Below are 72,089 nucleotides of genomic sequence, written 5' to 3' on the forward strand. Positions count from 1 at the left end.
CCTATTTGTAAGTTGTGAGTCAGTTTGAAAGATTTCAAATTAAGGATTGCAAAGTGCTTCATCCATGTTGATTGGCCCAGTAAACTCTGACTGAGCTTCAGGGAAATACTTTTATTTATGTATTTTTAAATCTGTTTAAGTCTGTCCATATTCTAGAATCTGTTTTGCATGTTAAATTTCAGGTAAAATTTTCTTCTCTATTCACTCTTATGTTTGATCTTAACTAAACAATATGGATAGTAGATTTTTCTCTGCATTCTCAATTTTCTAGAAAGACATGGTTTTCCAATTAAGAAATCCACATCACCTATGAAATACTTTTGCTAAAGCTTAAAACCACAATGTGGTCAGGGCTCTAGAATTAACTACAGAAAGTTCAAAAAGTGTTGGTGAAAGAGATCTGTTGAAATAAATGACTGTGATGTACTCTTCAAAATATAGATTGGTGGAGAAGCTCCATGGTCAAAGGGAGTGAGTGGTAACTTGAACAAACAGATTGCAAAATAACAGTAAACTACATATTAAGGAGAAATCTATAGATTGAGACACATTAACTAGTTACAGTTTATGGACCTTATTTGGATTTTAATGCAAACTGTCAAAAACTGATGTATCAGGGAATTGTGAACACTACTTATACATTTTAGGATATTACAGGAGTATTGTTTGCGTATTCTTAGTATTGTGATTATGTTAAGAGGAGGTCTGTCTTTGTGAGATGTATAATAAACATTTATGCAAAAATTATAAGATATCAGTGAATTCTGAGATTGGCATCAAGATATTTAATATTTACAACTTAAGAGGTTTGAGTAAATGTTATAAATGAAGCAAGGTTAGTGGAAAGTTGATGGCTGTTAAAGATGAATGATGCATAAATGAGGATTCACTAGATTGTTTTTGCTACAAAAATAACAGCTATTTGATCTATCTTTCAATTATTTGGAGTGTTTTCAGTTTTCTGTATTAATCTACCTTTTCTATTTTTAAGTGTTAAAATAATCACAAATGTCTTAGTTGGTGCTGAGCAAATAATAGATTTGCCCCTCAGTTTCCTCAGTTATAAAATGGAGATAATAATAGAACTTCCTCAAAGTAATGTTGTAAAATATTAGATGATAGAGAACACAATAAGTTGCTTTGAATAGCAAATGCTAGCTATTATTTTTAATACAATATTGCATTAATGTTACCTATTTCATACTACACATTTAAGTACAGATTTTTACCAATTTTTGTTTGTTCTATTTTGTCTTTTTAACTGACAAATGAAGTCAGGGTTATAGTAAGCAGAGGTCTGAAAGATGACAGAAAACAGACTTACATATGTAAAAGAATATTAAAAGAAGATAGCTGTTCTCCACTGCTCTTGAAAATGGAATGTTGCTTTGAATCATGTAAAATTGTGAGCTATCAGAGCAAATAAAAGATATAACAAAGAATTTTTATCTGTGGAAATGAGATAGGAGGTAAAAACCAGGATAAACATAAAGAAGTGGTCAAGATAATTTCTAGAGTGACTTTCAAGCATTGTGATTTTAAGATTATAATAGTAAAGTCCATGAATAGATAATGTTCAAATTGTGACAGTTGGATATGAGATATGGTATGAGATTAAAAGGGAGACATTATCACTCTATTAAAAGCAAGAATAGGTAGACTTCTAAAGAAAATTAGAGGCTGATTTAATAACAAAAACTTTTGATTACAGGATATTATTATTCTTATTACTAGTGATGTGAGTATAAATAAGCAAATATATTCAGAACTTGCAAAAGGAACATGAATAAAAAATCATGACAAATGAAAGCAAATTTAAATCACAGGAAATAGTAAACAAAAAAGAGAATATTTTCTGGATTTATTGATAACATGAAAAAATAAGAACTATGATTATAGAACAATTAAAATAATAGGTTTCTAACTACAGTAAATTAGTGTTTTAGGTTTTTTCTATCTGTTTTGAAATGCTTTGCTCACCAAAATTTTTATACTTATGTAGGAAAATTGTTATGTCTTTTCAGAGGAACTTTTCAAGACTTTTTTGACTTTATACCAGAGATTATTTCTCTCCTGTCAAAAACCATCTAGTTTCCTGCACACCAACTTGCTCATTTTTGCCTTTTCTCTTCCATTTTCTCTTTCTCTTCCTATTCGGACCATTGATGCAGAACTTGTGTCAGTTTCTTTTTCATTTCTTTTAAAATGGTTTAAATGAGCTACAATTTACTTGTCACACTATTCACCATTTGGGTCTACAATTCAGTGGTTTGAAGCATAGTTACTGGGTTATGCAACCATCACCACAATCAAATCTTAGTACAATTTTATCAGTACAAAAAAATCCCCTGTAAACGTAATAAATCATTTCCCATCCCATGGTCCTCACTCTCCATCCATAGCCTTTAACAGTAATATATTTACCATGTATATCAGATCAGGTCAGATCAGTCACACAGTCGTGTCCGACTCTTTGCGACCCCATGAATCGCAGCACGCCGGGCCTCCCTGTCCATCACCAACTCCCGGAGTTCACTGAGACCCACGTCCATCGAGTCAGTGATGCCATCCAGCCATCTCATCCTCTGTCGTCCCCTTCTCCTCTTGCCCCCAATCCCTCCCAGCATCAGAGTCTTTTCCAATGAGTCAACTCTTCACATGAGGTGGCCAAAGTACTGGAGTTTCAGCTTTAGCATCATTCCTTCCAAAGAACACCCAGGGCTGATCTCCTTTAGAATGGACTGGTTGGATCTCCTTGCAGTCCAAGGGACTCTCAAGAGTCTTCTCTAACACCACAGTTCAAAAGCATCAATTCTTCGGCGCTCAGCCTTCTTCACAGTCCAATTCTCACATCCATACATGACCACTGGAAAAACCAGAGCCTTGACTAGACGAACCTTTGTTGGCAAAGTAATGTCTCTGCTTTTCAATATGCTATCTAGATTGGTCATAACTTTCCTTCCAAGGAGTAAGGGTCTTTTAATTTCATGACTGCAGGCACCATCTGAAGTGATTTTGGAGCCCAGAAAAATAAAGTCTGACACTGTTTCCACTGTTTCCCCATTTATTTCCCATGAAGTGATGGGACCGGATGCCATGATCTTCGTTTTCTGAATGTTGAGCTTTAAGCCAACTTTTTCACTCTCCACTTTCACTTTCATCAAGAGACTTTTTAGTTCCTCTTCACTTTCTGCCATAAGGGTGGTGTCATCTGCATATCTGAGGTTATTGGTATTTCTCCCGGCAATCTTGATTCCAGCTTGTGCTTCTTCCAATCCAGCGTTTCTCATGATGTACTCTGCATATAAGTTAAATAAACAGGGTGACAAGATACAGCCTTGACAAACTCCTTTTCCTATTTGGAACCAGTCTGTTGTTCCATGTCCAGTTCTAACTGTTGCTTCCCGACCTGCATACAGATTTCTCAAGAGGTAGATCAGGTTGTCTGGTATTCCCATCTCTTTCAGAATTTTTCACAGTTTATTGTGATCCACACCATGTCTATAGATGTGTCTATTCTGCAAATTTCCTATGAATGGAAGTGAAAGTTAAAGTCATTCAGTCATGTCTGACTCTTTGTGATCCCATGGACTATATAGTCCATGGAATTCTCCAGGCCAGAAAACTGGAGTGGGTAGCCTTTCCCTTCTCCAGGGGCTCTTCCCAACCCAGGGATTGAACCCAAGTCTCCCGCATTGCAGGTAGATTATTTACCAGCTGAGCCACAATGGAAGCCCAAGAATATGGAACAAATATGATATTTGATATTTTTTCTGGCTTCTTTCATTTAGCTTAATGTTTTCAAGAGTCACTCTTTTCACTTTTTCAGCATCTATTTTCCATGAAGTGATGGAACTGGAGGCCATGATCTTAGTTTTTTTAACGTTGAGTTTTAAGCCAGATTTTTCACTCTCCTCTTTCAAAGACACTGATGCTGGGAAAGAATGAGGGCAAGAGAAGAAAGGGGCTGCAGAGGATGAGATGGTTAGATAGCATCTACCATGCTATCTACCATGCTATCTAACAGCATGTGGATCTAACAGCATCTAACAGCAGTGGACATGAGTTTGAGCAAACTCCAGGAGATAATGAAGGACAGGGAAGCCTGGTGCACTGCAGTCCATGGAGTCGCAAAGAGTTGAACACAACTTGGCGACTGAGAAACAACCATGTTTTCAAAGTTCATCCATGGTGGTCACATGTATCAGTACTTTATTCTTTTTATTATTGTGTAATATTTCATTGTGTGGGTATACCAAATTTGGTTTATCCATTTATCAGTCAGTGGTCACTTAGGTTGTTTCTACTTTTTTGCCATTATGATCAATGCTGTTACAAACATTCACATACAAGTTTTTGTATGGATGGAAGTTATTTTTCATGGATATATATCTAGGAATGGTGGTATGAGATGGTTATATAGCATCATTGACTCAATGGATATGAGTTTGAGCAAACTCTGGGAGATAATGGACAGGGAACACCCTGTCCTTCATATGGTGAAGGTCCTTCATATGGCAGAACATCCTCTGCCAATATATGATGGACCATATGTTGACTTTATTTTTAACCTACTAAAAGAATTGTCAGATATAAGAGGCTGTGGTGATTCACATTCTCACCACCAATGTATGAAGTTTCCAATTTTTCCACAACCTTGTCAACACTTGTAATCAGTTGTCATTTTGCTTAAAGTCATCCTAGTGTGAAACAGTATCTCATTAGAGTTACAGTTTGCATTTCCCTGATGGTTAATGATCTTGAGCATTTTTTTCATGTACTTATTGCTCATATCACTATCTTAGTAGGTCAGCTCTCCTTTTATTATGATGAGTTCATGCACTCTGGATACAAGACTCTTTATTAGACATAAAATTGCAAATATTTTCTCCTGTGTTATTTTTTCAATTTCTTAATGGTGTCCTTTGTAGCACTTAAAAATTTTTTATCATTTGACCTATCATTTCTTTTATTATATGCTTTTGATAGTATATCCAAGAATGCTTTGTCTAACTCATAAATATTTGTTTCTATACTATCTTTTAAGAGTTTTATAATTTAAATCTTGCATTTAGTTCCATGATCCATTTTGAGTTAAGTTTTGTGGATGGAGAGAAAACAGTTCAGCTTCATTCTTTTTCATTATATCCAGTTGTACCAATAACAACTGCTAAAAAGACTTTTCTTCCTCCATTTATCTTTCTTTGCACCCTTGTCAAAAGGTCAAATGACCATAAATATAACTGTTTTGGGCCCATTCTTACATTGATTCATATGTCTCCACTTCTGCAAAAGTCACATTCTCTTGTGTCTTTCTAGAGATTTGTCCATTGCTAAGAGATCTTATTGGAGAAGGAAATGGTGACCCACTCCAGTGTTCTTGCCTGGAGAATCCCAGGGACGGGGGAGCCGTGGGCTGCCGTCTATGGGGACGCACAGAGTCGGTCACGACTGAAGCGACTTAGCAGCAACAAAAGAGATCTTATTTGTTGAGGTATAATTATTACCCTATAGTCCTTTTTATTTGTGCAAGGCCAGTAGTGATGTCTCTCTTATATATGGGGAGGGAGGAGGGGGGAGGGTTCAGGATGGGGAACACATGTATACCTGTGGTGGATTCATTTTGATATTTGGCAAAACTAATACAATTATGTAAAGTTAAAAAAAAAAAGTTTAGTAACTGAAGCCTTATTTTTTTTTTCTTAGTTTAGCTCAGTTTGTCATTTTTGTTGCCCTTTTTCAAAAAACCAACTTTTGGTTTTACTGATTTCTCTGTTTTTGTATTCCCTGTTTCATTTATATCCACTTTAATTTTTATCATTTCATTTATTGTGCTTATTTTAAGTTTTATTGTGCTTATATTAAGCTACCTCTGGTAAATAAATCATTTCATTTATTGTGCTTATTTTAAGTTTTATTGTGCTTATATTAAGCTACCTCTGGTAGCTCAGAGGTTAAAGTGTCTGCCTGCAATGCAGGAGACCCAGGTTCAATCCCTGGGTCGGGAAGATCCCCTGGAGAAGGAAATGGCAACCCACTCCAGTATTCTTGCCTGGAGAATCCCATGGACAGAGGAGCCTGGTAGGCTACAGACCACGGGGTAGCAAAGAGTCGGACACGACTGAGCGACTTCAATTTCACTTTCACTTTCATTTGAAGTTTACTTTTCTCTTCTTTTAAGTTTCTTAACATGGAATGTTGTGTTACTGAATTGGGATTTCTTCTTTTTTAAATGTAGGCATTTGCCACTATAAATTTCCCTCTGCTGCTACTGCTGCTACTGCTAAGTCACTTAAGTCGTGTCCAACTCTGTGCGACCCCATAGACGGCAGCCCACCAGGCTCCCCCATCCCTGGGATTCTCCAGGCAAGAACACCAGAGTGGGTTGCCATTTCCTTCTCCAGGGCATGAAAATGAAAAGTGAAAGTGAAGTCGCTCAGTCGTGTCCAACTTTTAGCGACCCCGTGGACTGCAGCCTACCAGGCTCCTCCATCCATGGGATTTTCCAGGCAAGAGTACCAGAGTGGGGTGCCATTGCCTTCTCCCAAATTTCCCTCTAAGTAATGCTTAAGCTGCATCCCATAGGTTTTCAGATGGCAAAGCCTTAGGCATTCAATCACCCTGGGCTGACAGTGGTTTTAACCAGTTTCTTTTTTGCTGTCTATCTCCCTGATATCCTTGTTATACTGTCTGCCTCTTTGGTATCACACCCAGCTGTTCACTTCAGTTCAGTTCAGTTCAGTTCAGTCGCTCAGTCGTGTCTACATAAAAAACAGGCTTCCCTGATGGTTTAGTGGTAAAGAATCTTGTCTGCCAAGGCAGGAGATGTAATTTTGATCCCTGTATTGGGAAGATGCCCTGGAGAAGGAAATGGCAACCCACTCCAGTATTCTTGCCTGGGAAATCTCATGGATGGAGGAGCCTGTAGGGCTACAGTCCATGGGGTCACAAAGAGTCAGACACAGTTGAGAGACTAAACAACAACACAACAAAAATATATAAATAAAAAAAGTGCTGAGATTCATACTAAACCTTTTTAATATGACATTTCATTTAATCATATAGAAATTATGAAGTAGAAACTGTGATCCTGATCTTATACAGAAGAAACTTAGGTGTGAGAGATGAAACAGCCTATCAGACTAAAACCAGATTTATCTATCTCCAGGATAAAAAACCACTTTGCTCTGTTCCTAAAAAAATGTGATCTGATTATAACCAAAGCAGAATGTTTCCTCTGGAATTGTTTAGTTCAACAGTTCTAGCTAAACAAGGATATTCTCAGTCATACCAAGACACACCATAGAAGATACTGAAAAATGATACTCACTCTCTCTCCTTGTCTCTCTCTCTCTGCATCATCTTGCCACCTCACTCTCTCTCTCTCCTTTGCAGATACACTGCTCTTTTATTGACTGTAATCATGAATCTTTGAGTAGCTAATATATTTCAACAAATGGCTATGCAACAGTAAAAAAAAAAAATTGCATAACCTAGGACTCTTTATATAAGCCATTCAATTTCTTGGTACCAACAATTTAAAGAACACGATTCTGTTCAAATTTGAAGAAAATATCTTTGCTATATTTTAAGACAAAAAGTCTTCTTAAGGGTTACTTACTTAAAGGTTTAGATTATTATAGTCATTTGCTCAGTTCATAAACTTTCAGTCAGTTCAGTTGCTCAGTCATGTCCGACTCTTCACGACCCCATGAATCACAGCACGCCAAGACTCCCTGTCCATCACCAACTCCTGGAGTTCACTCAGACTCATGTCCATCGAGTCAGTGATGCCATCCAGCCATCTCATCCTCTGTCGTCCCCTTCTCCTCCTGCCCCCAATCCCTTCCAGCATCAGAGTCTTTTCCAATGAGTCAACTCTTCACATGAGGTGGCCAAGCTTTAGGCACATGTAAAACATTTTTTTTAATATCTACACAAGACTGATATGTGTCAAAATAAGACATACAAAAATTACATCAGATGCCAAAACCATCTTAAACAATTTAAGTGTAATTGAAAGTGTAATTAAAGCTGAGTTGATGCTTTTGAACTGTGGTGTTGGAGAAGACTCTTGAGAGTCCCTTGGACTGCAAAGAGATCAATGATTTCCTAAAGGAAATCAACACTGAATCTTCATTGGAAGTTGCTGAAGCTGAAACTCCAATCCTTTGGCCACCTGATGAGAAGAACTGACTCATTGGAAAAGACCCTGATGCTGGGAAAATTGAAGGCAGGAGGAGAAGGGGACGACAGAGGATGAGATGATTGGATGGCATCACCGACTCTTTGGACATGAGTTTGAGCAAGCTCCGGGAGTTGGTGATGGACGGGGAAGCCTGATGTGCTGTAGTCCATGGGGTCACAAAGAATCGGACAAAACTGAGCTACTGAATTGAACTGACATGTAGTAATTTTGGCCAAAGATTTTTAGGTTTATTTATTTATTTTTAAGACATGAAATAAAGACAATTCTCTGATACAGAATTTCCCCTTTCTTGAATGTCCAGAGCATTACACTGGCCCCTATGTTTCCTCAGAGATTAGTGAATCTTTACAAATTTCAGAAGTTTGTTTTTGTTTTTAGTCGCTAAAGTCGTGTCTGACTCTTTTGCGACCCCATGAACTATAGCCCTTTGGGCTGCTCTGTCCATGGGATTTCCCAGGCAAGAATACTGGATCTTTCTAACCCAGGGGATCTTTCTAACCCAAGGACTGAACCCATGTCTCCTGCATTGGCAGGTGAATTCTTCACCACTGTGCCACCAGAGAAGCCCTTTTCAGAAGCTGGAAGGAAATGAAAAATAAGAAAAGAGTGGTGCATTCATAGGCACTGTTCAAAGGGCAGTTTAAGCTAATATTTTGTGGGTATGACAACACAGAACACTGAATCTATTTACTGGGTTGCCTTTCCCCAAATCCATTTCCTGTTTTTTTCAACATGCTCAATGTTTCTCCACACAGTCAAAAATAGCATGGATTATTTTTAAGAAGTATTTTATAAAGGTATTAAAAGTATCTGGGAAGTGTTCCACTGTAGGCCTTGGTCTCGAAGTCATAGAATGGTAGTTAAATATTGATGAAGAAGAGTAGAGTAGGCCCTGGAATTAATACCACATTGGTTGATAAGTTACCTTTTTTCCTATTGGCAAGGAATTGTCATAGAATTTAAGACAGACTTTACATAGGTCAAAAAATAAATGGTATATATTTTTTTAGAAAAATCAAGAAACAGAGAGCATGAAGAGTGAAAGAAAATATAAACTTAATTCCTCTTGCATAAAGGAGCAGGCTAATTAAGTTATCATGAAAACCAGTAAGAAGCTCTGACACTAATGACTTTCAATTAAGTGAGAAGCTGAAATAGGTGTGATAGGACTTCTCAAACACAAACTACAAGTGACTAACTGGTTGGGCATGATTTTTTCCAAAACCTGTAATGAGAGAAAGTCAAAGTTTCACTCAAAAGAGAAGGAAAACCAAAGTTAAGAGATGATTTTTGACTGATAATAAGAGGTTTTAGTATCTAAGGTATCAGTTTATAGTTACATTTTGTGCTTCTTTCAGTCTTTCTCTAAACAACTTATTTTAAGCATCCTTAAAGGTCATGAGAAATGTCTAATAAAAATGTTTACATTTATGCTACTTACTGAGCAAGAAGTTAAGTTTTATAGGAAAAGAGCATCAGGGATGGAATTGTTGATTGTCACTGATGCTTTCAGAGCTTCATGCCTAAGGAAAATCCCTATTGTAGGGAGATTCAGATTTACATTGACATCTTACAAACTGCAGGCATATACTTAGGAAGAGAATGAGCAGTATCTGTGGGGTTAGTCCTACATTTCCAAACATGTTAAATGACGGTAAACATCAAAATCTCCTTTCAGAAACATCATCTTTTCTTACTAGTCATTGGAAGAAAAGAGATAGATGACAAGAGCCTGTTCTTTTAAATACAATCTCATTTCCAGAAAGGCAGTATGTCTGAAATCACTGCTATAGCAAGTATTAAGCTCATCTGCCTGAAAAGAACAGGCACAGCTGCCTCCCCAGGGTGTATTGTCAGACGTTTTGATTTTCAAAGAACCAACAGAGCTAAGATACATGTAACCCTTTTCATAACAGCTCATCTTAGTGCTTCAGACCTCTGCACAGTCTTTCTCTCCTGCTAAGCAATTAGAATGGTCCTGAGCTTTTCAAAGCAATAATACAGATCGTTTTACCTTTATGTCCTGATTGCACGAAGCTCTATGGGAAATGCTTCTAAAAAGGTTAAAATGCAGCCATCTCCTACAAAGTCATGGTGCAGCCCAAAACTCAATTTCCTGCAGTGAAGACAAAGGAAAGAAAGCAGGATAGACAATTTGAGAAAATGATAAAGTCGATTCAACAAATATTTCTGCCGTCTCCTACTTATCGTAGCTAGGTCTATTTTCAGCATTGTTATCTGTACTTTCCCTGCATTATGCCATTGAATATCTATAATGAACCAGTAAGGAAGAGATTTGCTGACTTCTAAGGAAAGGCACACAAGATTCCTCTCTGCTCCTTTCTCAATCTTCTCTTCAGTCATTCCCTAAAACCGAGTTGCTGTTAAGTTATGCCATCTCCACAAAGAAAGGTCCAAATCTGAACCCAATTTCAGGTTTCCTGCTGGACCTCAGCCCTAATGCATGAGAATCTGCACACAGCCCCCAAACTGTAACAGCTTCCTCTCTGCCCTCTCTCACTCAGTGACCAGGCCTTTGACAGTGGCCTGAGCTGGCTCCATTCTAAGCTTTAGAATCAATGGTTTTATCTTTCTCATTTTTTCCCCATTGTCACTAGAACGTATAGTTTTATTATTTATTTATTTTTACCATTGAAATGTTTAATTGAAATGAAATTTAAATTTTCAAGTAGGTATAAATGAAACAGGCTGGACCTGCTTTGTTTGAGATCAAAAAGGAAAACAAAAACCCATACTTTTCCAGATTAAGTCCCCAGGTTCTCCTCTGGAGCCTGGACTCAGCATCCCAGCTGGCTTTGTGCTAGCTTCAAGGATTTTGTAGGCAAAGGTGACTTCATTAGGAGCAGATGTGAGCTTCTTCAGTTCAGTTCAGTCGCTCAGTCATGTCCGACTCTCTGCGACCCCATGAATCGCAGCATGCCAGGCCTCCCTGTCCATCACCAACTCCCTGAGTTTACCCAGACTCACGTCCATTGAGTCAGTGATGCCATCCAGCCATCTCATCCTCTGTTGTCCCCTTCTCCTCTTGCCGCCAATCCCTCCCAGCATCAGTCTTTTCCAATGAGTCAACTCTTCACATGAGGTGGCCAAAGTACTGGAGTTTCAGCTTTAGCATCATTCCTTCCAAAGAAATCCCAGGGCTGATCTCCTTTAGGATGGACTGGTTGGATCTCCTTGCAGTCCAAGGGACTCTCAGGAGTCTTGTCTAACACCACAGTTCAAAAGCATCAATTCTTTGGCACTCAGCCTTCTTCACAGTCCAACTCTCACATCCATACATGACCACAGGAAAAACCATAGCCTTGACTAGACGAACCTTTGTTGGCAAAGTAATGTCTCTGCTTTTGAATATGCTATCTAGGTTGGTCATAACTTTCCTTCCAAGGAGTAAGCGTCTTTTAATTTCATGGCTGCAGTCACCATCTGCAGTGATTTTGGAGCCCAGAAAAATAAAGTCTGACACTGTTTCCACTGTTTCCCCATCTATTTCCCATGAAGTGATGGGACCGGATGCCATGATCTTCGTTTTCTGAATGTTGAGCTTTAAGCCAACTTTTCCACTCTCCTCTTTCACTTTCATCAAGAGGCTTTTGAGTTCCTCTTCACTTTCTGTCATAAGGGTGGTGTCATCTGCATATCTGAGATTATTGATATTTCTCCCAGCAATCTTGATTCCAGCTTGTGTTTCTTCCAGTCCAGCATTTCTCATGATGTACTCTGCATATAAGTTAAATAAGCAGGGTGACCATATACAGCCTTGACGTACTCCTTTTCCTATTTGGAACCAGTCTGTTGTTCCATGTCCAATTCTAACTGTTGCTTCCTGACCTGCATACAAATTTCTTAAGAGGCAGGTCAGGTGGTCTGGTATTCCCATCTCTTGAAGAATTTTCCACAGTTTATTGTGATCCACACAGTCAAAGGCTTTGGCATAGTCAATAAAGCAGAAATAGATGTTTATCTGGAACTCTCTTGCTTTTTCCATGATCTAGCAGATGTTGGCAATTTGATCTCTGGCTCCTCTGCCTTTTCTAAAACCAGCTTGAACATCAGGAAGTTCACGGTTCATATATTGCTGAAACCTGGCTTGGAGAATTTTGAGCATTACTTTACTAGCATGTGAGATGGGTGCAATTGTGCAGTAGTTTGAGCATTCTTTGGCATTGCCTTTCTTTGGGATTGGAATGAAAACTGACCTTTTCCAGTCCTGTGGCCACTGCTGAGTTTTCCAAATTTGCTGGCATACTGAGTGCAGCACTTTCACAGCATCATCTTTCAGGATTTGAAATAGGTCAACTGGAATGCCATCACCTCCACTAGCTTTGTTCGTAGTGATGCTTTCTAAGGCCCACTTGACTTCACATTCCAGGATGTCTGGCTCCAGGTCAGTGATCACACCATCATGGTTATCTGGATCGTGAAGATCTTTTTTGTACAGTTCTTCTGTGTATTCTTGCCACCTCTTCTTAATATCTTCTGCTTCTGTTAGGTCCATACCATTTCTGTCCTTTATCGAGCCCATCTTTGCATGAAATGTTCCCTTGGTATCTCTAATATTCTTGAAGAGATCTCTAGTCTTTCCCATTCTGTTGTTTTCCTTTATCTTTGCATTGATCACTGAGGAAGGCTTTCTTATCTCTTCTTGCTCTGCTTTGGAACTCTGTATTCAGATGCTTATATCTTTCCTTTTCTCCTTTGCTTTTCACTTCTCTTCTTTTCACAGCTATTTGTAAGCCCTCCACAGACAGCCATTTTGCCTTTTTGCATTTCTTTTCCTTGGGGATGGTCTTGATCCCTGTCTCCTGTACCATGTCACAAATCTTATTCCATAGTTCATCAGGCACTCTATCTATCAGATCTAGGCCCTTAAATCTATTTCTAACTTCCACTGTATAATCATAAGGGATTTGATTTAGGTCATGCCTGAATGGTCTAGTGGTTTTCCCAACTTTCTTCACTTGCAGTCTGAATTTGGCACTAAGGAGTTCATGATCTGAGCCACAGTCAGCTCCTGATCTTGTTTTGTTGACTGTATAGAGCTTCTCCATCTTTGGCTGCAAAGAATATAATCAGTCTGATTTTGGTGTTGACCATCTGGTGATGTCCATGTGTAGAGCCTTCTCTTGTGTTGTTGGAAGAGGGTGTTTGCTATGACCAGTGCATTTTCTTGGCAAAACTTTATCATCTTTGCCCTGCTTCATTCTGTATTCCAAGGCCAAATTTGCCTGTTACTCCAGGTGTTTCTTGACTTTCTACATTTGCCTTCCAGTCCCCTATAATGAAAAAGACATCTTTTTGGGGTGTTAATTCTAAAAGATCCTGTATGTCTTCATAGAACCGTTCAACTTCAGCTTCATCAGCGTTACTGGTTGGGGCATAGACTTGGATTACTGTGATATTGAATGGTTTGCCTTGGAAATGAACAGAGATCATTCTGTCGCTTTTGAAATTGCATCCAAGTACTGCATTTCGGACTCTTTTGTTGACCATGATGGCTACTCCATTTCTTCTGAGGGATTCCTGCCCACAGTAGTAGATACAATGATCATCTGAGTTAAATTCACCCATTCCAGTCCATTTTAGTTCGCTGATTCCTAGAATGTCGACATTCACTCTTGCCATCTCTTGTTTAACCACTTCCAATTTGCCTTGATTCATGGACCTGACATTCCAGGTTCTTATGCAATATTGCTCTTTACACATCGGACCTTGCTTCTATCACCAGTCACATCCACAGCTGGGTATTCTTTTTGCTTTGGCTCCATCCCTTCATTCTTTCTGGAGTTATTTCTCCACTGACCTCCAGTAGCATATTGGGCACCTACTGACCTGGGGAGTTCCTCTTTCAGTATCCTATCATTTTGCCTTTTCATACTGTTCATGGGGTTCTCAAGGCAAGAATACTGGAAGGGGTTTGCCATTCCCTTCTCCAGTGGACCACATTCTGTCAGATCTCTCCACCACGACACGCCCATCTTGGGTTGCCCCACGGGCATGGCTTAGTTTCATTGAGTTAGACAAGGCTGTGGTCCCAGTGTGATTAGATTGACTAATTTTCTGTGACTATGGTTTCAGTGTGTCTACCCTCTGATGCCCTCTTGCAACACCTACCATCTTACTTGGGTTTCTCTTACCTTGGGCGTGGGGTATCTCTCCATGGCTGCTCCAGCAAAGCGCAGCCGCTGCTCCTTACCTTGGACGAGGGGTATCTCCTCACCGCCGCCCTTCCTGACCTTGAACGTGGAATAGCTCCTCTAGGCCCTCCTGTGCCTGTGCAGCCATGGCTCCTTGGACGTGGGGCTGATCCTCCTGGCTGCCGCCCCTGGAGGTCAAATATAGTGATGCCACTTTAATTCCACCACAGCTCACACAACCTCGACACTATTACTATTACAATTTTACACATGAAGGAATTCAACAGCAGGGAGTTTAAGTAATTTGCCTAAGCTCACAGATTGCTAATATGTGGCAGAGTCAGGCTTTGAACCCCGGGTCAACTGATTCCAAAGCCTTTACTCTTTATTTTAAGTCATATTTATCCAGGTGTAATTTATATGTAGTAAAATTAACACCTTCAAGTTCTGCAATGCTATGAGGGCTTTTTCTTTTTTTTACAAAAATTGATTCTTTATTTTCCATGAGGTGAAATTAACATCACATAAAATTAACTATCTCAAAGTCATTCACAATGCAGTGCAGTCACCTCCTCTATCTAGTCCCAAATCATTTTCAGTATCATAAAGTTTGTTATACTCATGCAAAAAGAAAGAAATTATACAATATGCAACAACATATGGACCTTGAGGGTATCATGCCAAATGAACTAAGTCAGTCATAGAAAGACAAATAGTCTTCCACTTACATGAAGTATCTAAAGGAGTCATAATCACAGAATCAAAGCATGGAATAGTGGTAACCAGGGGCTGTGGTGGGAAGGGTAAACAAGTTAAAAATGAACAGGCATAAAGCTTTAGTTAAGCACAATAACTGAATGTTCAAACTACTGCACAATTGCACTCATCTCACACACTAGCAAAGCAATGCTCAAAATCCTCCAAGCCAGGCTTCAACAGTATGTGAACCAAGAACTTACAGATATTCAAGCTTGATTTAGAAAAGGCAGAGGAACCAGAGATCAAATTGCCAACATCTGTTGGCTCATAGAAAAAGCAAGAGAGTTCCAGAAATACATCTACTTCTGCTTTGTTGACTACACCAAACCCTTTGACAGTGTGGATCACAACAAACTGTGGAAAAGTCTTCAATATATGGGAATACCAGACCACTCTACCTGCCTCCTGAGAAATCTGTATGCAGGTCAAGAAGCAGCTGTTAGAACTGGACATGGAACAACAGACTGGTTCCAAATTGGGAAAGGAGTACTTCAAGGCTATATATTGTCACCCTGCTTATTTAACTTATATGCAGAGTACATCATGAGAAATGCTGGGCTGGATGAAGCACAAGCTGGAATCAAGATTGCCAGGAGAAATATTAATAACCTCAGATATGCAGATGATACCACCCTTAAAGAAAGTGAAGAAGAACTAAAGAGCCTCTTGATGAAAGTGAAAGAGGACAGTGAAAATGTTGGCTAAAGCTCAACATTCAGAAAACGAAGATCATGGCATCTGGTCCCATCACTTCATGGAAAATAGATCGGGAAACAAAGGAAACAGTGACTGACTTTATTTTGGGGGGCTCCAAAATCACAGCAGATGGTAATTGTAGCCGTGAAATGGAAAGATGCTTACTCCTTGGAAGAAAAGCTATGACCAACCTGGACAGCACATTAAAAAGCAAAGACATTACTTTGCCAACAAAGGTCTGTCTAGTCAAAGCTATGATTTTTCCAGTAGCCATGTATGGATGTGAGAGTTGGACCATAAAGAAAGCTGAGCACTGAAGAATTGATGCTTTTGAACTGTGGTGTTGGAGAAGACTCTTGAGAGTCCTTGGACTGTAAGGAGATTCAACCAGTCAATCCTAAAGGAAATCAGTCCTGAATATTCTTTGGAAGGACTGATACTGAAGCTGAAAGTCCAATACTTTGGTCACCTGATGCAAAGAACTAACTCATTGAAAAAGACCCTGATGCTGGGAAAGATTGAAGGTGGAAGGAGAAGGGGATGACAGAGGATGAGATGGTTGGAGTTGGTGATAGACAGGGAAGCCTGGTGTGTTGCAGTCCATACAGTTGCAAAGAGTGAGACACAACCAAGTGACTGAACTGAACTGAACTGAAGCACAATAAATAAGCTCTACAGATCTGCTGTACAACATTGTACATATAGTCAAGAGTAATGTACGCAAAGCCTTGACTGTTAATGATTACCCTAAACTAAAATAGTTTTTTAAAACATTAGCAATACAGACCATTTACAAACACCAAATAAATGGGACAATGGACAGTACTCGAGGAATTAAGAATAAGCAGCTGTTACAGTGGACAATGAATCTTCATTAAAGACCATCTGGTCCATAATGAAGCCCCAATACTGAAATGTAAGAAAAATGAAGCAGGGCACAAAAACAACAAAGGAAAAAGCCAGCCCAGTTTAATATAGCATACACTCAGTGGGCCATTGCTGCTAGCCACGTTGATGTTGGTACCTAGGGAGGGCTCCCAACAAAATAAACTAGCAGGTGGACAGAAAGTGATCAGGAGTTGGGAGTCATGCCCCATGTCCATTATGAATGTCTCCTTTCTCTCTTACCTCACTACTGACACCATCTAGGCCTTAAGTTGTTTGGAGAACTTAATGTTTATTTTCACTCTTTTTTTTCAACCCCTCAAATGAAAACACAGGGCCTGTCATGTTCAAATATACCTAAGAAAACTTGGCAAAAGAATTTTAAAATTTGGAAAATTCTTGCAGTTCTATTTGATACATCAGATAACCACTCCGTTTTTAATGAATCATTCCCTAATCAAGATACTTTCCCCTTAGTTTGGGTAACAATGAGTGCTCTCTCTGAATATGTGAATTTTAAATTATGGTGTTATTAATCTAAATGAAGGCAAACTTAAATGAAGTTATAAATCTATGTATGAGTTTGAAGATACACGAATAGGAGATAATGAATTTTTTAGATTTAGATTTAAAGAGTTTTCTGCTGCTGCTGCTGCTAAGTCACTTCAGTCGTGTCCGACTCTGTGCGACCCCAGAGACGGCAGCTCACCAGGCTCCCCTGTCCCTGGGATTCTCCAGGCAAGAACACTGGAGTGGGTTGCCATTTCCTTCTCCAATGCATGAAAGTGAAAAGTGAAAGTAAGTCGCTCAGTCATGTCTGACTCCTAGCGACCCCATGGAGTGCATCCGTCCATGGGATTTTCCAGGCAAGAGTACTGGAGTGGGGTGCCATTGCCTTCTCCGAAAGAGTTTTCTAGAACTCTGTAAATAGTATTATCTTAAGATAGACCATGAGAACATGGTTTGTTTATTTTTAGGTAAATATGTAGTATCTGAAATGGTCTCTGTAAGGCATTTGTTTGAAATTTATAAAGCTCCATTTAACAGTTCTTTGTGAAGAACTCACATAGTGCGAGTTATTTTGGTATTCCAAGCTCTAAACATCATTAGGAAATAAATTCAAAGACAGAGATTTTTGTCTGAGAATGGAGAATAAAATACTTAGACTATATTTTCAGAGCTGGAGGATTTTTCCTGTGACAAATTTATTGACCAATGTTTTTCACTTAAAAAAGATGGTGTCTTTAAGAGCCAATTTGCTACTTCAAGGAACTTTGCTAGTGTTTCACACAAACATACAAAATTTTTCTTGCTCAGGATATTTTATGTGTCTTAGTGGAAAAGAACCTGGTGATGATAATAATAAAGTTATACTTTATAAATGAATAGGATTTAGCTTTTGGTATTCCATTAGGTTTAAATATATGTTTGTTTATTTGTGGTAAAGAGTTCTGACTTTGAATACAGATGACTTGTGCTATTGTGTGATTACCCTAAAGATAGGTACGGAACACTCATTCTATCTCCTTTAAGGCTGTATTTGACATGTTTATGACACTTCATAGGGAGAGAATGAGGCTAATATATTCATTTTTAAACTGGTGAATTTGAGAATTTGAATTTCTTTTTAAGGACAAAAATACTTCTTTTTCAGATAAAGTCTCCAAAGGACCAAATTATATATGAAATGTATCAAAAAGAATCTATTTTGGGTAATACAGGGCTGAGATCCAGATTCCTGCCCACTCAGAGTCCCATCATGGGACTGGAACATGAAAAGCACATGAGGCTCTAAGGATTGCCTGAAAACACTTTGAAAACCCTTGCTTTTGACTACCTATAAGGCTTATATGAAGCTGTAGGATTAAAAAAATGTCTTCTTAAAGTGGAGGAGGTGAAAGGGAATAATACTTAAGGCAGGAAATGAACACAATATGGTTGTCTTTTGGAAAAGTATATTTGGAAAATCTAATTGGAATTCATTGTGTTCGATGATGAACAGTTCCTAGCCTGGTCCTCTCGATACTCAAATGCCTATAGAAACAGTAATGTGGGCGAAATTAATCTATTAAGACACTTAAGGCCTGGTGACCCATATTGTAAAGAATCTGCCTTCAATGCAGAAGACCTGGATATATCCCTGGGTTGAGAAGATCACCTGGAGGAGGGTATGATAACCCACTCCACTATTCTTGCCTGGAGAATCCTCATGGACAGAGGGAGGTACCTGGTGGGCTATAGTCCATGGGTCGCAAAGAGTCGTATGCAACTGAGATTGTAAGCACAGAACAGTACACAAGTCCTTTGGAGACCTTAAGACTAAATTACCGATTCTACTTAGAGAAGCAAAAAGCAAAGGAGAAATTGAAAGATATAAGCATCTGAATGCAGAGTTCCAAAGAATAGCAAGAAGAGATAAGAAAGCCTTCCTCAGCGATCAATGCAAAGAAATAGAAGAAAACAATAGAATGGGAAAGACTAGAGATCTCTTCAAGAAAATTAGAGATACAAAGAGAACATTTCATGCAAAGATGGGCACAATAAAGGACAGAAATGGTATGGATCTAACAGAAGCAGAAGATATTAAGAAGTGGCAAGAATACACAGAAGAACTCTACGTAAAAGATCTTCACAACCAAGATAATCACGATGGTGTGATCACTCACCTAGAGCCAGACATCCTGGAATGTGAAGTCAAGTGGGCCTTAGAAAGCATCACTATGAACAAAGCTAGTGGAGGTGATGGAATTCCAGTGGAGCTATTTCAAATCCTGAAAGATGATGCTGTGAAAGTACTGCACTCAATATGCCAGCAAATTTGGAAAATTCAGCAGTGGCCATAGGACTGGAAAAGGTCAGGTTTCATTCCAATCCCAAAGAAAGGCAATGCCAAGAATGCTCAAACTACCACACAATTGCACTCATCTCACATGCTAGTAAAGTAATGCTCAAAATTCTCCAAGCCAGGCTTCAGCAATACAAGAACCATGAACTTCCAGATGTTCAAGCTGGCTTTAGAAAAGGCAGAGGAAGCAGAAATCAAATTGCCAACATCCGATGGATCATTGCAAAATCAAGAGAGTTCCAGAAAAAAACATCTATTTCTGCTTTATTGACTATGCCAAAGCCTTTGACTGTGTGGATCACAATAAACTGTGGAAAATTCTGAAAGAGATGGGAATACCAGGCCACCTGATCTGCCTCTTGAGAAACCTGTATGCAGGCTAGGAAACAACAATTAGAACTGGACATGGAACAATACACTGGTCCCAAATAGGAAAAGGAGTACGTCAAGGCTGTATATTGTCACCCTGCTTATTTAACCTATATGCAGAGTACATCATGAAAAATGCTGGGCTGGAGGAAACACAAGCTGGAATCAAGATTACCAGGAGAAATATCAATAACCTCAGGTATGCAGATGACACCACCCTTATGGCAGAAAGTGAAGAAGACCTAAAGACCCTCTTGATGAAAGTGAAAGTGGAGAGTGAAAAAGTTGGCTTAAAGCTCAACATTCAGAAAACGAAGATCATGGCATCTGGTCCCATCACTTCATGGCAAATAGATGGGGAAACAATGGCTGACTTTATTTTTTTGGGCTCAAAATCACAGCAGATGGTGATTGCAGCCATGAAATTAAAAGACGCTTAGTCCTTGGAAGGAAAGTTATGACCAACCTAGATAGTGTATTAAAAAGCAGAGATATTACTGTGTCAACAAAGGTCCATCTAGTCAAGGCTATAGTTTTTTCCAGTAGTCATGTATGGATGTGAGAGTTGGACTGTGAAGAAAGCTGAGTGCTGAAGAATTGATGCTTTTGAACTGTGGTGTTGGAGAAGATTCTTGAAAGTCCCTTGGACTGCAAGGAGACCCAACCAGTCCATTCTAAAGGAGATCAGTCCTGGGTGTTTATTGGAAGGACTGATGTTGAAACTGAAACTCCAATGCTTTGGCCACCTGATGTGAAGAGTTGACTCATTTGAAAAGACCCTGATGCTGGGAAAGGTTGAGGGCAGGTGGAAAAGGGGACAACAGAGGATGAGATAGTTGATGGCATTGCCGTCTCAATGGACATGAGTTTGGGTAACTCTGGGAGTTGGTGATGGACAGGGAGGCCTGGCATGCTGCAGTTCATGGGGTCACGAAGAGTTGGACATGACTGAGCAACTTAACTGAAGTGAATGATTCTACTTTAGTTTTATATTCCTTTTGTTGCATTATGATCCTCAATCTTTCAGTCCTTGAGACAAAAAAACTTCTGATATCATCTGCTAAAAATTAATTTGGTTGATAACATGTAGAGCGTTAAAGTTCAACAATGCCATATTCCTGATTTGGGGAGGCAGTGCCTATTTAAACTAGATGGTCCTGTGGTCAGACCCCTTGTTGCAGTTTTTGGTTCAGAAAATATTTATCTATAAATAGTTAGAATATTCATGTGAATAAGATATGTAAATAGATAGTTACATATATATAGATGGATCTATACTAAAAATAGATATACTAATTTTGGGGGAAACCAAAGGTTGCAGGTGGGAGTTTCAACTTAGCAATAGTTCACAAGTTTGGTATAGTATAAGGCTGTCTAAGACCATATAAATTTTAATAGTAAAAAAGGGTAAAAGAAGTGAACCTAAATGTATAAGAAATTATTAGCATAAACATGTCTAATTATGTCAAATTATGTTAAAATGACTATATTAACCATATATCCCTCAGAGTATCTGGTAGTGGTGGTGGTGGTGGTTTAGTCGCTAAGTCGTGTCCAACTCTTGCAACCCCATGGTATCTTAATTAAAAAAATATATAATATATATAGATACGTGTGTTTGTGTGTGTGTGTGCTCAGTCATGTCCAACTCTCTGTGACCCTTTGGACTGTAGCACGCCAGTCTCCTCTGTCCGTGGGCAAGAATACTGTCATGGGTTGTCATTTCCTTCTCCAGGGGATCTTCTAGACCCAGGGATCAAACCCACATCTCCTGTGTCTCCTGCATTACAGGCAGATTCTTTACCCACTGAGCCATCAGGGAAGCCTATATATATAATCACAAATAAATCTTTGGCTGACCTCAACTTTTGTTGTTGTTAAAAATATTTATCTTTGGATAGATCAAATAAGTAATTATATAATATCTGGGAAACCATTTTTTTGTAATAAAACAAAGATATAAAGTCAAAGAGATTAAGTATTAATCCTGTTATTTTATCTTTGAATATGAAATAACATGCTTTTACTTTTTTACTCATTCCAAAATATATGCTTGTTTTGTACATTAAAAAGCTTAACACTAACATCAGTCCGGTAGAAATGAACATTCTTAAGGCTCAGATTATGGCCTGTAAATGTTTATTACTAAAATGAATCAGTACTCTTTGAAGAAAAAGCTTATTCTAGTTCAGGGTGATAAATATGTGAAACAAGTGAAAGTAGAAGTTGCTCAGTCATGTCCGACTCTTTGCAACCCCATGGATTCTCCTGGCCAGAATACTGGAGTGGGTAGGTAGCCTTTCCCTTCTCTAGGAGATATTCCCAACCCAGGGACTGAACCCAGGTCTGCATTGCAGGAGGATTCTTTACCAACTGAGCCACAAGGGAAGCCCAAATATACAAGATAAATCTGAAATATTTCATCATATCAGAAGGCAAGAAATCTATTTTTAAAACAGTCATAGTAGTCTCAAATGAACAAAAGAATCTATCTGAAGGGAACACCAACAGATCAAAGATGGAATAGTTGGAACCTGACAAAGAATATAATTGCATTAGCCGAAACAGCTCAAATATATAAAATATCCACTGTAACAGAATAAAAACATAAACTTATGTTTTCATTTTTGAAGTTTTCTATAGTATCAACTCATTTTTTTTTCAAATGAGTAAGTAAAGGAAAAAAGAAACATTTTTATAGACAGACTATACTTCAAGATAATTAAATAGTTGATGAGGAAAAGTTCTTTACATAAGAATTCCAAGGTTAAATAAAGAGAGTACCATGCAGTGTAGTAAATTACCATTTCCAGACTGTAATAAAATAATGGATCTAGGCAGCCATTGGTTCTGAAACCAATTGGTGAAATACTGATGAGAACTTTATAATGAATAAATGAAGTGGGCACCACTCACATCAACTGGTTAGTCTTAATATTAGTAAACATGGAACAATCAGATATTTCCTTCTTCCTGATGTGATCCAATAAGAAATACAGAACATCATCTATGGAGTATTCTTACCATTTCATCAAAATTTAACCAATTCTCTAGTTTTAAAGATGAATATTAGATATAGGAACATGTTAAAAACACAACATGGATATAAGTCTTCCAAATCCATAAAGTGGGACACTCTACAGAACAAACGATTTGGTTAATTTGACACATAGATAACATAAAAAAATGGAAAAAGTAGCATATATCTTAAAAAATCGCTCAAGAGATATATAAAGCTAGTACAATGCAGGATAGTGTGTTTTTGATACCTCAAAAATGCTGTTCATAAAATAATATTTTTGAGATAAATAGGAAATTTGCTCATTGAGTCAGCATTTAATGATATAAAGGAAATAATCGGCTGTTAGTATGCTAAAGGTCTTGTGGTTATAAAATTTTAAATTCCTTATGTGATAGACATATATGCTGAAATATTTACAATGTGTTTATTCCCTTTGGTTTAATTTATGAAACCAACATGAAACAAATAAGTAGACAGGGGTGCTAAAAAAAATAAACATTGATTAAGTAGCATATATCAGGTATCTTACTTTACATAGGCATCTATTCTTTCTATTCTTTTTAGTAGTTCACAGTGGCTTTTAAAAATTATTCCCACTGATAACCTTAATTCCTTAAAGATTGGGTTCTAAAAATTTATTTTTTGCATGTGAGCACAATGAAGAAGAAATAAATAATAATGGCAATAATAATAGAAAAAGCTCCTAAATAATGCTGGAGTCAAGGGAAAATGAAACGTAAAGGAGCACATTAAATTACGTTATGCGATATGTTGAATTAACACCTTTAATAGAAGAAGACAATTTTAGCTCTTCAGAAAAACAATATTAATGTCACGATACTTGCAATGAATAACTCATCCTATTTACATAGTATTGATTTTAAAATTTTAATCAAAATTTGGAATGGAGGAGAAATTACAAAAGTTATAGTGGAAGGCCATTTTCAATTAAAGAGGATTCAGAGGAAAAAGGTGCCCTTGAAATGTGTATTTAGAAAAATACTTTACTTTTGTCCCCTGGAATTTAATTCAGCTAGGGAAAATTTTCCTGTGCCACTGAATTAAGATTTGGCAATCCTGTCATTTTGCTCTTGACTCTCAGGTAATGTAAAAACTCAGTGTTTTTATATGAGAGAGTCAGTAGCATTGAAATGTGGTTACCTTTTCTGATTATCTCTTTCCCCACTTGTCATGGCAATGGTGGAAACAGGAAGTTTGCATTGCACTGATACTGTTGTAAAATATCTTCATGCTGTCTAGGACTGGCAGATAAATTAAGCCTGTTTTGCTTTCATGCAAATCCCTTTGCTGCACTCTTCTGATTTCAACTCCTTTGAAATAATGTCTTCTATTCCTCAAGGAGTTGAGTCTCCTTAGGCCATGACTTTTCTGGTGTCCACTCCAAAGAGGTTCTCTGTTGGCCTCCTGTTATCTCCTAATTATCAAGGGCTGAGTGGCTCCAGTCCAGCAATATGTACCAACTAGTACATATTGGTTCTTGCATTAGTCCCCAGTTCAGTTCAGTTCAGTCGCTCAGTCGTGTCCGACCTTTGCGACCCCATGAACCACAGCACGCCAGGCCTCCCTGTCCATCACCAACTCCCCAAGATTCTTACTATTTTTTGGCTGACATTGGGTCATACAACTCTCACTCTTGTAGTGGGTTCCAATTATAGTACAACTTTTTTCAAAGCAAATCCTTATCATAGAATCCACTTTCTATCAAATCACTCTTGTCATAGGTTAATTTTGAAACCAGTTTTGACCTATTTTATGAAAATTTTTTATATTTGTCAAATGCTGGAGTTTATATTTAAATCTAGGAATTCTAACTTAAGAGCCAAGGTTTCTAGTAACTAATTTATTCTGTTTAAATCATTATGCAATGCTAATAACATTTTTTCCTTTTATAGTCTATGAATATGTGTCTGATATCCCTAATTAGAATTCAAACATCTAGGAAGTAGATATTATACTTTTGGTCAGTATTCTTTTTTATCTCCATAGGAAAAAATACCTTATATAGAAATGGTGTTCAGGTGTTTCCAGTTAATATGACAGCCTGTCATAACATGACAGAGCCATTCTACTCAGTTCAGTCACTAAGTAGTGTCTGACTCTTTGTCATCCCATTTACTGCAGCACACCAGGCTTTCCTGTCCATTGCCAACTCCCAGAGTTTATTCAGACTCATGTCCATCGATTCAGTGATCCCATCCAAATCATATCATCCTCTGTCGTCTCCTTCTCCTCCTGCCTTCAATCTTTCCCAGCATCAGGGTCTTTTCGAATGAGTCAGTTCTTTGCATCAGTGGCCAATACTTTGGCCACTTTAGCTATTCTACTCCTTCTCCTATAAACACTTTGAAATTCTGGATAAAATAAGATATAATTTATTTTAAATGAATACACATACTCAGAACTTTGAATGGCAAGGTATTAGTTCCTTGAAACAAAGAAGGAAAAGAAATTATGGAGATGAGTGGGCTTAGATTCAAACACTCAATAAAGCATCAAAACCACATAAGCCTTAATGTCCTGGAACACCTTCTATCAGGAAGAACACATTTTACCCAGAAGCATAAGATAACCTGATTAATAAGAATAAAGTCAGAACATGAAGAGCTGCCTTGTACTAGAAATAGAAAATGGGTAAGTTCTATCTATCACCTAAAAGAAAGTTTCAGTAGACTAGAGTCATAGTTGGAAAGACAGCCACCCATAAAATATAGATTCTCGGTGAATCAAAAAAGGACACTGACTTCTAAGCAGCATCAGTTCAGTTCAGTTCAGTTCAGTCGCTCAGTCGTGTCCAACTCTTTGTGACCCCATGAATTGCAGCACGCCAGGCCTCCCTGTCCATCACCATCTCCCAGAGTTCACTCAGACTCACTTTCATCGAGTTGGTGATGCCATCCAGCCATCTCATCCTCATCGTCCCCTTCTCCTCCTGTCCCCATTCCCTCCCAGCATCAGAGTCTTTTCCAATGAATTAGCTCTTCACATGAGCCAAAGTATTGGAGTTTCAGCTTTAGCATCAGTCCTTCCAAAGAACACCCAGGGCTGATCTCCTTTAGGATGGACTGGTTGGATCTCCTTGCAGTCCAAGGGACTCTCAAGAGTCTTCTCTAACACCACAGTTCAAAAGCATCAATTCTTCGGTGCTCAGCCTTCTTCACAGTCCAACTCTCACATCTAAGCAGCATAACTAAAATTAAATCATATTTTAGATACATTTAGTGAAATCATACAACTTGAACTAATATTTTAAAAGTAAACAGAGGAAAAAAGTAGTTAACCTTCAAGGGAATGACTATTTGATGATAGCATTTTATCCCTGTTGTTGTTTAGTCACTCAGTTGTGTCTGAGTCTTTGTGACCCCATGTGTGGTAGTGCATCAGGCTTCTATCTATGGGATTTCCCAGGCAAGAATACTGGAGTGGGTTACCATTCCCTGCTCCAGGTGATCTTTCGACCCAAGGATTGAAACTGCATCTCCTGCATTGGCAGGCAGATTCTTTACCACTGAGCCACCTGGGAGGCCCCATTTTATCCCTATCTATCATTATCTTTGAATTATGAGAAGAAATAGCTGTCATCCTAGCATTCTATATCCAGCTAAAATGTCATTCAATACTTAGGATAAAATAAAGATAATTTTGGGGGCATCATAGATTGAGAGTTCAGTGTTATCAAACTCTTGTTAAAGGAATATTACTAATGATATACTTAAATAAGAATTAAACTCAAAGAATTTTAAGAAGCAAAGTTAAAAAAAGAAAAATATTAAACCTTTTTGGTTCAATGATCTTGATGCTATATATGCAGATATTCATACAATATTTATTTTTCTTTTAAAAATTTATATACATGTAGTCAAGCTTTATTTGCCAAAATGAAATTTATTTCTTTTCACTGAACATTCATTTTAAATCAGTTTGTCTCTACAAAGCAAAAATAGAAAATGAAATAATGTAGTAACATATAAATAATATCAACTCCATATGTTAATATTTTTTTATTATTAAAGATGCATGAATGGCATAATGGACTCAATGGACATGAGTTTGAGCAAGGTCCAAGAAATGGTTAAGGACAGGGAAGTCTGGCATACTGCGGTTCATGGAATTGCAAAGAGTCAGACATGACTGAGTGACTGAACAACAATGACAAAATCTACCTCAAAGATTTTTTTCTTTTTAACAATTAAAAGAGCTAATAAAGAAAGGTAAAGTATGCAAAAAGAAAACAGACATGGGGCAAAATGTCTAAATTTTAAAAACTTATTTAAATCTGAATGGTGGCTATACAAATGTTGTTATGTTTTCTGTGACTCATTCATTTAAAAATGGAAACATAGAAGAACTATACTTTCAAAGAATAGAGTACAGAAAGGGAAAAATGATAACTCTACAGTGGAGAAACCTGACACACAACATCTTGTCAAAGTGATGAAATTTAACATTATCAGTGATGCCTTGTGGAGATCAAGCCCCCCGTGATGATTTGATGTGACAGGATCACATGTATAGAATTCTTTCCCCAGGCTCATGTAGCCTCAATCTAATCATAAGATACAACATTAGACAGACCCACATTAAGGACATCCTATAGGGTACTCTGGCCAGTTCTCCTCAAGACTGCCAAGATCACAACATACAAATAAAGACCAAGAAACTATCAGAGACCAGAGATTGGAACAGGAAGAGGGCATTCATAGTAAAAATAATTTAATTTAAATAATCTGAAGTTTATTTAATAACAATATAGCATCGTCAGTTTCTTAGTTTTTAGAAATGTAACAAAATAATTTAAAATGTCAACCATAGATTGCATAAAGGGTATAGAGGAAGTCTTCAACTGAGTTTGCAATTATTATGTAAAAGTTTGTTCAGAAAAAGATTTTAAAATAAATCATTTAAAATCATTTAGGTAAATGACATTTCATTATTTTAAATTGAATGGACAGTATTTTTATCTGAAGCAAATGTGATACATTGGTGGGGGGGGGTGGGGAAAAGAATGATGTTCCATTATTCTCCATTTTAACATGGAGAATATGTTATCTAGTAGCCTGAAATGTTTAAATAATTAATCCTCAGAAAGCTGTAGTCACTTGGATGTTTAATAGAATAACAGATTCCATGATTCTGTGATTTTGTCCACATGGAATATTTTAAGCTTGAATTCAGTTAGGAAATTACTTTTTATTCCAACATGTTAAAAGTTTTTAAACTATTCCCATTGCCACAATGTTGAGCAGATTCCAGAGAATATTCAGAAAAGTAAAAGGCCCTTGAATGCTGATCATAGAGTAGAACACCACCCATGACAACAGCAGATGCCTTTCTAGATTAAAGCAGGCAGCTGGCATTTCACAGAGTACATTGGAGAGGAGCAATCTTCTTAGTATTGTATAAAACTGTATTTAAAATCTACAAATGCGAATACACATTGATACAGAGACTAAGAATTCTGATAAAGGGAAATGATAACTCATCACAAACTTGCCAGGTTTATGGCTGTGTGAGGCAAAAAGATAAAGAAAGAAAATTTGCAAAGGTTGGGTGACAGAGCAGAAGATAAGAAACAATTATATTAGTAATCCCTGTCTAAGGTTTTGCCAATTTCTTAGAAAAATGAATTAGATTCAGAGTAAGGATCTAGGGATTTCCTTGGTAGTGCAGTGGCTAGGACTACAGCTGTCCCAATACTGGGGGCCTGGGTTCCATCCCTGGTCAGATAACTGGATTCCACAGGCTGCAACCAAAAGATGCCACATGCTGAGACTAAGAACTGGCATAGTCATATAAATAAATAAAAATAATGATCTGAATTTTAATCTGTTTATAAATGTCTGTGTTTAGACATACTATGATAATCTTTAATGGAGAAGGCAATGGCAACCCACTCCAGTACTCTTGCCTGGAAAATCCCATAGACAGAGGAGCCTGGTAGGCTGCAGTCTGGGGGGTTGCGAAGGTCGGACACGACTGAGCGACTTCACTTTCACTTTTCACTTTCATGCATTGGAGAAGGAAATGGCAACCCACTCCAGTGTTCCTGCCTGGAGAATCCCAGGGCCAGGGGAGCCTGGTGGGCTGCCGTTTATGGGGTCGCACAGAGTCGGACATGACTGAAGCCACTTAGTAGCAGATAATCTTTAAATTCTGCTTTTTCAATTGTCTTTTAAAAATTCTTAATTGAATAATAATGTCAGGTATGTATCTGTAGATGTTTTGGTATCAGTTTTTTCCACTGACATATCCTGGCACTTAGGAAAGTGCACAGCATAAAGCAGCTATTAAGTAAATATTTGCTGAATGATTAATTGAATGATACCCTTTGGGTGCCCTTAGCCACTTAAGTCTCAATAGTAGCAGGGAGTATCTGGATTAGCAGGGAAGGACTGGCCAGTTATTGTTAGTTGAGCTCCTGATCAGTTCCTTGCTGGTCCCTCATCTCTCCTGGTATCAGTGGAAGTCCTGTTCTTTCTGGAGAAGTATGATCTACCTGGGCCACTGTCTTAGTTAGCTGGAGTTGTTTAGCAAAATACCAAAGATTGAGTGGCTGAAACAACTGATTATTTTCTCTCAGTTCTGGAGGCTGGAAGATTTAATATCAGGGTGCTAGCATGGGTGGGTTTTGGTGAGCCCTCTTATACATGACTGCCCTCTGTCTGTGTGCTCTTATACCCTTTCCTTCCTGCATGCATGTGGAGCAAAGTACATATCTTAATTTCCTGTTCATCTTATAAGGGCATTAATCACATCATGAGGATCCCACCTCTTTGATCTGATCTAAACCTAGTTTTCTCCCAAAGGTCACATTTGCAAATACCATCACATTGAGTGTTATATCTTCAACATATGAATTTTGGGAGAATAGAAACATTCAGTCCATGACAGTTACCTTCTGTTGCCAACTTGGAGATGGAGGGTCTGGGCCACCTTCTTTGGTTAGGTGGGAAGTTGTAAGAAGCACTAAATACTATGATGTTCCTCAATCCAGGACCCTTAATTACTTTGGCTTCCAATTTCTGTTTTTCTGTGTTCTCCTGTGATTTCCTCTTGCATCTCCCCACCCCCCGAGTTTTTATTGTACTTAGTAAAAAGAAACAGGGAGAAATGAGTCTGTGCTATCTTATTCCCAGCAGAAGTTGCATTTAATTTCAAAGTCCACAGAAAGTTCAGCTAAATCCCACCTCTTTACCACCTCCTTATTGTCATGAGCTTCCCACAAATATTTGAGAACTACAAGGCCAGTGATTTTCCTGTTGTGATCCAGATTGTACCAAAACCAAATACCCTCATCTAGAAAGGCTCTGAGCTGAATATTTTATGTTATAAAACCTACGTACAAGCTCCACTTTTAAGCTATTTGATTGCTATCATAGTGGACTTGCTATATCAGAGAACAAAAAGTGGAAAATTGCTTTCAAAGGTCAATTTTGATCATTTCTCTCTCACTCATAGGCATAGAAATTAAGTTGCATTATTATGGAATTTTCCTTGTCTCTTGTTGGCATGATTGAGTCTCTTAATTTTCATTCCTTTTAATTTTATTCAGTGAGTTAAGTCATCATTTGTGTATATATGGAAATGTTCTAACTGAGCTTATTATGCTTGAAAAGGAGTGACGATAACTATTTTGACTTATTACTTTCTGTTTGGTTAGGATAATCAAACATTCAGCAAGGGAGAATAAAAGCACTGTAGGTGGTATAAATGAGCATGAAAAAGAGTTTCTAAAAGTCTCTTCCAAATAGAGAACATTTCCCTATCCCTCCTCTCTTCTTCCCACTCCACCCACACCCTTTTCCTACTTTTAGATTGTTCTTAAACCAGGAAGTAAAAGTTGTGAGTGGGAAGGGGAGGAAAGAGTGTGTGTGTGTAACCAACAAGGGAATTTATTCTCTTGATGAATCATAATGATTGTACTATAATCACACATTTTCATATACAGTCCTGAATTCCTGTGCCAGCATCTACTCCCTTTGCAACTGGGAAAGCTGGCTTTTTCTATTTCCTTCTCCAGCTTTTCAAAATAAACTAATATAATCAGAAAACAAGGGGTATAAGACTTCAGACCATCAAATTCCAGTGTTTTGCTTATAGGTGAGAAATTGAGAGTCTAGAACATGATAAGAATCATTTAAGTTTATGTACTGTTAGAAATGTAACGCCGTTTCTAACCCTAACATGGGTTAGAACCCATGGTTTTCAGGCCAGCACTCTTTTTATAATACCATGTTGTCTCATTTTAGTTCTAGTCATTATGAGCTGTCATGCTTTAATACATAATATTAGGTAAGGCCTGGAATAAATGAGAGGCTTCTCATTGCTGTTTGGAACTATAAAATGTCAGAAAAACAAGCAAACAAAAAATTGTAGTGACAATTTATAGCTTGAAATGTAACTCAGTGCCTATGATTCAAGCAACTAGTACTGCCAGTATTCCTTCACACATTTTGTCTTCATCTTATCTTTTCTTGGATTGTAAAAGAATAGAGACATTATAGGAGTTGTATTTTTTTAAATTTACATTTCAATTCCTTCTGCTACAATAGGACAGAGTATAAGCCCAGGTACTTAAGGGAAGAGAAGGGTCCAACAGTCAGACCACAGAATTAGTCCCCACCCCCTCTGTGTGCCCAGGTCCAGCTGAGACCGTTGCACATTGGAGATAATAGCTATTTTAAATTAATCCTTGAAATGGATATTTGTGGCTCAGATGATAAAGAATCTGCCTGCAATGCAGGAGATCTGGGTTCTATCCCTGGGTCAGGAAAATCCCCTGGAGAAGGGATTGACTACTCACTCCAGTATGCTTGCCTGGAGAATTCAATTATCAGAGGAGCCTGGTGGGCTAGGATCCATGGAGTTGCAAAGAATTGGACATGACTGAGCAACTAACACTTTTATTTTCAGTTTTATAACAAGACATGTTTGGTTCCAGGCTTTGTATATTAGAACAAAGCAATTGATGACAGTATTACTGAAAAAGTAAAAGTGTTAGTTGCTTAGCCGTGTCACACTCTTTGTGACCCCATGGACTGTAGACCACCAGGCTCCTCTGACCATGGAATTCTCCAGGCAAGAATACCGGACTGGGTTGCCTTTTCCTTCTCCAGGGTATCTTTTGACCCAGGGATTGAACCCAAGTCTCCTACATTATAGGCTGATTCTTTACTGTCTGAACCAGTATTATTCAGTTCAGTTCAGTCACTCAGTTGTGTTCGACTCCTTGTGACCCCATGGACTGCAGCACATCAGGATTCCCTGTCCAGAGTCAGACCAACCCCCAGAGCTTGCTCAAACTTATGTCCATTGAGTTGGTGATGCCATCCAACCATCTCATCCTCTGTTGTCCCCTTCTTCTCTTGTCTTCAATCTTTCCCAGCATCAGGGTCTTTTCCAATGAGTCAGTTCTTTGCATCAGGTGGCCAAAATATTTGAGCTTCAGCATCAGTCCTTCCAATGAATATGCAGGACTGATTTCCTTTAGGATTGACTGGTTTGATCTTCTTGTAGTCCAAGGGACTCTCAAGAGTCTTCTCCAACATCTCAGTTCAGAAGCATCAATTCTTATGCGCTCAGCCATTCTTTATGGTCCAACTCTCACATCCATACATGACTACTAGAAAAACTGTAATTTTGACTATGTGGACTTTTGTCAGAAAGCAATGTCTCTACTTTTTAAGATGCTGTATTGGTTTTTCATAGCTTTTCTTCCAATGAGCAAGCATCTTTTAATTTCATGGCTACAGTTACCATCTGCAGTGATTTTGGAGCCCAAGAAAATAAAGTCTGTCGCTATTTCCATTGATTCCCCATCTATTTGCTATGAAGTGATGGGACCAGATGCTATGATCCCAGTTTTTTGATTGTTGAGTTTTAAGCCAGCTTTTCCACTCTTGTCTTTCACTTTCATCAAGAGGCTCTTTAGTTCTTCACTTTCTGCCATAAGGGTGGTGTCATCTGCATATCTGAGGTTATTGATATTTCTCCCAGAAATCTTGATTCCAGCTTGTGCTTCATGCAGCCTGTTATTTCACATGATGTAATCTGCATATAAGTTAAATAAGCAGAGTGACAATATACAGCCTTGATATACTCCTTTCCCAATTTTGAACCAATCCATTGTTCCATGTCTGGTTCTAACTGTTGCTTCTTGACCTGCATTCAGATTTCTCAGGAGCCAATATTATTAGTGGTTAGAAAAAATTTGGAAAGTGGTTCCAAAGACTCTCAGAGTCTTTAGAATTAGAAAAGTTAGAATTCTAATTAGAATTATTTTGAATCTGATATGTGATGAAATCCCACCACCCAAATCCTGATTGGTACCTGAGAGTGGCACAATATTGTTCATGGATCAGTTAGTGAAAGGAAATGCATCCCATTTTATAAAGCCAGGGTGAGATTAAAAGGTACAAGACCAAACACTTCTCCCCCATTTTCACATGGACCTGGATATAATCCTACTTGGTGTATAAGTTGTGATCATAGCCAAGTGTAGCTAAATTCACGTCAAATTAACATGTACGTGAGATTCACTCAGTCATGTCCAACTCTTTTTGACCCCATGGACAGCGTAGTCCATGCAGAACTGCATAGACTGCATGGACTACATAGTCCATGGGATTCTCCAGGCCAGAATACTGGAGTGGGTAGCCTTTTCCTTCTCCAGGGGATCTTCCCAACCCACGGATTGAACCCAGGTCTCCCACATTGCAGGCGGATTCTTTACCAGCTGAGCCACCAGGGAAGCCATGTCAAATTAGGGAAAATTTTATTTCCAGTCATCTGTATGTCTTCAGACTGATGGCTTTAATGTGGAGGTGAATGAGGAGCTTGTGCAGAAACACAGGAAGTTTTTTGAAAAGCCTGTCAGGGCAGATGGTGGAGTGATGCAATTTAGGAAAATGCAGAGGTAAGTCTGTACAAAAACAAACAAATTGTAATTAATGGGATCTTCTCAGGGAGACAAAGACAATCTGGGGAAATAGAAATAAATTAATTTTAAGTGCTGTCTGATCCTAAAACTAGGGAAGTGTTTGTCAAACTGTTGAAAAAGTTAGTGGAAAAGAGGAAATTCAGTAGGATCATAATAACTATATTCAAGTATCTTAAAGATAATTATGTGATATGAAAGATGAAATGAAGTATACTGAGAATGATGCTGAAGAGTAGAACTGGGACTAGTAGGGGAGTCACAAGAAGAAATATTTCTACGAACAGGAGAGATAAACAATGTTAAAACTGATCAAAACTGTAAAAGCCTGCTTTAGGAGCTAGTTTAATCTTATCACTGGTTGTGCTCAAAGGACAATTTAACAAAAGCAACATAAGGGGAATTCAGGAATATGAGGTTCATAACCATTCTGTTCTTAATGAACACCCATACACCAAAATCCAGTGGCTACGATTTTATAATTCTCCTAAAATCACTGTGGCTATTAAGCACTGGGACTAGAAATGTACCTGGCTGGCCTACTTGACATCCATTCCAAAAGCAGCAGCTCAGTGCCTCTTAGAACTATGTATGTATTTCTATACTAATATTCCATATTAACTGGACTTTCTTGATAGCTGAATGAATCAGCCTACATTTCCTTAGGTAAGCTAAGGTGCTGATGTTTTAACACATACATGCATGCGTGCACACTCAGTTGCTCAGTTGTGTCCAACTGTTTGTGATCCATGGACTGTAGCCCACCAGGCTTCTCTTTCCATGGAATTTTCCAGGCAAGAACACTGGAGTGGGTTACCATTTCCTTCTCCAGGGGATCTTCCCGATTCAGGAATTGAGCCTGTGTGTCTTTCATCTCCTGTATTATCTGGAGGATTGTTTACTTAAGCCACCTAGGATGCAGATGGTAAAGAATCTGCCTGCAATGTGGGAGACCTGGGTTCAATCCCTGGGTTGGGGAGATCCCCTGGAGGAGGGCATGGCAGCACACTCCAGTATTCTTGCCTGGAATATCCCTATGGACTGAGGAGCCTGGCAAGCTATAGTCCATGGGGTTGCAAAGAGTTGGACATGACTAAGAGACTAAGCACTTAGGAAACCCATATACACACATACACAACTATATTTGTGTATTTATTGTTGACAATGGAAAACATTAATGGCATCCTTCCTAACGGATTCCCTGGTGGCTGAGATGGTAAAGAGTCTACCTGCAATGCAGGAGACCCAGTTTGGATCTCTGTGTCGGGAAGATCCCCTGGTGAAGGAAATGGCAACCCACTCCAGTGTTCTTGCCTGGAAAATCCCATGGACAGAGGAGCCTGGCAGGCTACAGTCCATGGGGTTGCAAAGAGTTGGAGACAACTGAGCGACTAACACTTTCACTTTTCTTATGGATATAACAAATACCTGTGGTATCAGTAATATTCCTGGTAGGAAACAAAACTCACTGCATATGGTTCAAAATAGGAGAGTAATGAAGGAACTTCTTACAGAGTTGTAGGTAAACAACAAAATTCTGAGAGTTGCAATAGCCAGGAGGTTATTGCTACTAAGGTTGATAGGACTGGTGAGCAATCAGTACTCCAGGAGCCAGTTGGAGCTCAACTACGGTAGAGGAGCTGTCCAACTGGACCTGTAGTCATGGAAGGTCACAGCTACTGCCCAGCTGATTCAGGCAAGGAAGAAACTTATAGTCCCTCTTCTGCACTGTCTTCCTCCAATGTCACTGTTCCAGCCCATTCCACTGAAAGTGGGAATGAAAAGGAAGCCCAGCTAGAATGTGGCAGAGAGTGAATCTAGACAGTCAGCAGGAGAGCATCCAGCTAACCTACAGTACACATTGATTGAGGTGCTGCCCTTAGTAATGATATGTATTGCTAGATATTGATTATGCATGTACTTTATTCTGGTTATTTTTATATATTATTGTTGTTGTTCAGTCACTAAGTCATGTCTGACTCTTTCTGACCCCATGAACTGCAACATGCCAGGCTTCCCTGTCCTTCACCATCTCTGGGAGTTTGCTCAAAAATTTTTGTATATTTCTGTTTTTTTTTTTAATTTATGTTTATTATTGTTGTTTTTGTAAAACCTTCAAAGGCAGGTTTTTGATTGTGACTTTTATACTGAACAGACTGCTCATTTCATAGAGGCTTAAAGCTTATTTTACTTCTCATTTTCTTCCCTTTTGTTTTTCCTAGGATTTTATTTCCCTGCGTTTCTCCTTACACTTGTCACACAGTGCTTCAAAATCTGGTGACATTCCCTTTATCAAAAGCTTGTATTGTTTGTGTTACTAATTTAATGATTGACAAAGATGACTGCTAGACAAATGATATAAAGAAACTATGAGTGAGTGAGTGAGGGAAGTCGCTCAGATGGTAGTTAAAATCTTCAATGCCAGCTGTTTAAATCAATGGAACCATTGTTAGGACATTGGATAGACATTAGTGAACATAAGAAAACCACAGCGATTTCAAGAAGTAAACACTTCTTAGAAAACATATCAAATGTTACATCTTAAGCCTTTCATAGTTGCTTTTGCCAAACTGCATATTTGAAAGAAGTATAAATACATATTCACATCTTATGAAGTTTCTCTGACACCAATTTTCACAGACACTTTATGTTTTGACCTACAAATGTCTTGGTTTTCTTTCTATTTTACTTTTTTCATTGCCTTCCCATTTTTTCTCTCCTGTCTTTGGTCATATATTCATCACAAACTATATCTCCTAGTATTTAGATTTAGAGAGTTATTTGAAATTTCATGGCCATTACAGAAGAGGGTTGTGTGAAATACAGAGAAGAAAGTCTCTTTTAATGTGTGTTACTACTGGCTTCTATTAAGTCCAATCCTTCTATTAAGTCTTTTCCAACCCTGTCTGTTTTATCTAAAATAAAACAACCCTTCCCCCGAAAAAAAAATCAGGTCCTCATTCCAAGGTAGGAGGAAGCTCTGCCTCAGAGAGCATCTAATTGAGACACTAAATCTTTGCTCATTTGGACTATGCCCTGGAAACTGAACACTCGTATATGAAGTTGCTCTGTGATGAGCAAGACGGTGTTTTATCAGTTTGAAGATTGCTATTTTACACTTTTACGCTCAAGAAATGAGGATTCAACTTTTAATTGAGGATATTTTAAAACATCTGTAGGTCAGACATTGATAGAGTTTGTCATTTCCTCACACGTTCAAACTTTTTTTTTTTCCTTTTTTTTGATGGCATCTATGACATCTAGTTAACATCTCAATCCATAAATAAAGTGGCCCACTCAAGGATAGAATAAATTTCTTGTTTGTTGTCTGAAAATCATTGACTGATACCTTCTGGGAAGATCAAAAAAGAGCCAGTACAAAAATGTACATGTGGGGCCCAAAGCTTGGTGGAAAATTTCATGAATGATGTGTGATCTCTTTTAAGAAGTATTATATGGTTCAAGCTCTAGGTAGTGCATAGGTATATATTATATGAAATAAATAAAGATATAGATGATACGATGCATAATGAAGAAAGCAGTACTGTTCTTGTCTTTCTGCCATAAACAATGAACTGTACTATTTTTGATATTTGACAACTGGCAACACATGTCTGGGATTCTCAAGAGAGGAGAGACAAAGAGGTAGTCTATGCTTAAACCCGGAGAAGGCAATGGCACCCCACTCCAGTACTCTTGCTTGGAAAATCCCATGGACGGAGGAGCCTGTTAGGCTGCAGTCCATGGGGTCGCTAAGAGTCGGACATGACTGAGTGACTTCACTTTCACTTTTCACTTTCATGCATTGGAGAAGGAAATGGCAACCCACTCCAGTGTTCTTGCCTGGAGAATCCCAGGGACGGGGGAGCCTGGTGGGCTGCTGTCTATGGGGTTGCACAAAGTCGGACACGACTGAAGTGACTTAGCATAGCATTTGCTTAAACCAGATTTTCTGCATAGAGTTACTTTTGTTTCTGGTGGTGCAGAGGGAGAACCCAAGCAGAGCCCTAGATACTTGCTGAGTTGAAAAAACAAAGATCTGATTTCAAACAAGTAAGTCAGTCAGAATTTTCAAAGCTGGTTATTGGAAAACAGATAGCTATGTAAAAGAGTTCCAAAAATCTGCACAAGGTCCCCTAGAGTCTGTTGCTAAAGGGTAAGCATGACTCGGGTGAAATCCAGGAAGCTAGGCAAAGAATGTCAGAGAAGCTAAAAGCTTTACAATTCCCAAAGTCCACATAAGGCTGGGACACATTCAAGTTTATTCAGAGTAGAAAATCCTACTGGAACACCAGGGTATTTTTAATAGAAATTGAAAAAGAGTAAAGCTTTAGAAATATGGCTTAAAACTCTGGATTAAAAACTGCTAGAGATCTCTCCAAACAAACCTGGAAAATATCAAGCTAATTTGCAAGTAATATAATCACAGCAAAAACAAAATTCCACATACTATAAAGAAAACAATAAAATCCAGACCCAGAGGGATGGTATGGGGAGGGAATAGGGAGGAAGGTTCAGAATGGGGAACACATGTATACCTGTGGTGGATTCATTTTGATATATGGCAAAACCAAAAGAATATTGTGAAGTTAAAAAATAAAAAAAAATTAAAAAAAAAACAAAACAAAAAATAAAAAAATAAAATCCAGACACTCAACAACATAACAAGTCAGGAATCAAAAAAAAAAAAATAATAATAATTGTTAGGCATAAATAAAGATGAAAATGTGATCCATAGTTAGGAGAAAATTCAGTCAGTAGAAATAGAAAGGAGAGGAATAAAACAATTAGCAGATAAAAAGTTTTTAAAATGTTATATACATAATATTAGGAATTAAAGGAAGACATGAACATAACAAGTAGAGAAAAATAGAAGATACAAAAAAGAGGCAAGTGCTTCTGGTGATCAAACATACATTATTGAAAGTAAAGAAAAATCACTGAATAAGCTTTGTAGCAGACTAGATGCTGCTGAAAACAAAATCTATAAACTCATAGTAATAGACCTATCAAAATGAAACAGTGAAAGAAAATTGCTGAACAAAGACTCAGGAGTATGTGGGAAAATATCAATTAGTGTAACAAGTAAATTGGAATTTGGATGATAATGGAAAATATATAAAGAATTAATGGGTAAAATCTTTCCAAATTTGATGGAAACTCTAAAAACACAAATCCAGGTGCTTCAGAGAAAAAGAATATTCAGTAGAATGCCCAAATATTCAAACATAATAGATGCAAAATCACACCATTGTAAACCATAGTAAAATTTCTGAAAATCAATGATGAAAAAGCTATTAAAGTCTGCAAGATGAGAAAAGAAAACAGAGTTATTACAAACTTTCTATCAGAAATACAAGTCATAAGACAATGGAACAACATTATTAAAGTGATGAAAGAAAAAAAAGTCACCTAAAAATACTATGTCTAGAGAAAATATCCTTCCAAAATAAAGACAAAATACTTGGTCAGACACATAAAATCTGAGAAGATTTGCTTCTGGAAGACCATATGACCTACTTATAAATTAGTCCAGAGTTGTCAAAGCACCTCAGATTTTTTGTTTTGTATTACTTTGTTTTGTCTTTGCTTTTGTTTCTGTTTTAAGAAAGAAAATGTGGATCCCAGAAATTAAATTAAAGCTTCATGTTCATCGCTGAAAACAAGAAGTCTTTGAATAGATTTTTTAGTCAAATAGCCTGTAGCACTTAGAAGGGTAAGTGGAATCTTCAGTGGTGAGTATGAATTTAGAACAAAGACATGGCAAACCAGTTCATTATTTCCCTACTGGTTTACCTAAGAGGCAGAATAAGAGCATGGGACAAACACAGCATATCTTGATTTTCAAATGCACCTCAGCAAATTCTCTCATGACTCCTGTGGGCAAAACATAAGAATTTATTTATTTTTGCACTCAGTACATTTGAGTGCTTTCTTAGCTGACCAAAATTATAATACAAATTGTTGGTAACAGAAGAAGAAGAAGAAATTTTAACAGTATACAAGTTTTTTGATAACTGAAAAAAAAAAAAAGTGAAATTGTTAGTCTCACAGTCATGTCTGACTCTTTGTGACTTCATGGAATGTAGCCCAACAAATTCCTCTGTCCATGGGGTTTTCCAGGCAAGAATACTGGAGTGGGTAGCCATTCCCTTCTCCAGGGATCTTCCTGACCCAGGGATTGAAACTGGGTCTCCTGCATTGCAGGTGGATGCTTGACCATCTAAGCCAAAGCAAGACATTTCAGTTATCGAGAAGAAACAGAGAGTCCTATTAAAATGTTAAATATTCTTTTATAACAGGAAAATATTCTGCTACTAATTAAATAGTCCTACAGAATAAAATTATGGAAAAATCACTGATTAGAGGATAAAGTGTATAAACTCCTTCTGTAACATCACTTTCCTTATGTCACTATATTTCTCTTTAGTTCTATGTCTTCATATTTGAAAAAAAAAGTGAAATTTTGGACTTGAAAATCTCAAGTTCTTTTTATAGTTTCAATAATCTCTTCTCTTACATCTCTTTCCTGCCCTGCAAATAGGTTCATCTATACCATCCTTCAAATGGCTTCCCATTCCAGTATTCATGACTGGAGAATCCCACGGAAAGAGGAGCCTGGCAGGCTACAGTCCATAGGGTCACAAAGAGTCGGACATGACTGAAGTGCACACACATGCACAAATGCACAAACACATACCACATATATGTTAACATGCACACACACATACCATTTTTCTAGATTCCTTATAACGTGTTAATATATGTAATAATATTGTTTTTCTCTTTCTGACTACTTCACTCTGTATGCCAGATTCTCGGTCCATCCAAGTCCCTACAAATACTCCAATTTTGTTCCTTTTTATGATTGAGTAATATTTTATTGTGTATATATATACCACATCTTTTTTATCCATTCATCTGTCGATGGACATGCTTACATGTCCTGATTATTGTAAATAGTGCTGCAATGAACATTAGGGTGCATGTGTCTTTTTGAACTACGGTTTTCTCAGGGTATATGCCCAGTAGCAGGCTTCCCTTGTGGCTCAGCTGGTAAAGAATCTGCCTGAAATGCAGGAGACCTGGGTTCGATCCCTGGGTTGGGAAGATCCCCTGGAAAAGGGAAAGGCTACCCACTCCAGTATTCTGGCCTAGAGAATTCCATGGACTATATAGTCCATGGAGTCACAAAGAGTCAGACACGACTGAGAAACTTTTGCTTTCACTTTTTCGCTTTCATGCCCAGTAGTGGATTACTGGGTCATATGATAGTTCTATTTTTAGCTTTTTTAAGGAAGCTCTATACTGTTCTCCATAATGGCTGTGTCAGTTTACATTCCCACCAGCAGTACAAGAGGGTTCCCTTTTCTCCACACCCTCTCCAGCATTTATTATTCGCAACTTTTTGATGATGATCATTCTGACATGTGTGAGGTCACATAGGCTTGGGGAGGGGCTGGAGAGGGGATGAATTAGGAGATTGGGGTTGACATATGTGAGCTACCATGTATAAAATAGATAGCTATTGGGAACCTGCGGTATAGTGCAGGGAACTCAGCTCAGTGCTCTGTGATGACCTATATGAAAGGGATGGGCAGGGGTTGGGGGTGGGAGGGAAACTCAAGTGGGAGGGGAGATATATATTCTGTATATTCTGTGTATATATATATATATATTCTGCTTTATTGACTATGCCAAAGCCGTTGACTGTGTGGATCACAATAAACTGTGGAAAATTCTGAAAGAGATGGGAATACCAGACCACCTGATCTGCCTCTTAAGAAATTTGTATGCAGGTCAGGAAGCAACAGTTAGAACTGGACATGAAACAACAGACTGGTTCCAAATAGGAAAAGGAGTTCGTCAAGGCTGTATATTGTCACCCTGTTTATTTAACTTATATGCAGAGTACATCATGAGAAACGCTGGACTGGAAGAAACACAAGCTGGAATCAACATTGCCAGGAGAAATACCAATAACCTCAGATATGCAGATGACACCACCCTTATGGCAGAAAGTGAAGAGGAACTCAAAAGCCTCTTGATGAAAGTGAAAGTGGAGAGTGAAAAAGTTGGCTTAAAGCTTAACATTCAGAAAATGAAGATCATGGCATCCGGTCCCACCACTTCATGGGAAACAGATGGGGAAACAGTGGAAACAGTGTCAGACTTTATTTTTCTGGGCTCCAAAATCACTACAGATGGTGACTGCAGCCATAAAATTAAAAGACACTTACTCCTTGGAAGGAAAGTTATGACCAACCTAGACAGCATATTCAAAAGCAGAGACATTACTTTGCCAACAAAGGTCCGTCTAGTCAAGGCTATGGTTTTTCCTGTGGTCATGTATGGATGTAAGAGTTGGACTGTGAAGAAGGCTGAGTGCCGAAGAATTGATGCTTTTGAACTGTGGTGTTTGAGTCCCTTGGACTGCAAGGAGGTCCAACCAGTCCATTCTGAAGGAGATCAACCCTGGGATTTCTTTGGAAGGAATGATGCTAAAGCTGAAACTCTGGTACTTTGGCCACCTTATGCAAAGAGTTGACTCATTGGAAAAGACTCTGATGCTGGGAGGGATTGGGGGCAGGAGGAGAAGGGGACGACAGAGGATGAGCTGGCTGGATGGCATCACCGACTTGATGGACGTGAGTCTCAGTGAACTCCGGGAGTTGGTGATGGACAGGGAGGCCTGGCATGCTGTGATTCATGGGGTCGCAAAGAGTCGGACATGACTGAGCGACTGATCTGATCTGATCTGATAGCTGATTCAATTCATTGTACAGCAGAAACTAATACAACATTGTAAAGCAACTATACCCCAGTAAAAATATTTTTCTAAATTTCTGTAAATGGTCACAAATCCATTTTGGTCATTCAGATACTCTAAAGTGGAGAAGTAAAACCACAGATAATCCTGGGACCCACGTTAACATGGTAATAAATATAACTCCAGATACTTTGTTTAAATTTGAAAGTCAATTTAGCATTTTATAATAACTTGTTTTTGCAAGATTTTTCTGAAGTGGTTAAAGAAACCTATTATAAACTCTAGGTAAAGGCAAATCCTTTAATTAAACATGCTGCATCTGCCTAGGTACACACTGGTTGGAAAATTAGAAGGCTTTTAAATATTTAAGAGGGAGGAATATAAATTGGTAAGAGAATATTATTAGAGAAGACAGGATGCATAAAGAATAGTCAAACATAGATTAATTATTTCTCTCCTCCCTCAAAATAGTAGACATAATTACCAAAGATGATGAGGTTCAAGGCATGAATATTGCTCCATCTTTATTTTGATTTACTTATGTTTCTCTAAGAATTTCTTGCATTGATTTGTAGAATATTTATTGGTAAAATGTAAAAGATGTGAAGTCTGATAATACACGCACGCACACACACACACATACCACACCATGAGTAGTTATGTTTTCCAAAGAGGCCTGTAGGCCTGAATATTAGCCAAGAGGGAAAACCTAGCAAAGTAAAAATATCTGGAGACTTTTTTTTGTTTGTTTTAAATGGTTAAATTGTTTCAAAGAAGAACATATTGAGACACATATTGAAGGAACATGAATATGTATATTGTGTCAATATATTGAGCTCAGTTGCTCAGTCATGTCCGACTCTTTGGAACTCCATGGACTGTAGTCCACCAGGCTCCTCTGTCCATGGAATTTTCCAGGCAAGAATCCTGGAGTGGGTTGCCATTTCCTACTGCAGGGGATCTTCCTGACCTAGGGATCAAACCCACACCTCTTGTGTCTTCTGCTTTGGCAGCAGATTCTTTACCATTGCAACTCCTGGGAAGCCCCATCAGTACATTACCGGTTCTTAAATAGCAGTTTTACTAAACAAGCCAAATTTGTAATAATTATGTTCTTGCTTATTCTCAATAATGCTAAATATTTAAAAAAAATTCTATGAATAAAAAACTAATCCTGAAAAATTTCTTAATTGGGCACTTAGATGACACTTTCTCTTGTTATCTGATTTCACTGAAGACTCCACTACCACCTCAAATTGTGATAACATTTCAGCTTCCCACCTGTCATTTATGCAAAAGAACAGAAAGAGTGATAAGTTTTATGCGTTGGAATATGAAACCAAGAGTCTTCCTTTAAGAGGAAGCTTCTTGAATCTATTATGAGGCCCCAGAAGAAATGGTAACACTCAAAGTCTGGCTGAGGGGGAAGAAATAAGAATATTAACTTCCATTGTTAACATTTCTACTTGCATGATTCATAGGCAGCAAGCCTTCAACTTTGCAAAAACTGAATTTGTTTCTTTCCTGAAACCTTCTCTGCCTTTCATGTTTTCTGACTCTATGAATGATCCTAAAGGCATGGTGCTGTGCATAATGTGACTGAAATGGTTTGGGCAGTCCTGAGACAGGTTGATTTTGGGTGGGGATATGGGGAATAATATAATCTTACATGGTATTTATTTAATCGTTCCATGAAATGGTACTTGTTAATTACTTTAAAAAATTTTACACCTGTGAAAACTATGCTTATGGGCTTCCCTGGTAGCTAAGAGGGTAAAGAATCTGCCAGCAATGCTGGAGACTGCAGTTCATCCCTGGGTCAGGAAGATCCCCTGGAGAAAGGATTGGCATCTCACTCCAGTAGTCTTGCCTGGAAAATCCCATGGACAGAGGAGCCTGGCAGGCTACAGTCCATGGGGTTGCAAAGAGTCAGACACGACTAAGCAACTTTCACTTCACTTCATTTCAAAAATATACTATGAAATGTTTCAAAATGCTTTTTAGCTAATTTTATGTATTATCAAGTATAATAACTATCACAATTCTAAAAGTCATAAATATTTCTCCCATGTTGCGATTTGTGATGTTGTGGCAGTGTATATAGGTGTATTATAACATGAGGCACAGAATTTGAAGAGGTCTCTTGGGGTCATGGGTCACCATGTCCCTTGATTCTATGCTTAACCTGGCATCATCACCCACTAGATTCTTCAAGACTGAAACCCAAGAATTTTCTTAAGTTACTCCTTCTCCATACCTTCTATGGTGGTGATTTAGTCTCTAAGTTATGTCCAACTCTTGTGACTCCATGGACTGTAGCCCTGCAGACTCTTTTGTCCATGAGATTTTCCCAGGCAAGAATACTGGAGTGGAATTTCCTTCTCCACACCTTTACCTCATAATAAGTTATCAACTACACTTGATTATAACTCTGAAGTATTAAAAGGGGTCCAAGGTGGGATTTTGTTCATAAAACCTACTTTTATCTTTTTAGATACTCCAAGTTTCTCAAACGTGTGAGTATAGACAAAGGATGCAACAACCAAATGGGACGCAGGATATTACATGGCAGTTATTAGTGATGTTCACCAAGTATTGACAGCTTTCCAGCTTCCAGGCTCAAGGCTGAACTGCACTTCCACACCACATTTTGAAATTAAGTCTTTCTTTGAACAATGAAATTTGGGGGAAGTGACAGGTATCTCCTCCCACTGGAGCCTTTAAAATCCAGTGAGGGATTTGCCATATTCCGTTTCACTTCTATTATGATCTGGAAAGCATAGGCTGACATAAAGCTTTAATATCCCAGCTCCCTGAGCAACTGTGATGAGCAGACTCCCTGTCAGCCCACATTGGGCATAGACAGGAGTACTCTATATATATATATACTTTGGTGTGTTAAGCTACCAACACTTGGAGATTGTTTATTTTTGACAGTATAAGCCAGTTCATCCTGACTGATATTTATCATTTAACTGACAGTTGAGCAAATGCCTAATATGTGTCTTCCTGCCATGCTCCATGGAGAGCCTCTGAGGTGAAAATAGACTGAAGAATAGTAGCCTAAGTGAAGTCTCTTGTTTCTTTGACCGTTTAGTATAAAATGTCAGTGACTGCAGAGGAAACTATGTAACCATCAGCCACCTGACCAAAAAATGACAGGGCCATACCTATGTCCTGAGGAATATTCATCCAAACCATAAAACAGGACTCTTCTGTAAAAATTTCGTCAGTGTTTGCTGTTAATTGATAACTTTTACCTTCTCCCACATCTCATTGTTGGGGCCTATATATTCAGGCATGTTGGTGAAGAAGTGGAATAATGGCTGGACCTCAAAAGGAGCCCTAAATTCTATTACTTGGAAAAGATTTGCTGGCTTGCCCCTAGAGACCAGACTTATTAAGGCAGAACGTGAAAGATGAAAGTGCATCATGGCTCTTGTTCATTAAGACATAAGAACTTTAAACACTAAATAAATGTAGTTTGGGCTTCACTGATGACTTCGCACTAAAGAAGAAAAGTGAAAGTGAAAGTTGCTCAGTTGTGTCCGACTCTTTGTGACCCCATGGACTATACAGTCCATGGAATTCTCCAGGCCAGAATACTGAAGTGGGTGGCCTTTCCCTTCTCCAGGGGAATCTTCCCAACCCAGGGATCAAACCCAGTCTCCTGTATTGCAGGCAGATTCTTTACCAGCTGAGCCACAAGGGAAGCCCAAATATACTGGAGTGGGTCGCAGTTGAGAATTTGCCTGTAATGCAGGGGACACAGGAGTTGTGGGTTCCAGTTTGATTCTGGGTCAGGAATAGTCCTTGGAGGAGGAAATGGGAACCTACTCCAGTATTCTTGCCTGAAAAATCCCATGGACAGAAGAGCTGGGCTAGCTGTACTCCAAAGGATCTCAGAGAGTTGGACAGCACTGAGCAACTGAGTGCGTCACATGCACGTCTAGTGTTCCTGGATTTTGACAGATAATGTTAGCCATCTCTGCTTTCTTAGTGAGAAGTTAGAAAGCTGTAACAGGAGATACTGTAAATGTGGGTGCAAAGTTTCTTCCTTCCTATAGGAAAAATAGATTCATTCTTAAATAGAAGGATAATGCTTCCTTCTCCAATCTCTCTCAAACTTATTAATATTTCTTTTCTTTTTTTTACTTTTTATTTATTTTTTAATATAAATTTATTTATTTTAATTGGAGGTTAATTACTTTATAATATTGTATTGGTCTTTATCCTTGCTTCCACTAAAGGAATTCACTCCGTCATGTCACCTCATTTGAATTATACTGGTAGAATTCTATAAGACTCCCTGAGTTCTACAGTCTTCCGTCAGTGTTTTATATTACAACCCCGCTTGATGTTTTTCTGAAAATGCAAATCAAATCCTTCAGAATCTTAAAATCCTCCAATGCTATCTCAGATAGGAGTTTTTAATGTTCTCCCTCTTCTCCTTTGCCTTATCATGCGCAACTCAGTATTATAATTTGCTACGACTGCACTAAGCATTTAGTTATTTAAGAGCACTACTCTCCCTCTGGGCAATTGCATGCACCATTCCAGTTACTTCCATTCATTGACTGTCTACTAATAATTCAGGTTTCAAATTTAAATGCCTTTTCTTCTGGAAAATCTTGGCTAACTGCTATATGTAAAAATTATGACCAAAAAAAAGATCCTGGTACAATCTCATACTTGAAAGGTTTTATTTCTTTTATACTGACTACTATCCTGTGAAGGCCTAGAGGTGGTTGGCATAAGCAAGGAATAGAATATAGGGAGAAAATTAGATTTGTCTTTCCTAATATTATATACTGGTAGGATGATGGATGATACCTGAGAGTACTGACCTGTAGAGATAAAGGTCATGAAGGTCCACTTCAGTTATTTAAAAGTAGCCTTAGCCTAATGAGGTTCACAAGACCATGCCTAGCGTTCCACATGGAGGGTTATGGTAAAAATCTTGTAATAATAAACAGACATTTTTCTAGTCTTAAAACTTTTCAGTTTCCTAAATCTAATCCATTCTCCCAACTACATTTAATTTATGTCTCCTGATTTTCTCTCTGTATTGACTTTTCTCCCTTGATCCACAGATATACTCATGTTATCATAAATAAATCATTTTCTTCAATTTGTTACTGTTGAAGTTATTGTCTCTCTTATCTTCCTCCTTCCTCCTTCGTCTTGTCACCACAGCCTTTGATAGAATAAATTGCACCAGTTCCTTCCCACACTCAACATTTACTCATTTCTCTATCAAGAATGCTTTGACCCCACCCTCAGCTGGTGATTAACACTGACTCTCAGTCGTCAGGATACTTCATGTTCACAGATGGAGAGACATACTCTCTGCCAGTGTCTTAACCCAATCTCACCACAGTATATGATGGTGTTAATATCTTTTTCTGAAATTCTCTCTCTTTTTTAAACTCCTAAGATCAGTACTATTTTGATTCTACTTTCTTTCAGCCTACTTCTCCTAGGAAAATAATTTTCCATTACTTGAAAACAAATTATACTTTGGCTCTATTTTTTTTCACTGTCCCTTAAATAAGATCTTAAAATACCTTCATAGTTATGTTTCTAGACACAACTCAGTTAATTAAAAAAAATATACTTCCTGTATGATGAGCACTGGGCTAAAATTAATGTGAAGATGAATTAGATCTAGTCCTTGATTATTGGAAACTCCCTTGGAGGATCTGATTCAGTAGTTATCCAATGACACATGAGAATTGTCTTTTGAACAAAAGTCCCAGTTGATAAGATTCAAGAAAAACTGATCTGAAATAGTAGTTCTTAAACTTCATTGTCCCTAAGCCTCATTTTAGAAACTTGTTAAAATAGAAGATTTCTAGGTTCTATCTTTCTATAGTCAGATTTAGTAGAATTGAGATAGGGTTCAGACACCGGAATTTTTATTAAGTCCCCACCCCAAATGGTGGTTATATAAGGGATATGAAGACAGTTATGTAAGAAACATTGGTTGAATGAAACATCAGGTAGAAAAACAGATGGCAAAAACATATTATAAGTGAGTCTAGACAAATATTTTGTCTCATATGGTTCTATTGTGTTTTCTGCCTTTTTCTTTCTAGAAGTTTAACAATGAGTTCTTTCAGAAGGATTGAATTAGTTTATGGGAACCCAAGATCCTTAGCTGATACCAAGAGCATTAGTATGCAGACTCACCTAGATAAACTCAGGCATGAAAAGGCCTTATTCCTATCCAGGAAGCTCCCACTGTTGTATAGTCAACTAGGAACTGCATTACCCCTCCCATCTATCTTATAAATATGTAGAGTGGTAAAAGCAGGTTCCTCCTCCCGGAGCACACTCCAGGTAAGTGGCTAAACTACTCCTTCCTGTGGGATGATGAAGGCTTGGAGGATAACATACATCCAACTACTTTATCTGCCTGTAAATTTCCCTAAGTGTACTGTATTGTGTTCCTGTGCCCCTGGTAAAACCATTGCTGACCACAATGGGCATACCACATTTTATAGCCATATGGTTATAAGGAACGGATGAAGGAGTTTCTGCAGCCCATCCTAAAAGGTCACCCTTAAGGTGGTGCAATGGTAAAGAATCTGCCTAGAAATGTAGGAGATGCCAGAGATGTGGGTTTGATACCCGGGTTAGGAAGATCCTCTGGAGGAGGAAATGGCAACCCACTCCACTATTCTTGTCTTGACAATCTCATGGACAGAAGAACCTGCCAGGGCTACAGTCCATGGGGTTGCAAAGAGTGGGACATGGCTGAGCACGCACACAGGCCATCCTAGTTGTAGAACATCCTTCTGGTGATAATAATAGATCACCAAGATGGCTGGTGACCAGGTGACCACATTGGCTATCAAACACAACAGTCTCGGAGTGACCAAGTCCTTGGTCAGATTGAAATGCATTCTACCTGGGTCTTTGTCTTATTCATGAGCTGTCATATCTGTAGCTTCCCTACACCATGAAGTCTCAAGAGTAAAAGGATCATTTGGGTATTCTAAAAAAGAGTTTTAAAAAAAGATGTAAAAATGGGCAAGCAGACAACTATAAGAAGGCCACTAGTAGACAGCCTCAGCAGAGCCTGGGTAGATCCAACAGAGGAGCTTGCACACAGAGTCAACACATACAGCCAAAGAAACTTATTCTGTGGCAGCTACTCCTGTAAGTCTGGGGGGGGGGGTGATGGGCATATAGGTGCCCAGAACAGACTTAAGAGAAATATATGGAGAAGATCAGTAAGAAATCAGTGTAGAGCTAGGACCAGATTCTCACCCCAGGCTGCATTTCCCACTGTTCATCTCAGGCTCCATTTCTGATTTCCCATCCTGGGGAGAGGCCTTTTTTAAGGCCTTCTCTGCTGGAGGTTATAAAGCTATAGTCAGTTATTTTATCTGGACTGCCTTGCTGTTCTTTTGTTAGACTGTGTAATTGATTTAGACTTTGAGTTCCTTAAATCCAGCACTAGTGAGAGGACAGGTTGGTTGGATGAGATCACTTGACCCCTGCTGATGGACCTTATTACATTTGGCCAGGGGCATTGCTGAGAAATGACTGTAATTCTAAAACTTGCCACAGTCATGCAGTTGAAACAATACCATTTTCCAGGAGTAGAGAAATCAATCAGTCTCTATATAAAAGACAATGCAGGCAGGGATATTATAGAACAGTGTTTCACAGTTCAGCAACCTGGTTTGACTACTTCACCAAAAAGTCACTAGAACTTAGTACTTCACTGTGGTTTGTCGGGTCTATACAGAGAAGTGTCTACTGTTGCTCCAACGGTGACCTATATCATAAAGGTAACTTAACAAGTCACATCTGTTACTGGAACTTTGTGTGCATTCTTGGATCAGCTTTCTTCCATGCTCCTCCACAGAGAAGGGTAAACTAAGTTTGCCTTCTTTTAGCAAGGTGCAGTGAACATACAGACTGTCCAAAACCCCGCAGCTAGTGTTGTATCATCAGTGGGTTGGGAAAACCATAATACAATGTGAATTATTTGTTAAAAATCCAGCATGCCATTGTATTACCTTTTAAACATTAATTCTTCATTTGAAGTTTTTAAATAAACACAAAAAGAAAGATAGTATATTAAACCACCATATGTATATCTTATAATATCAATATACACATTCTTAATATCAACATTTACCAACACTGTGATGTTCCTATTTCATTTATACTGTCATGTTTTTTTTTCCCCTGACAATATTTTAAGCAAATTTCAGAAGAATATTCATAATATTTTTAGATTGGCCCCACCAACGAAACTGCTTGCATTTGCATGCCATTCAGGCATAGCCAACTAAAAATGGATGGACCTTTCATAACGACAAAAATCCAAGGTCTTCTTGAGACTCTCAGGTCATCAGCCTGAAATGATATTCCCCAGCTTATTAAGAGCAAACTACTGGCCATGCAGCCACCACATAAAACAAAAGTGACTTACCATCTGATTGGCCTTCCTGGGAGTTTTACTATAGCCAAGTCACCATATAGCTGCTGCTGCTGCTGCTGCTGCTAATAAGTCACTTCAGTCGTTTCCGACTCTGTGCGACCCCATAGACGGCAGCCCACCAGGCTCCCCCGTCCCTGGGATTCTCCAGGCAAGAACACTGGAGTGGGTTGCCATTTCCTTCTCCAATGCATGAAAGTGAAAGGTGAAAGTGAAGTCGCTCGGTCATGTCCGACCCTCAGTGACCCCATGGACTGCAGCCTTCCAGGCTCCTCCATCCATAGGATTTTCCAGGCAAGAGTATTGGAGTGGGGTGCAATTGCCTTCTCCGCACCATATAGCTAGCTAAGATCAAATGGGATCCTTCAAACAAGAAATCTTGGAAAATTCGAGGTATCAGTAACACAAGCCAAGTCATGTCCTTTGCCTCCACTATCCTTTTCAGAGTCAATGTTATAATTATTGTCTGTGGGTAGTCTTAAAGATGGTTGGTGCTCTTGCCTATGAGACAGCCAATATTCACTGGTCCTTATTTTTTGAATTGAAAGATTTCCTCCCATTGCTGACTAGTACCTAACCTCTGGACTCTGAATGACAACCTATCCTAAAATCTCATACTTGAATGCAAAGAACTGACTCACTGGAAATGACCCTGATGCTGGGAAAGATTGAAGCAGGAGGTGAAGGGGACAACAGAGGATGAGATGGTTGGATGGCATCACCGACTCGATGGACATGAATTTGAGTGAGCTCCAGGAGTTGGTGATGGACAGGGAAGCCTGGCATGCTGCAGTCCATGGGGTCGCAAAAAGTCAGACATGACTGAGTGACTAAACTGACTGACTGAACTGATAGTCTCCTTGATGGAAACCTCATGACTTCTTGACCACATATTCATCTCTCAGTGGGTTGTCTCTGAACCTAAGTCCATAAATTGAAAGAGCTCCCTGAAAACTCCATATGAAAGTGAGTGTCTATTCAAAGCAAAACCTTCCTGGGACAGAACCTGTCCTTTTATGTACAGTGGATACTACTGATCTGTGACCTATAGTTTGTACAGGATGGTATGAAGTTTCTGAGCCTCCTTCTGCTCCGCATTTTCTCTGTCAGAAAATATACATTTACAAGGCTATCAACTAGGGACAAGAGTGACCTAGGGTCCAGGGAGAACTTTTTGCCTTGTTAGCACCATGTTCTCACCAGCTAAACTAATCTTCTCAGAAGGAAACAATACAAATAGGTTATTTAAAAAAATCATGCTTAAAAAAAAACAATACAGAACAGTAGTGGAACACAGAAATTTGGAGTTAGAATACTTGAGCTCATGGCTTAGCCCTGTAGGTTCATTGTGTACTAGCCAATTTCATCCCTTCTTTTCCATCCAAGTTTCTAGCAAGTGGTCTGTGCTATTGGTCTTTTGTCACCTGTGGCTCACCCAAATCAATCTTGATACACACTTCTATCTGTGCCATCTTACTAAAAGTGCTTTCCCAAGCTCACCATCGTAACTTTTATCAAGAGCGACTTAACCACTGCAGGACCTGGTCCCTTTGACCTTTCCAACCTGCTCAAAACTATCTAGGTTTTTTTGTTGGTTTTCCAGTTTTTTCCACAAAAATCAGTCTTGCTCTTTCTTTCTCTCTCAACTTTCTTTTCATATTTTTCTTTTCCAGAGATTTCTCTTCAGATATTTCCTGTTTTTACTTTTAATACTCTGCCTGATTAACTTAATCTCTTTCCTTATGCAAACATTGACAGAGGTAAAATATAATTTTAGTACAGGCTTCTGGTCTCTAGGTTTCTATATCCAACTCTATTGAATGTCCCTTTGAGCATTCAAAACATTCAAAATTGAACTCTATCAACATTTTATATCTTTAGTATCCACCTAGTGGTTCAAGTCTGAAAACTTGGTATTGTCCTGTGTCCTGAATTTGCCTTCATAGCCTTTGTGCCCTTTTTCTTCTCAGCATCTGCACTGCCTTCAGTGGAGACCCTGGCCTGCTTCAGTCTCTAGTCTTAACTCTCCTTAAACTCTTTATATATATATATATATATTTTAAATATATATATTTAAAAATCTAAGAACCTTAGGTACCTACTAAAATATCTTCATGACTTCCCATTGCTTCAAACTGCCTTCTAGTCTCTTACCATGAACATTTTTTGTCATCTTGGTCTCACATCTGCAGTCTCGTGAGTTGTCACTTCACCCTTGTATCCTGTGCTCCAGCCGTCCTGTACGGACGGCTTGTGGATTCCGTGGTTCCATGATTGTGCAGAAGTCTGTTCCTTATTCTGTTCTGATGTTGCTACTTTTATTGCCCTCTGCAGTGCTCAACCTATAGTATCTAACTTCATCAGTCCTTAAAATTGTAATTATCTACCTTCTAGCAGCCTCTCCTAATACACATGCAAACAACTAAACTGAATGAGCTGACTTGTTTTGTTTTTATACATTTTCATAGCATTCTGGATTTACTTTCTTGCAAACAACAATACTGTATTTTAATTATTTGCTGTCTATCTCCTCACAATTGTGTCTCTCCTCAATACTGGCATTTTGCATTAGTTTTCTTTCTCCTCTACCATCCAGCACCTTATGGCACAAGATAACTATTTACAGCCCTCACAGTGAGTGAATCTATGGTATATAACCAACTATATACCCTTTGTAAAAACGTGACAGAATAACTCTATATTGCAGGTTCTCCATTTATTAAATAAGAATTTTAGCAATATCTACCTTACAGGATTGTGAAAAGTAGATGAAATATTGCATATGAACAGATTTTGATACTATAAAACATTAAAAAATTCAATTTACAGCTCAATCCTTGGTTATAGTTCTTAGTCAATACAAATGTGTTTACATTTCTCAAATATGTTTGGATTTCATAAAATTTGCATGCCCCTAGAAGAGATCTGCTGGATTATCAAAAAAAGCAAGAGAGTTCCAGAAAAACATCTATTTCTGTTTTACTGACTACGCCAAAGCCTTTGACTGTGTGGATCACAATAAACTGTGGAAAACTCTTCAAGAGAAATACTAACCCTCTTGAGAAATCTGTATGCAGGTCAGGAAGCAACAGTTAGAACTAGACATGGAACAACAGACTCGTTCTAAATAGGGAAAGGAGGCCGTCAAGGCTGTATATTGTCACCCTGCTTATTTAACTTATATGCAGAGTACATCATGAGAAACGCTGGGCCGGATAAGGCACAAACTAGAATCAAGATTGCCTGGAGAAATATCAATAACCTCAGATATGCAGATGACACCACCCTTATGGCAGAAAGTGAAGAGGAACTAAAGAGCCTCTTGATGAAAGTGAAAGAAGAGAGTGAAAAAGTTGGCTAAAGCTCAACATTCAGAAAACGAAGATCATGGCATCTGGTCTCATCACTTCATTGGAAATAGATGGGGAAACAGTGGAAAAAGTGGCTGACTTTATTTTGGGGGGCTCCCAAATCATTGCAGATGGTGACTACAGCCATGAAATTAAAAGGAAAGTTATGACCAACCTAGACAGCATATTCAAAAGCAGAGACATTACTTTGCCAAGAAAGGTCTAGTCAAGGCTATGGTTTTTCCAGTAGTCATGTATGGGTGTGAGAGTTGGACGATAAAGAAAGCTGAGTGCCGAAGAATGGATGCTTTTGAATTGTGGTATTAGAGAAGACTCTTGAAAGTCCCTTGGACTGCAAGGAGATCCAACCAGTCCATCCTAAAGGAGATAAGTCCTGGGTGTTCAATGGAAGGACTGATATTGAAGCTGAAACCCCAAAACTTTGGCCACCTGATTGACGAGCTGACACATTTGAAAAGACCCTGATACTGGGAAAGATTGAGGGCAGGAGGAGAAGGAGATGACAAAGGATGAGATGGTTGGATGGCATCACCGACTCAATGGACATGATTTTGGGTGAACTCCGGGAGTTAGTGATGGACAGGGATGCCTGGCGTGTTGCAGTCCATGGGGTCATAAAGAGTTGGATACGACTGAGCAACTGGACTGGACTGAACTGAACTGAGAAGAGATCAACCCAACGATCACTTCCATGGTCTGAAACCATGAGTAAAAACAGAAGGCATCTAGCTAAGCCATTACATTTGAGAACAGAAATGCACATAAAAGCAAGATACATTGAATTGCCTATACTAATGCCCAAGTACAGGCATTAGATATATGCATATGATTATATGTATATGTATATATGTAACTAATTTGGATATCTTCCTCTTACAAATAAGTTGTGAACAAAGCATCATAAAAGAACAGCTTTTCCCCTTACATTCATCTTTATTTTTTCCTCCAGACTACACAGCTCTTAAAGTAGAAAATAAGGCGAATGCACTACATTTGAAAGCTTTCTCTGCAGGATGACTCAGTCTTCTGGCTATTGTTGATTCTATTTCATTTGGTTAGAGAGCCACTAGGAGGTTAATTTAAAGTTTTCAGGAAATCAGTGTATTCACCTCTCAATTTACTGCTTGAATAAATATCAAAAGAGTTAAACGGTCATCTTCTAAGTGCTGTTAGGTTCAGAAAATGACCAGGCAAAACACTGGCACCTCTAGCACTACATTGCTGTGAAGCTGATATTTTCAAGGTAAAACCTACTTTCTTTATTGATGAGAGCAGGTCCCTGTAATTCTGGAGACACAGTCAGAGAGTTGAAGCTGGGGACATTAGATTCTTCTCCACCTCCTGTGCCACAGGATATTTGGTCAGGCCCATCAAACCACAGAAGCGTTATTGTTTCATTTGTGAGGGTCAGTCAACTCTGAGGTCCCTATAGTATTCAGGAAAAAACTGTCTTTTTCCTATAGTATACTTTTTAATTCTGGAAAAATAAAAAATAAATTTACAGTTATAACTTGAATGGCATTTCAAGAGCATGGCAAGTTATATTTCATGAAAAGTTTATGAGGGTGTAGTGGAGAATAAAGTTTTTCTCTATCCTCTTAAGTTCTGTATCTTGGGTCTACAAATTACACTGACAAACACAGATTAATAGAACAGTTTATTACTATGCATATGGAGTCTTCATAAAAAAGGTAGTGAAAATTCAAAGCAGTGGTTAGACCCAGCGCCTTATATACCATTTTAAAAAAGAATAATAAACTTGTGGAGAGATCACAAGACAAAGGAAAAGGGGCTTAGGCTTTTAATAACTGTAAATTGTAGGAAGGTAACACAATGCAAAGACATTAATAAAAGAAAATTAGAGATACCAAGGGAAGATTTCATGCAAAGATGGGCTCGATAAAGGACAGAAATGGTATGGACCTAACAGAAGCAGAAGATATTAAGAAGAGGTGGCAAGAATACACAGAAGAACTCTACGTAAAAGATCTTCACAACCAAGATAATCACGATGGTGTGATCACTCATCTAGAGCCAGACATCCTGGAATGTGAAGTCAAGTGGGCCTTAGAAAGCATCACTATGAACAAAGCTAGTGGAGGTGATGGCATTCCAGTTGAGCTATTTCAAATCCTGAAAGATGATGCTGTGAAAGTGCTGCACTCAATATGCCAGCAAATTTGGAAAAGTCAGCAGTGGCCACAGGACTGGAAAAGGTCCATTTTCATTCCAATCCCAAAGAAAGGCAATGCCAAAGAATGCTCAAACTACTGCACAATTGCACTCATCTCACACGCTAGTAAAGTAATGCTCAAAATTCTCCAAGCCAGGCTTCAGCAATACATGAACCGCGAACTTCCAGATGTTCAAGCTGGTTTTAGAAAAGGCAGAGGAACCAGAAATCAAATTGCCAACATCTGCTGGATCATGGAAAAAGCAAGAGAGTTCCAGAAAAACATCTATTTCTGATTTATTGACTATGCCAAAGCCTTTGACAGTGTGGATCACAATAAACTGTGGAAAATTCTTCAAGAGACAGGAATACCAGACTACCTGACCTGCCTCTTGAGAAACCTATATGCAGGTCAGGAAGCAACAGTTAGAACTGGACATGGAACAGACTGGTTCCAAATAGGAAAAGGAGTACGTCAAGGCTGTATGTTGTCACCCTGCTTATTTAACTTATATGCAGAGTACATCATGAGAAACGCTGGGCTGGAAGAAGCACAAGCTGGAATCAAGAATGCAGGGAGAAATATCAATAACCTCAGATATGCAGATGACACCACCCTTATGGCAGAAAGTGAAGAGGAACTCAAAAGCTTCTTGATGAAAGTGAAAGAGGAGAGTAAAAAAGTTGGCTTAAACTCAACATTCAGAAAACTAAGATCATAGCATCTGGTCCCATCACTTCATGGCAAATAGATGGGGAAACAGTGGAAACAGTGTCAGACTTTATTTTTGGGGGCTCCAAAATCACTGCAGATGGTGATTGCAGCCATGAAATTAAAAGACGCTTACTCCTTGGAAGGAAAGTTATGACCAACCTAGAAAGCATATTCATAAGCAGAGATATTACTTTGCCAACAAAGGTCCGTCTAGTCAAGGCTATGGTTTTTCCAGTGGTCATGTATGGATGTGAGAGTTGGACTGTGAAGAAAGCTGAGCACCAAAGAATGGATGCTTTTGAACTGTGGTGTTGGAGAAGACTCTTGAGAGTCCCTTGGACTGCAAGGAGATCCAACCAGTCCATCCTAAAGGAGATCAGTCCTGGGTGTTCTTTGGAAGGACTGATTCTAAAGCTGAAACTCCAGTACTTTGGCCACCTCATGGGAAGAGTTGACTCATTGGAAAAGACTCTGATGCTGGGAGGGATTGGGGGCAGGAGGAGAAGGGGATGACAGAGGATGAGATGGCTGGATGGCATCACCGACTCGATGGATGTGAGTTTGAGCGAACTCTGGGAGTTGGTGATGGACAGGGAGGCCTGACGTGCTGCAATTCACTGGGTCATAAAAAGTTGGACACGACTGAGTGACTGAACTGAACTGAACTGAATAAAAGAAAATGGTTGTCTACTAAAGTCCTGTTTATGTAGACTCCTCTGTTATCTCTGTTGCTAAGATTCATTCACCCCTTCCTGGTATTAGGAAGGGGGCACCTTCTCAAAAGGAAGAGACTATTTGTCCAGTTCTTGGTCTTTTTTTTTGTTTGGTATATATATTCCTTTTCAACTTTTTTTCCATTATTGAAATGTAGTTAATTTACAATGTTGTGTTAGTTTTAAGTGTACAGCAAAAAGATTCATATATATACATATATTGTTTTCCAAATTCTTTTCTGTTATAGGTTATTACAAGATATTGAATGTAGTTCCTTATGCTATACAGTAGGTCATCATTGCTTATTTTATATATAGTGATATTTATATTCTTCAAAAATTGCAGAAAGAGTTTAACTCCTATATGATTCCTTGCCCCATACTTTTCCATCTCTCCATTCCAAGACTTATTTTTCATTCATATTTTCTCTTTTTCATTCCAGAACTATTTTTATTCTTTTAATGCAAGTTTATATTGACAATCAATTTGTATTTAGTTTGTACTTATATTAATATACTTTAAATAAGTAATGAGCTTTAACATTATCATTTCTTCATTAAAATATGGGTTAAATTGGGGTCACTATATCCTCCTCAGAAGGCAAACATAAACTAGTGATGGATATTCAGACATGAAATCCAAAGGCTTGGTTTTGGGTTCTGGTTAAATCTACTTGTTTAGGGCAAGTTCCATTAACTCACTGCATTACAGAATTTCAGTAAAAAAATGAGAGAAAATATGTACATTTTTGGATTTGTGAAGATTATATAACATATAGTATACAGAAGTATTTGGGAAGCTTTAAAATGTTATTATGCTATTTCTTCTTCTCTCTTAATTCTTGAATACAGCTGTTGTTTTCTCAGTGTTTTAAGAGGCAAAATAGTTCTTAACTGTTCTGTAAAACTGCCTGACCTCATAAAATATGTGTTTAAAGACTATTTCTAGGCCAATGGGAACCCTACCTATTAGGGACTGGTAGGTAATCATGGGCTTCCCTGATGGCTCAGCTGGTAAAGAATCTGTCTGCAATGCTGGAGACTCAGGCTCTATCCCTGGGTTGGAAAATCGCTTAGAGAAGGGAACGGCTACCCACTCCAGCTTCTTGCCTGGAGAATTCCATGGACAGAGGAGCCTGGTGGGCTACAATCCATACAGTCACAAAGAGTTGGACATGACTGAACATGCAAGCAGAAAATAAACATCCATTGAATTGTGGTGATACCTCTTCCATATAAAGTAATATTATTACTTTTTTTAAACTTGTGTTTCCAGTGTTAAAACAGAGCCAAGCCTTTCTCTAGGGCTTCCCACATGGTGCTAGTGTTAAGAATCTGCTTGCCAGTGCAGAAGATTCAAGAGATGTGGGTTCGATCCTTGAGTCAGGAAGATCCCCTGGAGTAGGAAATAGAAACTCACTCCAGTATCCTTGCCTGGAAAATCTCATGAAAAAGGAATCCTGGTGGGCTGCAGTCCATGGGGCCACAAAGAGTAACTCGGACACGACTGAGTAACTAAGCACACACACACACACACACACACACACACACACACACGAGCCTTTATTGAAAATGATTAAAGTTGAAATTGATACTGTTGGAACAAAGTCCTGTTGGGAGATTTTCTCCTCTCCTGAAGATGAGCCAGACAATTATTCACACAGTAATTTAATGTAAATATGGACTTTTCTATCAACTACGTGCCTCTTTTTCATTGTCATGAACTACTATTGCATGGACGTCAGTGGCAGAGTTCCTAATGATGATGCTGTTGCTTTTCCTCGTCTCAGATCAGGGCCCAGACTATTTGTTCATTCCAGAGGAGTGAAGATGCTGACAGATCAGATGCTGCCAGCAGCTATCTGTCAGCTTGGAGAAGCGGGGGTGGTGCTTGGCGATGGGGCTGGGGCTTAAGCAGCTGTTTCAGCTGCTATTCACTCTGGAGTTCAGGGCATGTGTCTTACACTACCTGTCTTTCAAAGAATTCAGCTTTCTATATCAGAAAGATCTGTAAATCCCAAAGAATCCAAAGGTGAAAGAGAGCAGTACAAATTATAATTATGCTTGATTTTTATCTGTGCCCCAACAGGAGGCTCACTCTTATTTATTCTGCTCTTTCCCTGGGCACATACAAATTGCTTGAGTTTCAGCTGCATACACTTATGCCAAACAGAAGCATCACACATCTGCAGTAAAGCCACTCACAATGTGTCAGAATATCTTGCAGCACTGAAGTTGGTGTGTTTTAGTGGAAAGAACACCAGACCAGAATCTAAATTATATGGATTAGAGTCCTGACTCTGTGATGGATTGGCTATATGACCTTGGACAAATACTTCCTGTCTAGATCTCAGTATTTTCAATTGAAAAATCAGGTGGTTGTGGTAGGTAATTGCTGAATTTCCTTTCAGCTCCGATTCTGTGATTTCTAAATGCTTGTGTGTGTGTGTGTGCTCAGTCTCTCAGTCATGTCCAACTCTTTGTGACCCATGGACTGTAGCCCACCAAGCTCCTCTGTCCATGGAATCTTCCAGGCAAAAGTACTGGAATGGGTTGCCATTTCCTACACCAGGGGATCTTCCTGACCCAGGGATTGAACTCATCTCTCCTGTATCTTCTGCATTGGCAGGTGGATTTTTTTTCACCATTGTGCCACCTGGGAAGCCTCATGATTATAATAACAGCTACATTTATTGAGCACATGTTTTTGGCTGGACACTGGTCCAATTGGTAAAAATTATTTACCCCTCAAAACAGTCTTTTGATGAAGTTAAGTGCTGCCATTGATTCATAAAAGAGGGAAAGAAAAAGTGAAAGTGAACGTGGTGTCCAACTCTTTTGGACCCCATGGACTGTAGCCAACTATGCTCCTCTGTCCATGGAATTCTCTAGGCACGAATACTAGAGTGGATTGCCATTCCCTTCTCCAGGGGATCTTCCTGGCCCAGGGATTGAACCTGGGTCTCCCACATTGCAGGCAGATTCTTTACCTGCTGAGCCACCTGGAAGGCCTAACAGAGGGAAGTGATGCTAAATAGTTTCGTCAAAGCCCCTTTGGTAAGAGCGGAACTGGTATTCAAACTTGTTTACTTCTTTTACTGGAGTCAGAGAATTAAGGTGCCTTAAAACAATTTTAATGGCTCTGTAGATCTGCCTCAAAAAATCCAGTTTGTCCTAGAATCACTTACTTATTTCTGGAATTTCAGTAGTGTTTCTAAAGTTTCTACTATTAGGTTCTGTCTCCCACCACAGCATAGTGTTGAGTTTGGACTCCCTGATTTTTGAGAGGCACTTTTATGGTTTCCTTAGAAGTTTTATTTATGAAGAAAATAACTTTTGCCTTGCTGCCTTATGAACATCTCAGTTTGGAATACTGTTTATAAACTAACAAAGTGGAGATTAAAATTAATCTTATTGTTACATACACTTGCACATTTTAATCTGCAATATAAGATTAATACTTGCTGATTTTTTAAATTATTGAAAGCATAAGATGCATGAGAAAGTATAATAAATATTTCCAATTAATAATTGTCAGCTTTTTGAGGAATAATTGGCAAATAAGTATTATTTATCTCTTATGTTTTTGCTTTCTGCTAAGAAGAAAAAGGAAACCATAGATGTTGGAAAGAAATGGCAGGGTTTAGGGGCAGATTTTATAGTGGCCTCTAATTTCTCACTGACCACTAATGATTTAGTTCAATTTTCCATTGGTCTTTTCTTTTGTGAAAATGGTAGATGATATCTTCCTCACAGCACAAAGACACAATATACAGAGTCATAAAGTACACAAAGGTATACCTCTCTCTTTGATTATATTAATAGCCTTCTCATGAGACCCCATTTCACCAATACCTGTTCCTCTACATTATTTATTGAATCAAAATGACCTTTATGATTTCATTACTTTGTTTCAGGTTGAAACATTCAATCACTCCTCTTTTCCAGGAGGAGCAAATCACATTCTTCTGCTCGCCACACAAGACCTGTGCCAATCGAACTGGAGTGTCTCTTTCCTGCTATGCATGTTGTGTCCGTCCTCACATGATAATTTGGCTTTTCCATGCTTTTCTGAATCACTACTCACCCTAGGTAGTCAAGTAAAGCTTTCAGTGTGGCCAATTCAAGCTAGAATCTACTGGTTTTACATGTCATTTTCTATCTGCCTGTTTTCTGTCTCCTCTTTTCTTTCTGACTGACAATCTCTCCTCGTCTTTTAAGATCTAACTGAATTATCACCTCCCCTAAGAGTCTTCCCTTTATTATGCCCATCTTTGCATAAAAAGTCCCCTTGGTATCTCTAATTTTCCTGAAGAGGTTTCTAGTCTTTCCCATTCTATTCTTTTCCTCTATTTCTTTGCACTGATCACTGAGGAAAGCTTTCTTATCTCTCCTTGCTACTCTTTGGAACTCTGCATTCAAAAGGATATATGTTTCCTTTTCTCCTTTGCCTTTTGCTTCTCTTTTTTCATAGCTGTTTGTAAAGCCTCCTCAGACAACCATTTTGCTTTTTTGCATTTCTTTTTTTTGCAGATGGTCTTAAACTGTCTCCCATACAATGTCACTAACCTCCGTCCATAGTTCTTCAGGCACTCTGTCTATCAGATCTAATTCCTTGAATCTATTTGTCACTTCCACTTTATAATCGTGAGGGATTTGATTTAGGTCATACCTGAATGGTCTAGTGATTTTCCCTATTTTCTTCAATTTAAGTCTAAATTTGACAATAAGGAGTTCATGATCCAAGCCACAGTCAGCTCCCGGTCTTGTTTTTGCTGACTGTATAGCGCCTCTCCATCTTTGGCTGTAAAGAATATAATCAATCTGATTTTGATATTGACCATCTGATGATGTCCATGTGTAGAGTCTTCTCTTGTGTTGTTGGAAGAGGTGTTTGCCATGACCAGTGCATTCTCTTGGCAAAGATGGGCACAATAAAGGACAGAAATGGTATGGACCTAACAGAAGCAAAAGATATTAAGAAGAGGTGGCAAGAATACACAGAAGAACTATACAAAAAAGATGTTCATGACCCAGATAATCATGATGGTGTGATCACTCACCTAGAGCCAGACATTGTGGAATGTGAAATCAGGTGGGCCTTAGGAAACACCGCTATGAACAAAGCTAGTGGAGGTAATGGAATTCCAGTTGAGCTATTTCAAAACCTGAAAGATGATGCTGTGAAAGTGCTCCAGTCAATATGCCAACAAATTTGGAAAACTTAGCAGTGTCCACAGGACTGGAAAAGGTCAGTTTTCATTCCAATCCCAAAGAAAAGCAGTGCCAAAGAATGCTCAAACTACTGCACAATTGCACTCATCTCACATGCTAGTAAAGTAATGCTCAAAATTCTCCAAGCCAGGCTTCAGTAGTACAGGAATCGTGAACTTCCAGATGTTCAAGCTGGTTTTAGAAAAGGCAGATAAAATGGATATCAAATTACCAACATCCGTTGGATCATTGAAAAAAAAGAGTGAAGTGAAGTCACTTAGTCATGTCTCACTCTTTTCGACCCCATGGACTGTAGCGCACCAGGCTCCTCCATCCATGGAATTTTCCAGGCAAGAGTCCTAGAGTGGGTTACTATTTCCTTCTCTAGGATATCTTCCTGACCAAGGTATCAATCCAGGTCTCCCGCAACGCAGGCAGATGTTTTACCATCTGAGCCACCAAGAGAAAGACATCTACTTCTGCTTTATTGACTACACCAAAGCCTTTCACTGTGTGGATCACAACAAACTGTGAAAATTCTTCAAGAGATGGGAATACCAGACCATGTGACCTGCCTCCTGAGAAATCTTTTGCAGGTCAAGAAGCAACAGTTAGAACTGGACATGGAACAACAGACTGGTTCCAAATCGGGAAAGGAATACGTCAAGGCTGTATATTGTCACCCTGCTTATTTAACCTCTATGCAGAATACATCATGAGAAATGCTGGGCTGGAGGAAGCACAAGCTGGAGTCAAGACTGCTGGGAGAAATATCAATGACCTCAGATATGCAGATGACACACCACTCTTAAGGCAGAAAGTGAAGAAGAACTAAAGAGCCTCTTGATGAAAGTGAAAGAGGAGAGTGAAAAAGTTGGCTAAAGCTCAACATTCAGAAAACTAAGATCATGGCATCTGGTCCATCATTTCATGGCAAATAGATGGGGAAACAGTGGAAACAGTAACAGACTTTTTTTTTTGAGATCCCAAATCAGTGCAGATGGTGACTGCAACCATGAAATTAAAAGACACTTGTTCCTTGGAAGAAAAGTTATGACCAACCTAGACAGCACATTAAAAAACTGAGACATTACTTTGTCAACAAAGGTCCATCTAGTCAAAATTTTGGTTTTTCCAATAGTGATGTATGGATGTGAGAGTAGGACTATAAAGAAAACTGAGCACTTAAGAATTGATGCTTTTACGTTGAGATCTTTAATCCATTTTGAGTTTATTTTTGTGTATGGGGTTAGAAAGTGTTCTAGTTTCATTCTTTTACAAGTGGTTGACCAGTTTTCCCAGCACCACTTGTTAAAGAGATTGTCTTTTCTCCATTGTATATTCTTGCCTCCTTTGTCAAAGATAAGGTGTCCATAGGTGCATGGATTTATCTCTGGGCATCTCTGGGCTTTCTATTTTGTTCCATTGATCTATATTTCTGTCTTTGTGCCAGTACCATACTGTCTTGGTAACTGTGGCTTTGTAGTAGAGCCTGAAGTCAGGTAGGTTGATTCCTCCAGTTCCATTCTTCTTTCTCAAGATCACTTTGGCTATTTGAGGTTTTTTGTATTTCCATACAAATTGTGAAATTATTTGTTCTAGTTCTGTGAAGAATACTGTTGGTAGCTTGATAGGGATTGCATTGAATCTATAAATTGCTTTGGGTAGTATACTCATTTTCACTATATTGATTCTTCCAATCCATGAATATGGTATATTTCTCCATCTATTAGTGTCCTCTTTGATTTCTTTCACCAGTGTTTTATAGTTTTCTATATATAGGTCTTTAGTTTCTTTAGGTAGATATATTCCTAAGTATTGTAAGACCAGAAACTATAAAACTCCTTCAGGAGAACATAGGCAACACTCTCTGACATACATTATAGCGGGATCCTCTATGACCCACCTCCCAGAATATTGGAAATAAAAGCAAAAATAAACAAATGGGACCTAATTAAACGTAAAAGCTTCTGCACATCAAAGGAAACTATTAGCAAGGTGAAAAGACAGCCTTCAGAATGGAAGAAAATAATAGCAAATGAAGCAACTGACAAACAACTAATCTCAAAAATATACAAGCAACTCCTACAGTTCAACTCCAGAAAAATAAATGACCCAATCAAAAAATGGGCCAAAGAACTAAATAGACATTTCTCCAAAGAAGACATACAGATGGCTAACAAACACATGAAAAGATGCTCAACATCACTCATTATCAGAGAAATGCAAATCAAAACCACTATGAGGTACCATTTCACACCAGTCAGAATGGCTGCGATCCAAAAGTCTACAAATAATAAATGCTGGAGAGGGTGTGGAGAAAAGGGAACCCTCTTACACTGTTGGTGGGAATGCAAACTAGTACAGCCACTATGGAGAACAGTGTGGAGATTCCTTAAAAAACTGGAAATAGAACTGCCTTATGATCCAGCAATCCCACTGCTGGGCATACACACTGAGGAAACCAGAAGGGAAAGAGACGCGTGTACCCCAATGTTCATCGCAGCACTGTTTATAATAGCCAGGACATGGAAGCAACCTAGATGTCCATCAGCAGATGAATGGATAAGAAAGTGGTGGTACATATACACAATGGAGTATTACTCAGCCATTAAAAAGAATACATTTGAATCAGTTCTAATGAGGTGGATGAAACTGGAACCTATTATACAGAGTGAAGTAAGCCAGAAGGAAAAACACCAATACAGTATACTAACGCATATATATGGAATTTAGAAAGATGGTAACAATAACCCTGTGTACGAGACAGCAAAAGAGACACTGATGTATAGAACAGTCTTATGGACTCTGTGGGAGAGGGAGAGGGTGGGAAGATTTGGGAGAATGGCATTGAAACTTGTAAAATACCATGTATGAAATGAGATGCCAGTCCAGGTTCGATGCACGATATTGGATGCTTGGGGCTAGAGCACTGGGACGACCCAGAGGGATGGTATGGGGAGGGAGGAGGGAGGAGGGTTCAGGATGGGGAACACATGTATACCTGTGGCGGATTCATTTTGATATTTGGCAAAACTAATACAATTATGTAAAGTTTAAGAATAAAATAAAATTTAAAAAAAAAGAAAGAATTGATGCTTTTGAACTGTGGTATTGAAGAATACTCTTGAGAGTCCCTTGGACTGCTGCAAGGAGATCAAACCAGTCCATCCTAAAGGAAATCAGTCTGAATATTCATTGGAAGGACTGAAGCTGAAGCTCCAGTACTTTGACCACCTGATGCGAAGAACTGATTCATGGGAAATGACCTTGATGCTGGGAAAGATTGAAGGCAGGAGAAGGGTACGGCAGATGATGAGATGGTTGGATGGCATCACCAACTCAAGGGACATGAGTTTGAGCAAGCTCTGGGAGTTGGTAATGAACAGGGAAGCCTGGCGTGCTGCAGTCCATGGGGTTGCAAAGAGTCGGACACGACTGTACCACTGAACTGAACTGGGACATGGCACACACATTTCCCCAATAACTCTCACACTGAAAACCAGATTTTTCAATGTATTACTTTTTTTAAATGCCAAAAGTTTGTCATTATAATTTAGTAGGAAGTAATTTGCCGGAAACCCATGTTGAGTTTCAGTTAGGCATGTAGATTTTTGTACTACTGGAAAACCTGAAGGTAAAATGATATAGCAGCTCTTCTGAAGACATTTCTTACTGTCTTCTGCTTGTTCTTGTTATGTCTAAATATGTCTACCAGCGTGTACACATTGAGCATTTCCTACTCTATACCAAGCAATCTTTATTCCATAAAGTTATGGTATTCCCAATACAGTCTAGGCTCTGACGGAGTAATTTTCTATCCTCAGTCACAGTGATCTGCCTTGTGCATGTGCACAGAGGGGCTTTTGCAATATCAGCAGCTGGTCACTTGCAGCCTGGCTTGTGTCACCATCATCAAGAGCTTAGTAATTATAGCAATTTTTTCTTCAGTATTTTTCATCGAGTGCTTTTAAATGAACATGATCATTTGAAAATTTAGAAAGGTTCTACAATTTGGACATTTTTATTTAGTTTTCTGTATAAACAAGCTTTATCTATATTTTGACTTGCCTAACGCCATTGTTTTTCTATCATTAATGATCAACATAGCATCAGGAATTAGAAATAGTATAGTAGGGATTAACATTACTATTTATAAATTGGTGAAGATAATTCTGAGAGAATACATTGGATAACCTGTGATCTCTGAGGGCTTCTTCGTATAATATAACTAAAACCAAATGCTTGACTCCTAAATACCAAGTGCTGGTGTCTAAACTAAGTAATTCTAATTCTTCTACAGAACTTCATTAGCCCTACCCTTTTCTCCCTTCTCAACCAAATCACAAATTATTTTATTTATATTCCATATGTCTTTATATTTTCCCCTTCATATCTTTCCTCATTGCTTTTGTTCTTTTTAGGATCTATCTCAGTATCTACCACCTTGTAATATGTTAAGTATCCTCTTACTTTGCTGACTGCTTCCTAACTCCTCCTATGAAGTATACCATTTTCCTGCCTGGGTAATCTTTCATTGTCATACATCTGACTGTGATGCTTTGCTTACTAGGCAATTTCCTATCATCTCAAGAGACCACACTCTTTAGAACAGAACAGTGAATCATTCTGTTAACCCTGTTTACTTCTCCAGCTTCCAGTCTAATAATTGCTTACCCCTTGCATGTTCAAGCTGGTTTTAGAAAAGGCAGGGGAACCAGAGATCAAATTGCCAACATCTGCTGGATCATTGAAAAAGCAAGGGAGTTCCAGAAAAACATCTATTTCTGCTTTATTGACTATGACAAAGCCTCTGACTGTGTGGAAAACTGTGGAAAATTCTGAAAGAAATGGGAATACCAGACCACCTGACTTGCCTCTTGAGAAACCTATATGCAGGTCAGGAAGCAACAGTTAGAACTGGACATGGAACAACAGACTGGTTACAAATAGGAAAAGGAGTCCGTCAAGGCTGTATATTGTCACCCTGCTTATTTAACTTATATGCAGAGTACATCATGAGAAACACTGGGCTGGAAGAAGCACAAGCTGGAATCAAGATTGCTGGGAGAAATATCAATAACCTCAGATATGCAGATGACACCACCCTTATGGCAGAAAGTGAGGAGGAAATAAAAAGACTCTTGATGAAAGTGGAAGTGGAGAGTGAAGAAGTTGGCTTAAAGCTCAACATTCAGAAACTAAGATCATGGCATCTGGTCCCATCACTTCATGGCAAATAGATGGGGAAACAGTGGAAACAGTGTCAGACTTTATGTTTTTGGTCTCCAAAATCACTGCAGGTGGTGTTTGCAGCCATGAAATTAAAAGACGCTTACTCCTTGGAAGGAAAGTTATGACCAACCTAGATAGCATATTGAAAGCAGAGACATTACTTTGCCAACAAAGGTCTGTCTAATCAGGGCTATGGTTTTTCCAGTGGTCATGTATGGATGTGAGAGTTGGACTGTGAAGAAAGCTGAGCGCCCAAGAATTGATGCTTTTGAACTGTGGTGTTGGAGAAGACTCTTGAGAGTCCCTTGGACTGCAAGGAGATCCAACCAGTCCATCCTAAAGGAGATCAGTCCTGGGTGTTCATTGGAAGGACTGATTCTAAAGCTGAAACTCCAGTACTTTGGCCACCTCATGCGAAGTGTTGACTCATTGGAAAAGACCCTGATGCTGGGAGGGAAAAGGGGCAGGAGGAGAAGGGGACAACAGAGGATGAGATGGCGGGATGGCATCACCAACTCGGTGGATGTGAGTCTGAGTGAACTCCAGGAGTTGGGAGGCCTGGCATGCTGTGATTCATGTGGTTGCAAAGAGTCAGATACAACTGAGCAACTGAACTGAACTGCATACTTCATTTCATTGGTGCTGTCCCCTTTCAATTATCTTAATGAACACATGAGTATGTTTTAAAAGCTGTTCACTGGAGTATTTTGGTATCTGAAATCACTTCCCCATTGTCTTAAAGGGCCAACTTATAAATACTAAATTTTTGTTTTGTGTCTCCACCTCCACACATTTCAGACACAGATTTGGTGTTACTTTAACAATACCTCTGTTCGTTTATTTATGCATCACACAAAAATTATTTCATGACTGCAAGAATCTTTGACGTCAAGAAATTTTTCCTGTGAATTTAAAGGAAGAGATTGCACTTTCATATGTTTAACAAATAAATCCAATCTTGCGTAGAAGATTTTTACATTGGATAGAAAAGCATGTTTTCAAGTTTGTTTTTTGCTTTACCTCTAAGTTATTAAAGTATGTTAATAAGTTTTATTCACTTTGCTTAGGTTCAATAACAAAATCACACAGAATATCCAATTTTAAACGTTCTATCCATAGGACAAGTTTTTTAAATCAGTTATTTAAAAAATAAAATAAAGCAAAATAAAATAAAAATCAGTTATCTGGGTAACTATATTTAATATGTCTACTTTAAAGAGGTGGATTGTATGCTTAGTTCTCTAATATTAGCAAGTACACTGCCAGCAGTAAGTATTGTGTCTACAGTTCCTGACAGAGATATTCACAGATACTTAAGTAGAAGTGCCAGTTCCAACTTCTTCTTGTTGATTTATTCTAGCAGTATTCTATTATGGTCAAACAACAGTTTCCTTAAAGGAACTTTCTTAGGACTCTTTCTATTTTATAAGGGCTAATTAAGGTACAGTATATTAGATGGTATGATGCACAAATCCCACTTAACTGGACATTCACAAACTTTAAAAGTATCAGTCCATGGCTAGTGAATAAATGAGGATACTGCCTCAGTCTTTCCTCATTGTTGCATCCTAGCTTCCATGAAGACACGTCACTTCCTTTAGTGACAATGCAACTGTTTGGCCATGTTTCTACTGATGACACCAGTTTCTCTCTCTGTCTCTGTTTCTGGCTGTCTATCCCTCTGTCTGCCTCTTTTCCTCTCTGTACACACATATACACACACAAGCACATATTTGTATATCTGACACCTTAACAGGTCCTATCATATATGCCTGGAGACTACTTATGTAAAAGTTAGAGCAGATAACATAGAGTCCAGGGAGAAGGAGAAAAGTATGTGGATGCCTAGAAATTAACAGAATCTTCAGATTAACAAAGATAGGTAAAGGGGATCTTCAGGGCTTTTTTAGGGGATGATATAAAGAAATGCTCAAGGGGGAAGCTCTGTATAGGAATCAAACTGAGGGAGAACTCTAATAAATACTTCATTTTTGAGCAAAGCAAAATCACTTTCTATTTGATTGTCATTTGTTGTTAACCAAAGATGTTGTGTACATACTTGAGGAGCCCCAAGAGAGCATGATGGAATTGCTCATATGAGTTGAAGGAATGCTTTTTTGTTTAGTTGCTAAGTCGTGTCCAACTCTTTGTGACCCCATGGACTGTTGCCAGGTCTGTCCATGGGATTTCCCAGGCAAGACTACTGGAGTGGGTTGCCATTTCCTTCTCCAGGGAATCTTACCAACCCAGGGATCAAAGCTGGGTCTCCTGCATAGGCAGGTGGATTTTTTACCACTGAGCCCTCGAAAGAATGGGAGGCAATAGTTAACAAATAGCGCACATGATTTTTAAGGACAAACATGCATGACATTATAAAAATACTGCCTTGAACATTTTACCACCTAGGAGCCCTCGAAAGAATGGGAGGCAATAGTTAACAAATAGCGCACATGATTTTTAAGGACAAACATGCATGACATTATAAAAATACTGCCTTGAACAAAAATGTTGAGCACAACTAACATGTATCAGGTATTGTTTTTGGTTCTTCTGCTGATGACCCTTTTTTCCCCTTGAAGACATCAGTTTATTAATACTCATGCTGACGTATTTCTGATAGACAGATGGAAGAACCACAGAGAAGCTGAGATTATTTGCTGCTTCTTTGTGTGTCTCTGGCCAAGTTGGGTCACTGATTAATATGAGATACAGATGTCAGCTGTGCAGTCAGTGTCTGCCTCTGGCTGGCTGACAGGCTGCTTTGGCTGTGTGGGTGACAGTTTTCATTTGCTTGGGCTTGTGTAAGTACCTCCCTCCTCCCCAGGAAGGAGAGGATCTCTCGGTGGCAGTTCAAGGATGATATTCATTCCCCAGACTCTAAGGACCAGAAATCAAGCTATCATTTAAGGTATTTTTTGTAGTTTCCAGCAACTAAATCCTGTATATCCACTCCTGTATATGCCACTTATAAGCTGTGTGAGTTTATGGCAAGTTAAATATAGCATTCTGGACCTCACATCCAAATAAGAACAACAGAACTTACCTGATACAGTGTTGAGATGATTAGAGTGAGATCATGCACAATAATTCATATGGCCCACAGTGGGTACTTGTTAATTATTTTGTCTATTTTCTCTATTGCTTTCTTTAGTTCAGTTCAGTTGCTCAGTCGTGTCCGACTCTGCGATCCCATGAATCACAGCACGCCAGGCCTCCCTGTCCATCACCAACTCTCAGAGTTCACTCAAACTGACGTCCATCGGGTCGGTGATGCCATCCAGCCATCTCATCCTCTGTTGTCCCCTTCTCCTCCTGTCCCCAATCCCTCCCAGCATCAGAGTCTTTTCCAATGAGTCAACTTTTCGCATGAGGTGGCCAAAGAACTGGAGTTTCAGCTTCAGCATCATTCCTTCCAAAGAACACCCAGGGCTGATCTCCTTTAGAATGGACTGGTTGGATCTCCTTACAGTCCAAGGGACTCTCAAGAGTCTTCTCCAACACCACAGTTCAAAAGCATCAATTCTTCGGCGCTCAGCTTTCTTCACA

The sequence above is a fragment of the Bos taurus genome, chromosome 4 (assembly GCF_002263795.3).
Source record: "Bos taurus isolate L1 Dominette 01449 registration number 42190680 breed Hereford chromosome 4, ARS-UCD2.0, whole genome shotgun sequence".
Classification (NCBI taxonomy): domain Eukaryota; kingdom Metazoa; phylum Chordata; class Mammalia; order Artiodactyla; family Bovidae; genus Bos; species Bos taurus.